The 72089-nt window shown below is 45.5% G+C and overlaps 2 protein-coding genes across 3 annotated transcripts in view; both read right to left on the bottom strand.

Annotated features, from left to right (window-relative positions):
• LOC147009504 (integral membrane protein 2B-like) overlaps positions 1 to 7508 on the bottom strand; it is a 24442-nt gene extending 16934 nt beyond the window's left edge. The window contains exon 1 of one of the 2 annotated variants that reach the window (XM_085862996.1): positions 7241 to 7508. In XM_085862996.1, the coding sequence (XP_085719122.1) occupies positions 7241 to 7354 (114 nt within the window). In that variant the 5' untranslated portion in view covers positions 7355 to 7508. The remainder of the gene's footprint in view (positions 1 to 7240) is intronic. The other variant, XM_085862995.1, reaches the window with a different exon arrangement.
• A 7671-nt stretch (positions 7509 to 15179) lies between these two features.
• Positions 15180 to 64346, bottom strand: CAB39 (calcium binding protein 39). The gene is made up of 9 exons (XM_085863077.1): positions 64203 to 64346; positions 63246 to 63420; positions 62604 to 62768; positions 47793 to 47911; positions 43358 to 43526; positions 41856 to 41915; positions 41592 to 41657; positions 41250 to 41393; positions 15180 to 18033 (listed from the first exon to the last, which is right to left on the bottom strand). The coding sequence occupies exons 2-9, from the start codon at positions 63339 to 63341 to the stop codon at positions 17854 to 17856; spliced, it is 999 nt and encodes a 332-aa protein (XP_085719203.1). The 5' UTR covers positions 63342 to 63420; positions 64203 to 64346; the 3' UTR covers positions 15180 to 17853.
• Positions 64347 to 72089: the final 7743 nt, after the last annotated feature.

Genomic DNA, 72089 nt, shown 5'->3' with positions numbered 1-72089 from the left:
CACACTATTCATGTCATCATGCTATGGTCTACTGGAATGTCAGTCAATGACAAACGTGCGACAGAAACTGTGGGCCTCTAAAGTAGGCAGAAGTACCGCTTGTGCCCCAAAACTTCCGTCTCTTCCTCCAACAGATGAAGCGTTCATGGAGAATGTTGCTCGTGCCCATCGCCAAGTTGCAGTATGGAAGAAGGCAATAGATGCAATGCAACCAGTCTTAGATGCCACTGTATATGGTTGGTATCATGAGCAAGGTTCATCATCTCTGTCACCTACTCCACTACCTGAGAATGCCCTCTTGCTCCAGAAGAGCTTCTCAAATCGATTAGGTGTACCTGCAGCAGTGAAAATGTGTGCAAGACACGATGCTGCAGTTGCAACAGCTCAACTCTTGCTCGTACCATTTTCTGCTCCTGCCAAGGCAGCCGTGCCTGTTTTAATGAGTACACAAAGCAAGTCGTGGAAGTAGAAGACAAAGAAGACATCTTTATTTAGAATCTCCAGACAAACTTCAGCCCCACAAGATACCATGTTTGATTTGATGTAGTCACCATTATTTATGGCACGTGTACCAACTACCGTAAAAAAAAAGCCTTAGTGGCTTTTATTGCATTTGTATGCACTATGAATTCGAAATAAATATTTCATCCAAAAATATTTTTGATATCCCAGTCACTTGTTTTTCTGATTTTCTCAATAATCCATCAGAAACATATTAATCTTTCATTCTTTGTGGCCATTGTGACCTAAATAAGTAATTTCGTTTTAATCATACAATATATGTAAAACTAAGTTTTCAGAGGAATCCAGCTGTCATTAAAATGATATAAAACATGGTTCATTGCGTTTTTAATTGATATTGTCATCGACATGTAAAAATTAGTATTTTTCCTCATTTCCTGGACGTCATTTTGAATTCATCAAGTTGCTCAGGGCTAAGAAGGTCACACCCACTGAATATCATAATATACATCACGAAGATGCATATGAAGTAGAGAAAATAACAACATTAAGAAATTTTGGGTCCAGCTAAAATTTCCTTTTCTGGTGCAGGACTATAGTAAAAATAAAACATGATTAAAAACATTCGGTACCAATTTACAGCAGCATCTTTGTGGTAACCATGACAACATCTTACAGTTTATTACCAAATCAGCCCCCATCTGGTTTATGACGTGGAAAACAAATAAGATAAAATGTACAAGTATATACATTATATGCTGTGCATCTTTAACACCTAACTAATCAGGGTGATCATTTTAGATAGTTACCATGGCAACAGAAAAATGCAAGTCATCATCCTATTTTACTCAATGCAGTGATCAAGAGAATTTGCCAAAAAGATAAAAATAAAAATAAAAACTTGTAATGAACATGTTCTTGAAATATATGACACTTTTCTATATTTTACTGACACAACGGTAGTCATATTAATAGTTACCATAGCAATGGTACAGCTGATATTTCCCAAACTATTTTACACATTGTTGAAACTCAAAACATATATTTGAACAATAAAATCATTGATTTCTGGCCACTACATTGAAAGAATAAGAATTTTAGCCCTTTGTGGCAGCCATCTTGGACACCATCTTGAATATTTAAAGTTGCTCAAGGGTGACAGGTTCACACCCACCTGGATATCACTAGATACACCCCAAGGGTGAATAATCAGAGAAAAAAAAACTTTATCAGAGATGTTAGGGTAAGGTGAAAATTTGGCCTTTGGCTGCTGGACTATGAGGATGTTGATTTTGTCATTGTCAATTCCTGAATTAAACAACTGGTTTCTCTGCCAAAAGGAATGTCTGATCGGCTCATGTCTGCCATTACCAAATGGAGAATAGCTTTTGACACGCCGAATACGGCTCATGCTCCCACAATGACTGCATCTGAGACCACCAAACGAGAATTCCATGATATTCTCAGGAAAACTCTTAACGAGGTTCCCCAAGAGGATAAATTAATTGTCTTTGGAGATTTCACTGCCGGAGTAATCTGCGAGTTCGTCACAAGAGACTAGGTACTCGGAAAGAATCAACTCAAATTGTGAATCAAGTACTTCTTGCGAGTTGTATCAAATTCAACTTCGCCATGAGCAATACCTACTTTCAAATACCATGCAAATGGTTTTTCTCTTGGAAGCATCCACGCTCAAAAAGAATGCATTTCCTGGGTGATGTACTGACACGCTCAAATGATTTGTCAGAACTACTGGAGACCTTAGAGGAGCGGGGGGTAGTCGTAATCACCATCTCATACCAAGGAAGTTTGATGTCAACAAGCTTGCAGATGTGAACACTCAAAAAGGAACTGGAGAGAAACATTGCAATCTACCGAGCAGTGTTAGAAAATGAAGAATCAGTACAAGCACAGCAGGAGAAATGGTTCAAACTATAACTGTGGGTTATCCAAGAAGGGAAAACACAGACTGGTTTGATGAAAACGATGAAGAGATACACAAAGTGAACCAAATGCTTTGGCTTGCAGCAATGAGAGCGCACATTTAACAACACAAGGGGATGGATGGGAGCGGAAACAAGGTTTCTTATAAACACCATTCTGGTGGGGGGGGGTTTACAATACATGTACTCTAAACATGCAAATCTATCTACAATTCCATGTGTGTGCATGTGCGTGTCCGATCTAATTGAAACTTGCCAGGTATATTGCTGGGGACCTGAGTATGTGCCTTTTCAAGGTTTGATATTAATCGGAAAAGTGGTTCCCAAGTTATGGCCATTTATTTACCAAACCAATGACAGGACACGGTGCTATGACGTCCTGTACTATTACACCTTCCAACCCCCAGAAGCGTCTCTGACTACAACTTCCCCTCCGCTCCTGTCTCTTCTTCATCTGTGTGTTGTACATTGCTGCGTAGGCGTGGCCGTTGGGGAAGAGAACCTCAGCCGCGTTCCCCATTACCGGTTACAACGTACGGACTTCCGGATAGTGATGACTGACTGTATTCTAATAATTTCTCGATTTCTTATGTGCATTTATAGAAAAACACAATGCCCCAATCCAGTGGTCAATTACGAGAGCGAAGGAACGGCTGTGTCGTTTTTGAAAGTTGTAGTTTTTTTTTGCATGTACGAGTTATAACTAATTCAGCCATCGAGTCCATTTTCCTTAACATGTATGGAATCGCCACTTGACCTTTGTAGTCAGAGAAGGCTACACAAATCAGCTAAGAACGCTAACCCAAGGTAAGCTCTTTGCAATTCGTCCAATTATGGGTGAAAGATTTTATGAGCGCATATATGAAAACAAGACCCAATCACGTTTCACTCATAACTGAAGGGAACCAGAAGGGCACTTGGTGGAGCACATACCTCCGCCACAGAATGCCGAATCCACAAGAACATATCAGGCCCAATACATTTTATGAATATCATGCTATACGGTCTTGACCTATATCAATTTTGACCCTATCTCTGAAAGGTGAAGAATCACTTTAAAGATTAAATAATTCTCATATCCAGATTCGGATCTTCGCCAAAATCGAATCGATTCGTCCTTGCAACACACACCCAACATGTCCACAAAGTTTCGTCCGAAAATGTCCACAACTTTTTGTGATATGCTATATATCGTTTTTGGGCCTTTCTCTCCATGATGAAGGATCACTTTAAAAATTCAAGGAGTCGGATCTTCACCAAAATCTAATCAGTTCATCCTTGTCACACACCCAACCTGTCCACAAAATTTCATCCGGATCCATCCACAACTTTGTGAGATATCCTATACACAGACAAACAGCCAGAAAGGGGGTGAAAAGAACCTCCTTCACCTTTGGTAGTGGAGGTAATTAAACCAATTAGCTCTCACCTAATCAATTACCCCCAGGTGACTAGAATTATAAATAAATAAACTCCTCCCATGCTCTTCTAACTGAAAAAAGCTACATCAAGCAACCATGAAAAGCTACACAAGGTAAGCCCTTTGCTGTTTCAAACTCCACCTGAGTTACTCGACAACTGCAAAACAATCACAAGTGGTACATACATGAGAATGCATAATGGATTAGGTGAGAGCTGATTGGTTATTCCCTGCAGATATGGGTGACATATGATTGGGTCTTGTTATTCATTTATACACAACATGGCCAAAAGTATGTGGACACCTGCTCATCCAACGTCTCATTCCAAAATCATGGGCATTAATAGGGAGTTGGTCCCCCCCCCCTCTTTGCTGCTACAACAGCCTCCACTCTTCTGGGAAGGCTTCCCACGAGATGTTGGAACATTGCTGTGGGGATTTACTTCCATTCAGCCATAAGAGCATTCGTGAGGTCAGGCACTGATGTTGGGCGATTAGGTCTGGCTCACAGTCGGCGTTCCAATTCATCCCAAAGGTGTTCGATCGGGTTGAGGTCAGGGCTCTGTGCAGGCCAGTTAAGTTCTTCCACACCGATCTCGACAAACCATTTCTGTTTGGACCTCACTTTGTGCATGGGGGAATTGGTATGCTGAAACAGGAAAGGGCCTTCCCCAAACTATTTCCACAAAGTTGGAAGCACAGAATCGTCTAGAATGTCGTTGTAGGCTGTAGCTGTAAGATTTCCCTTTGCTGCAACTCAGGGGTTGAGCCCAAACCATGAAAAACAGCCCCAGACCAGTATTCATCCTGCACCAAACTTTACAGGTGGCACTATACATACGGGCAGGTAAAGTTCTCCTGGCATTCGCCAAACCCAGATTCGTCTGTCAGACTGCCAGATGGTGAAGCGCGATTCATCACTCCAGAGAACGCGTTTCCACTGCTCCAGAGTCCAATGGTGGTGAGCTTCACACATGGTGATATTAGGCTTGTGTGCGGCTGCTCGGCCATGGAAACCAATTTCATGAAGCTCTTGACGAACAGTGCTTGTGCTGACGTTGCTTCCAGAGTCAGTTTGGAACTCGGTAGTGTGTGTTGCAACCGATTATTCTGTGCCACTCGCTTCAGCACTCAGCGGTCCCGTTCTGTGAGCTTGTGTGGCCTACCACTTCGCGGCTGAGTTGTTGTTGCTCCTAGACGGTTCCAATTCACAACAACAGCACTTACAGTTGACCGGAGCAGCTCCAGCAGGGCAGAAATTTGACGAACCGACTTGTTGGAAAGGTGGCATCCTATGACGGTACCACGTTGAAAGTCACTGAGGTCTTCAGTACGGCCCATTCTACTGCCAATGTCTGTCTACGGAGATGGTATGGCTGTGTGCTTGATTTTATTCACCTGTCAGCAATGGGTGTGTCTGAAATAGCCGAATCCACTAATTTGAAGGGGTGTCCGCACATTTTTGGCCATGTAGTGCGTGTTGACTGCGATTGACATTTCACATGGTACATGCTTGGGATCCTCAGGAGGTGTGCATCATTGACTGCGCCTGCACATCGGAAGGTCGTCAATGTTCTGTCGGGAATCGCACCAAGAAGGCATTTAAAAAAAATTTTCTCCACACACAGAACAGAAAGCAATTAAATATGAAAAGGTGCTCAGTCTCCTCGAGAGTACACCGGGTGTAACGAGAGGTCGCACGATTTCTAACGACCTGAAACAAGGAAACGAAGTCATTTTGGTCCATCATTGCCGTGTTGCACTCCGCAGTAATTTCGCTTCATCCATTTCTGGGATCGATTGGTTTCTTTCTTTCATTTCTGAAAGACGCAAAAAAGGTCGAAGACGCAACAAATCCATCTCTGGGATTGATTTTTTTTTTATTTTTCTTTCTTTCATTTCTGAAAGACGCAACAAAGGTGGAATTCACAACAAAAGTCTCCTCGAGAGTACACCGGGTGTAACGAGAGGTCCTGCATGACCTGAAACAAGGAAACGAAGTCATTTTGGTCCATCATTGCCGTGTTGCACTCCGCAGTAATTTCGCTTCATCCATTTCTGGGATTGATTTGTTTCTTTCTTTCATTTCTGAAAGACGCAAAAAAGGTCGAAGACGCAACAAATCCATCTCTGGGATTGATTTTTTTAAATTTTTCTTTCTTTCATTTCTGAAAGACGCAACAAAGGTGGAATTCACAACAAAAGTCTCCTCGAGAGTACACCGGGTGTAACGAGAGGTCCTGCATGACCTGAAACAAGGAAACGAAGTCATTTTGGTCCATCATTGCCGTGTTGCACTCTGCAGTAATTTTGATTCATCCATTTCTGGGATTGATTTGTTTCTTTCTTTTTCTTTCATTTCTACCTCCCCCCACCCCCCCCCCCGGTGTCCTCCATTCGTTCATTCTCGCTGCAAGAAAGTGTCCTTCTGTTATTTCCATGTTTCTTGCAGTTTCTCTCCTTTCCACCATGTTCATGTATTTATGGCTTCGCTAACGACGACATTCTTGATGCTTTACTCAAGTCGCAATAACTCGGTCTTGATCATGTAACCAAACTCGTTTTGTAAAAATTGAAATTAATAATAATAAAAGGCCAAGTATGTACATATAGCCACAAGGCACGCGGGTCACAGAACTTACAACACACGGAAATCACAACATTGAGCAAAGGAAACCAAACTCTGCTCGAACAGGATAAGTAAAGTGTAAACAAATGAGAGCGGTTTCCAATAAGGAAGTGGTGGACGACCTTGGGCGAAGAAGAAGAAGAAGAGTAATCACAAGAAAAGGAAAACAACAACAACACATCAGATAGCTGCGAGTACAATACTTTTGGCAGGAAAAACGAAACAAGCAAATATATTTTATTGGTTAATAAAACTATTACTACGATAACCGCAACCACCACAAAATATATATATATATATATATATATATATATATATATATATATATATATATATATATATTATATATATATATTAAAACTTCAAAAGGAATGAAAGAAAGAGGTGATTCGACTTCCATTCGCAACAAAGGTCGAAATACAGTTCAAGTCCCTGAATGAGCAGCGATGAAGATCAGGAGGAAGAAGAAGAAGAAGAGGAAGAACAAGAACAAGAACAAGAACAAGAACAAGAACAAGAACAAGAACAATAACACGAAGAAGAAGAACACGAAGAAGAAGAATAACACGAAGAAGAAGAATAACACGAAGAAGAAGAATAACACGAAGAAGAAGAAGACGTGAAACCATTTCGCCCTCACGAAACGTCCTCAATAAATAAATAACGTCCGGATGGCGACACGCAGCCGGCGGGTTAAAGGAAAGACGATAAATAAACAACCGTGAGAGGAAACGCTTCGCGTACAACATTAAAATGGGCTCTTTGGCCGCCGAATGGATTGCCAACCTGCGTGATGAGCCCGGTGCGCTTCTCGTCCACATCGGCTCCGAGGACAGGCTGCTCCGCCTCGACCTTCAGCGCTTTTTGTCCCAGAGGGACCCCCAAAGCGAGCTTCACCATGACGGACAATCGAGCGAGCTCAAGAAGCTGAGAGGAACGGAGGGAAAATACAACTGTGGAAAAAAAAAAGACGAGATCGGAGAATGGCGTCAACGCGGAAACCAGAAACACCACAAACTGGGCGGGGCGTGTGACGTATGCATCGAGCGCTGAATCTTCTTCACTTATCTGGCACGGCAACCAGTAATAGCCCCAAACTGGGCGGGGCGTGTGACGTATGCATCGAGCGGTGAATCTTCTTCACTTATCTGGCACGGCAACCAGTAATAGCCCCAAACTGGGTGGGGCGTGTGACGTATGCGTTTCACGGTGAATCTTCTTCACTTCACGCTCCTTAAATTCGAGAGAGATTCACAATGTTCCGCAGGTCTATCATCATCATATCTTTCATTCAGACTTCAATTCAAAACACAACAGAACCAGATATTAAAACGACAAGAAATAAAGGTTCTAGCCGAGCTGAAAGGTATTTCAAGGCGCAGGCTTACTGAGTATCTCGTTATTGTTTACCAGACGAGTAAAGTCCGATATTAGGATGGAACCATTTATAGTACGGGGAACCGTGTTTACTCAAAAGGGGTTGGAGGAACGGACGGAGTGGGCAGTTATTTGTGAATTGTGTTTTTAAACCAGAAAACCGACCTGTATTCATGGACAGTAATAATAATAATAATGTAAAATTCCACTTAACGTCCTCAACTACCTCCTACCCACCCACATCCCTCCGTCTCCCACTCCCAGCCTCCCACATCTCACTCACCCCCCCCTCACTCCCAGCCTCCCACACCCCACACTCCCAGCCTCCCACCTCTCACCCCCCCTCACTCCTACCTCTCACCTCCCCGCCCCACTCCCACCCTCCCACCTCTCACCCCCTCACTCCTACCTCTCACTCACCCCCTCACTCCCAGCCTCCCACCTCTCACCCCCTCACTCCCACCTCTCTTCTCCCCCCACTCCCAGCCTCCCACCTCTCACCCACCCCCCACTCCCACCTCTCACCCACCCCCCACTCCCACCTCTCACCCCCCCACTCCCAGCCTCCCACCTCTCACACCCCACACTCCCAGCCTCCCACCCCTCACCCCTCACTCCCAGCCTCCCACCTCTCACACCCCACACTCCCAGCCTCCCACCTCTCACCCACCCCCCACTCCCACCTCTCACCCCCCACTCCCAGCCTCCTACCTCTCACCCCCACTCCCAACCTCCCACCTCTCACCCCCACTCCCAACCTCCCACCTCTCACCCCCCACTCCCACCTTTCACCCCCTCCACACTCCCAGCCTCCCACCTCTCACCCCTCCCCCTCACTCCCAGCCTCCCACCTCTCACCCCCTCACTCCCAGCCTCCCACCTCTCATCCCCCACTCCCAGCCTCCCACCTCTCACCTCCCACTCCCACCTTTCACCCCCCTCCACACTCCCATCCTCCCACCACTCACCCCTCCCATCTCTCACCCATCCCACACCACTCCCCAAACTCTAAATCCTCAACCACCACCCCCCACCTGCTCACAACTCCAATTATTCCTCCACCCCCTCCCAACCCCAAAGCTTCAATCTTCCTGCCCATGCCTCCCCCTAAGCCCAAGGTCTCACCTCTCCTCAATCCCAACGACAGCACTTCAATATTCTCCCCAAGTCCTCAAACCCCCTCCCAACCCCAAATCCTCAACCCCCCCCCCCACCACACACACCCAGCACCTCTCTGTCCTCCCTCTCCCTTTCTTCAAAGCATGAGGGAATTCTTCATTACCTCATTCAAATAATGGAATATTTAACTCCCTTACCACTTCCCTATCCACCTTATTGTTATGGCCTTACCACTTCTCTTACTCCTTCCTCTTCATAACCTGCTTTCAGAGTGGGAAAAATTATCCAAACTATAAACAATTATCCAAACCCCAACCCCAAGTCATCAACTCCCCCCCCCCTCACCAACCACAAGTCCTGAAACCGCTCCCACAAGCGTGATCCCCCTTTCTGTCTCTTCTCTGCCCCCCTCACCAACCACAAGTCCTGAAACCCCTCCCCCAAGCATGATCCCCCCTTTCTGTCTCTTCTCTGCCCCCCTCACCAACCACAAGTCCTGAAACCCCTCCCCCAAGCATGATCCCCCCCTTTCTGTCTCTTCTCTGCCCCCCCCCACCCTCACTCCAACTCTCAGTCCTCCACTCCCCCTTTTTTTTTGAATACAATGTCAAGGCTCATATAAGAGCGAACACAGAACGTATAACAAGGGGAGCATTTTTTCTTTTGAAAGGGGGTGTAGACTTTCTATAGGCAGTGTAGATGCTGAGCCTCAGGCAAGGGACCAGAAAGGGAACAGAAGACCTCTGTGATTGAGAGCAGATGTTCTATTACACCACCGAGTCTGGTGAGACGGAAGCAATTCCCGTGTTCATGTTTAACCTCCCGATGATGGAAGCAAGACCGATGTTTCTTCTTCCAACTGAGCAATAACAATGATGTTCAGTGTTCTATTTAATGCCCACTGTGAGAAAAGTTGCAAGGTGGGATGCAGGAGCCCCACCCTACAGTGTAAAGCCATAATCCATCGGTCTGTCTCTGCACAAATGTATTGTCGCCTCAGTGACATCGTGAACACGATTGCTCTGAGCCAGAGGACTTATAAAATACTCTGTGGATCCCGAAACGGTGTTTACGCCACTGTATTCAAGGATTCTTCAAGGTTCACCCAAACATAACCAAAACTGGGGTTGTTCCCCACGAGAAGACAAGAAAACGTGAAAACGTTTTCTTTGCAATTACAATGGCTAACTAGAACTGCCACTTTATAACTGCTGGCAGTGATGACCGGGTACCCAGAAGTCCGCCTTTCATACAACGTGAGACTTATATGATAGTCGCAAAGTTTTCCTTTGATGGGATAAGTGGTTGCAGAGAAAACATTATTTAATAGTGATACAAATGCAGCCTTGCTTCGGGACAGCGCGGGACAGACGAGTTATGAACCGGGTCGCACAAAGTGTTCAATCTAGTTATTATATATGCAGTTAGTCCTTTTTCCTGGGGACATTGGCGGTATCAATTGAATTGCTATTCCTGTTCCCTCAAACGCATGCAGGTGCAGCCAAGTGAGCCTTCTGAACAAAAAAAACAGAAATCTAAAAGTTCTCAGATTCAAACAATTAAATAAATCTCGCTGCCAAACCATGCGGCTGATTGGGTTTAAATTTTAAACCCTCGTTTCGCATGTCGGCTAGATTATAATTATGAAGTTTGGCATATATAGATGAAGCAGCTCCAGAGTAAACATTAATTAATGTTTTTCTCGACTCCAACATGGCTGTCAAACTGTGTGACCAATCAATGAGAAATTAACAAACATATTCACTGCTCATGTGCAATATGCTTGTGAAGTTTCCCCTTGATGTGACCCATCAATTAGAAATTAACAAACTTGTGAAAGGATTTCTTGGCGAAAGTGTGTGTGAATTTTTGCCTCAATCTGTCCAGCCGTTCTGGAGAAGATTTTAAAAATTTATTAATTTTCAATCCAAGATGGCTGACAAACCATGTGATCTGTGACATCATAAATTTATATTCTGCTTCCAATCGTGTAGTGGAACACGTTTGTGAAGTTTTGTGTTTATCGGACAAAGTGCGTTTTTCTCTCCAAGACGGCCGCCAAACCATGTGACATGTGACGTCATAATTTTTAATGTATATGCAGGCATGGGGGTATATTAGAGTAGCCAACTTTCGCTTCGATAGGTTATACGGTTCCAGAGAAAACATTATTTAATATAATTCTTGAATCCAACATGGCTGCCAAACCATGTGACCTATTAATTAGAAATTAACAAAATTATATTCACTGCTCGTGTGCAATACGATTGTAAAGTTTCCCCTTGATCTGACCAGCCGTTCTGGAGAAGATTTTTGAACGTTTTAGGGTAAATTCGATATGGCCACCAAACCATGTGACCTATCAATTAGAAATTAACAAATTGTGAAAGGATGTCTTGGGGAAAGTGTGTGTGAAATTTTGCCTCAATTTGGCCAGCCGTTCTGGAGAAGAAGATTTTTAAAGCGAAAGAACCCGCAAATTGCCGGCGGAAGAAAAATAAGAAATAAACAGAAGAAAAACAATAGGTCACCCAGTCCTGACTGGGTACCCTAATTAAAGACATATGGGAGGGCAGAAACGAGACGCTAACAAATAAATAATCAGATCAGACCAGACCAGACGCTCAAAGGAGTAGTACACACAGCAGATTGTGGAGGCACACACACACACACACACACACACACACACACACACACACACACACACACACACACACACACACACACACACACACACACACACACACACACACACACACACACACACACACACAAAATAGCTACTAGCTATATCATGTGCAACCTGTGGCAGCTGCTGGTCTCTTCATTTTGCTGTGCCACTGATGCAATGCTCTCTATTACCAGTAGCCTGGTACTCATTTCACCAACCTCAAAAGGATTATAGGCTGAGTCAACCCCACCTGGTGTTAATTTAACAGCCAGCAGGGTCACGAACTCAGGACCCTAAAATCCTAAGCTGTTCACCTTAACCACCAAGCCAACACCAGGCTTGATGTAAAATGAAAGTAAATAAACCACAAAAGCCTAACCCAACTGTGGGGTCACCAATAAGTTACCGAGTCACAAGCAACAATGGGGTACGGACTTGAGGCTGGCATGAAGCTGGTGGATGTGCAGGCTCAGGGTGAGCAGGATGGCAAGATGGGGCGGCTAGACGGCGTCCACGTCTTGAGGTCCGGCCACCCCATCCCAACGACGAAGCAGAGATCACGTGTCGATAGATGCTATCCCTTCAAAGTCCAAGTTCAGCTCGAACTCCAACTGCCGACTCCAACACAAATTTCCACTCCAATTCGAGACCAAGAACGAGAGCTCCAGAACCAGAACCGCCACGGTTACGGGCCTTGTAAACTTTGGCACTTCTTTTGTGGGTCTCGTGTCTCACTCAATGGCGTCCCACTTCTGTGGACGTGCCATCTTCTGGCCGCCCCACGGGGCAGTCAACAACAAAAAGTTCTGCCCACTCACCCCTTTCCGAGACTCTGCAGCCAATCTTGCTGCCATGGCCTACGGTGCACTGGCAAAAGTTCCTGCCGATTCCCCACCCCCACCCCCATCCTCCACATCACATGTTTTCCTCGTGCCTCAGCTCTTTCCCCTCCTCCCTTGGAGGGCTATGCTAAGCAATACATTACACCTTGAACAAACGTGTATTTTGAATATGTAGCCAGTCAATGTTAAACACATGTCAAGGTCAAGAAACTGCTACAAAGTTTGACTGATGAAAGTTCAGCATCAAGCAGACTTTCAAGACCAGAGAGTGTGGGAGTTATCTGGGTATAATCATGTTCCAGATCATTGACTTAAACGTCGGTGGTCAAAGAAAATAATGGTGGTCAGGTGTATTAATCATCGACTACACTTCTGATTGGGGGTTTCCTCTGTTCTTTGCAGCAGGATTTTGCTGTTGGACCATTTTCGGTGCAAACAGGGGGAGACTGCTCCATTGAACTTTTGGCATTTGACATAAATGCATTCATTGATGTCCCCGTGTCACTTCCTGGACTCCTGAACAGTGAGAGTCAACCACTCTGGGTCTTTTGTGGGCATCGAGGTAGCCAAAGCACAGGGCTTGCTCCTCTCTCATCACACACCAAGTGAGCATCATCCTCTTCTGTACCCCCTCCTCCTATTCCTCCTATTCCTCCCATTCATAAAGGACAATGTATTCTGTATTGTATCCATGCTACGCAATATCAATAGCGTAGTAGCCTATCCAAAGGGTGAACAATTTCTCAATATGTAGTCATCTCAAAACTCCATCGAGATCGAGTGGTTGTTCAAAAGGATTTCTCAAGAACAGCAAGGATCAGGTCAAGTCTTGTTGACTAAACATTTCGTGAGATGTTTGCGTTTCATCGTTTTCACCCATCATCAGAGGTAAAAACGTGGTATTGGCATATCCAGGGGCTGGCAAGATAACCTAGAAGTATACGCACTCACCTATGAGCAGTCCAGCTTGGGTTTGAATCTCAGTCCAGAGATAACCGTCACCCTGGTGTCTCGCAGGCAAGGCAAGGCATCAATGTGCCTGCCATCCCTCGGCCGGACAATAAGCAGGTGTCCTGTCTGCCCACATTAGTTGGTGGACGGAAAAGACCCCACTGTGTTCTTCTCGAAGAGTAGGTGAGCTTTCTATCGCCAAAGGAGGAAAATCTTTAGTAAAAATCAACGCAGAGTCCATAGGAAACTGCTCCATCGCTAGTCGTTGGGAGTCTTTGCCATCAGAAGATGGTGAGCGATGACCAAAGTACTGTTCAAGTATCAAGTTTTCAGTTTTGTGTAATGCAAACAATATAATTATTTTGTGGATTTTTATGCATCGTACGTACTCCTTAGAGCGCGGGTGCTGCCGAAGCAGTTTCTTGGCATAGACTACACGGGGTGGTTCGCCATTTCCTTCCCAGAGTTTTGTCCATGCTCTGTCCTTTTGAATACCGAGCGTCAAGCAAGGAAGTATCACATACCATTTTGAAAGTCTTTGGTATGACTCAGACTGGGTTTGAAGCACTGACCTCCCAGATTCAGAGCGGACTCTCTACCCATCACATCATCTTGTCTGGTTTTATGTTTCAGTTACACGCGTTCAAAACATCACAAATATTTTTTGGGGATTTTGAATGTCCCCAGTTGTCCTGGGATATTAAGGTCCTGACATTAGCACCAGCCTTTTCAGGAGCTTTTATTTCCATTTATCCAAAGCTACAGAAGGCTGTTTAAATTTTTCTCACTAAATTGCAATAAGTCAACCAAACCTGGTTTTGAGACAAAAAAAAGGCACAGGAACAATTCCACAATTACATCAAGGTGTACAAGAAGTCTCATTGTCAATAGGAGCACTACGGTTGTCCCTCCGAGAGCACGATAAATGGAGATGTCCTTTGTACGTATCACCCATTTTTAGCACCACATCCTGAGGTACAAGTACTGTTTTGCATTATGGTGCATGGTACCATCCCACCAAGTCAACCCGAGAGCTGGGCTTCAAATATAGGGTGTCTCAATAAAATGTATGCACACCTAAACATCTCAAAAAATTGAATTAAACAGCAGAAAGAAGAGTGCTGCTGAGTGCTCTTGCTACCGAACAGATGGTGTTAGCGTGCGATGGATTACATGCCATCAGTTACCCATAAGCCAGTGCAAAACGACATGACATCATAGTTTTTGATATATAAAGTCTGTGTACATTTTATTGAAACATCCTGCATCTTCTACTTTGACTTCTTGCTCCAAAACACTCAACTCTCAGCGAATGGCTTCGACGGTTCTCACCGTCTGTGCGACACGATCATGGTTTATTCTGTCGAGTTCGCTTTACGGAGATGGGATGTCAAACAAATTGCTGACCCTAACAGCTTCGGCACGCTCACGAGGCTGTACCCCCAATATCAAAGGCCCCAGAAGATGAAGAAAACAGGGTAACATTTGTACATGCAGTGTTTTAAAATAACACTTTTTCTTGCGACAAAACATCATGATCTTCCAGTCTGAAAATTTCAAATAAAATAATTCCAACCCATCACTTTTGACAGGCTTTTATACAAGTATGTATGTATACATTAGAGATAGATAATATCGCCACGACAGTTCCTCCGCTCATCATTCCCGGAAATCTGATTTTCATGCGAGATGAGAAATAGAGAAAGGCCGAAGCATCGGGTAGTGAGGGAGGAATCGGAAGCAAAGTCAACGTTGCAGACAGAGCAGCATTTGGAACCAGCAGTTTTCCCATTTTATTTCCTATCATTTATACAACGATAGGGATGTGCAGATGACATGCATGGTCGATAGAATTACAGGCCGTACTAGCCAAAAACGGTTAAGGGGGGGGGGGGGAGAGGAGGTCAAGTGTTCACCGGCTCGAGCCTGTTCGTGACAGCAAACCGAGCACAATTCAATGTAGAAAACGGCCACCACTCCACTTACCATCTCATAATGAAACCTACAGGCACGCAATCACCTTTAAACAGTTCCCCCTTGCCCAGGTGTTCTGAACAAGTCCTTTTTGAAAATGTAACACAATGTAGCATTAACATCCCAATTTATTTGTTGAGGATAAGCAGACTGTTTTTCTTCATCGTGGGGAGGAGGTGGGAGAGGGCACTGGTGAAGCCCCTCACGAGGTTACTATCTGGGTGTTCAAAAGTACGTTAGTAATACAACAATCATCGGGGGCGAGGGGTCGGGGAATGTTCTCGGAAAACAGGACGAGACCGATACTCAGAAGATTACTTAAACAAGTAAATTAGAAACTTCATGATTAAATGTTTAATATAGGCAAGTTTCAGTTTAAACGAGCGACAAACACGTCAAACTTGCAGGAGAAGAAGCACAGGCTTCATGCAAGCCAAGTTTTCTCCCGACTTGGTGACTTCCCGCAATCGTAATCAAATCCATTTATATGAACGAGAGGTTATCGACGAGGTCTCGATTCCGATCCATTCGTCCACATACAATCGCAACACTCCTCCGATTGAAAAAAATAAAAACAAAAACAACAACAATTGGGCAAACCTGCTGCAAGAAGGGGTGGTGTGGGTGCCGGGGGGGGGGGTAAATCAGATAAAAATCGAATCCTTTTGATTGCCTGATGAACATTAGAGAAAAGAAAAAGTTTGCCTTGAATCCATTATTGAACCCAAACAGGGACAAGCACAAACAAAAATATTTAACAAACTCATCAAAAAAACAACCCCCCCCCCACCCACAAACCAAAAACAACCCATCAAGGATGTATCTGGATTCTAAACGTTAGAGTAACAAAGCAAATAATAATTCTATTTGGCTATTAGTCAATCCAATGAAGTTTGTTGCTCAAAGATGCTACCTGAAAAGGGAAGCAATTGTGGCATTTCACTAAAACATCATGAGCACTGTAGGGTTACCAACAATCCAGCTATCCGGTCTCGTTTTACAACCCAACCCGGAAATCGACTAAACGACCAACCTGGATTTTTAAAAAACCAAAAAAAAAAAAAAAAACTCCGACCCCCTCCCTCTATCTAAATTGCTTTTGCACATCTGGGTATTCACGCTACCTCTCGATTCCAACCCTTCATTCCCCTCCCCAACATGAAAACATTCCGATCCAAGAGCATGTCCTTAAAGCATATCCCATTTTGCAATAAATACTGTATATCTTGATGCAGGATGACCTGTGAGTAAACCCTCTCCTCCTTTGTCTCTGCTCCCCCCCCCCTCCCGAACCACAAGTTCTACACCTTTCCATTCTTTCACAACACCTGCTCCGATTTCATTTATAACATGTTTATCCTGCACCGTCATGTAGAGAGAAGCAATGTGGCTGGAAATTCGGCAGAACGTTCAGAAAACTGCCCAACAGCTAACAACAATCTAACAGCCATGAGAGAAAGTCAACCCTCTGAATATCCTGCACTATATGGGCTCTCACTCAATCTCCTTAATTCTCATCTCTGATAAATCCGTGTGTGTGTGTGTGTGTGCGGGAGTACGCGCGCGCGCGCACACACACACACACACACACACACACACACACACACACACACACACACACACACACACACACACACACACACACACACACACACACACACACACACACACACACACACACACACACACACACACACACACGAAAGCACTCCGGTAATGCCAGGAAAAAAATGAAAAGAAGGAAATGCGAGTACAGGTCTCGAAGGAGAACATGGACAATAGCACACATGGCATCTCTTGTTGTAAGGTCAATTCGGATCCTTCCTTTCCCATATCCTCACTTCCCAACTTTCGCCTACGCATGGAACTCCCATGCTCTCTGTCGGTGTTCAAATCGGATCATTTTGGTTTAATTATGCATTCCCCCCCCTCCCACCCCCTGCTACCCTTTCCGGAAATCTCCTGTTTAACTCTAACCGACAACTCGGCACCAGACGTCATTGCTTCTCACATCGTCCATCCCATGCCATTTGATAGGAATCATGATGCGTCTGGTGCGTGCCATCCAAGGTGCACGATGTCCCATATTATAATCCAATGAGAGTGGGAATTACCCAACCAAAAAAAATAATAATAATAATGAAAGGGGGTATTTCTGGCCAGCACGATTTCCCATAAACAAAAGGCGCTGCTTATCTTGCTGCAGTACAATCGGCTGATGAAAGTGGTTCGAGTGGAAGCTTTAAAGACTTGAGTTGAAATACATCAGCCGCACACCCTGGGAGGTGCTTGGGGAGTCCTGTCAAAGCTTTAAAGGTTCTACCTTCCCACTTAAACGAACGGTAGGATAACGGATAGCGGATGGTGACGACAGGTGCGGTACAATTCTGGTGCAGAAGAGGAGGCAGGGTGGTAATAAGGCAGTGGGAGGTGAAGACGATGCAAGGAGATGAGAAAGCTTGAGCTCAGGCACCAGGTCGCTTGAGCTCCCGGATTTGCTTGATGAGGTAAGTTTTCTCTTCGGAAAACTGCTCATCGTCTGTGCGGTCGGCTTGGAAGCGCGACAAGAAGTCCACCAACTTGGTCTGATTCTTCAGCAAGATATCCAGAATAGGCTGTGGTTTGCTTGGATTCGCGACAAACACCTGCAGAGAACACACACGGTCGGTCAAAAACTCAATGAAAAAGGATCACAATGAACAAGGAATGAGGAAATTAGACGCAGGAAAAGGCCATTCGGGCCATCATGCCTGTACAACACGAACACCGAATTAAATAAATCCGTCAAGCTCATGACTTATTATCACTAGTGGGCCCATTGGACCAAATTTTCATTGGTCTTCACAGCCTTGTTGCAGACCCACCTGCTGTACCGCTTGAGCATTAGTTTGCCTTTCACCAAGCCCAGATGTGCTTGGGCCAGCGTGGAGATTATATGTTCGTTATTATTGTCATGTGATGCCACTATTCTTATTATTGTTGTAAATATTATTCGGATTAATTAATATGTGCTTTGTCACAATGCTATCATTTCAGAATGCATATCATCAGAGCTGCGTCAGGTTTCAGAAGAATTGGTTGTTATACAAGGAACGAATAGGGAGCCAAAGTGTCGGAGGGGTCCCTCTGATCCAGAATTTGAAAAATCGAAGCCCGAGCGATTGTGCGGGCTACTGTCTTGTATTCATGTGTCGTGTTTCAGAACAATCAGCCAGGTGATAAGGGAGGAGTATCAAGAATAGCAAAAAAGTTAGCGGACAACTTTACAGATGGACATCTGGACACATTTTATAAGTTCATCTCTTCAAGAATTGAGATGACCTAAAAATGGACAAATATACAAATTATTGTGTATTTATTTTGTTGTTGGAGGCTTTTATTATTAATTTTTTATTCGGGGGGGGGGGGTGGATAGCAATACCTTCTCACAGATATCACACTCAGCACAGATGTACACGATCAATAAACAAATGTGAATTTAAAATAAATCGTTTCTCTGCAAGAGCCGTTCAAAACATCGAATGGTGCTCACGTAGGATGGCAAAAATGTTGTGCTAGTCACAACTGAACAATGCTGTTTGACAACAAATTCTCACAATGCCAAAGCTTATGACAAGTTGACATTCTCAGTACTGTACTTCAGAAGTAGTCAGTCACAAGCAAAGCGTCGCGTCAAAAGACAAGCAAGAAAGATGCCGTGCACAGCACGATACTTGCAAAATCCAAATAAACATTAGTTGCCATTTGGTAATTATCAAGTGTTTTACATGACGAAATGCTGTGCAAAACGAATTTGATAGATACATTTTCGAATTGTGGCCTAACAGGTGTTTCACATGTTTTGGATGGCATTGACCTTTGACTCATTTTGACCAGATTGTATACACATATACCACGCATACATACAAATAATTGTGTAAGTTTCAATCTGATATGTTGAAAAATTATTGAGGTATGGTAATAATAAATTCACAAAAGGTCTCATTCGATTATAATGGGGTGAAATTGATGTCACGGAAACCATTGACCTGTCAAAACGGCTAAATCAAACGTTCTGATTTTGGTGAACCAACCTTGTGACCCAATGTGCAAATCCTTGACTTTTGACCCTCTCCCTCCCTTTATTCCAAAGGACCCTCCCCCCCCACCCCACACTCATTCTGAAAGTCCTCTCTCCTCCCCACCCTCCTTATTCCGAAGGGCCTTCCCCCCCGAAGGTCCTCTCTCCTCCCCCCCCGAAGGTCCTCTCTCCTCCCCCCCTCATTATTCCAAAGGGCCTCCTACCCCTCCCCCACACATCCCCTCCTCCCTCTTTATTCCGAAGTAATCTGTTCTCCATGTAAAACTTATTGTTCCACAATCACCGATCTATTTTTTGAATTTGTCCATCAATCCTCCACTTTCGGCTTCTTGACCGTTTTCTTGGCTTCTTGGGCAGTTTCGCTCGTGCAAGTGTTACCGGTTGCAACTGTTCCATTTTAGATTGTGTTCATTCCTGTGCTCAAGAGGCCTATTTAGCTTTGTTTCCAGTACTTACTTTTGTTGCATATTCAGGTTAATCAGCATGTCTCGCATGCTCAACGAGTTTTGGCCTCAGATCTCAATCCTCATTTTTGGTTGGTTTCCTCTTTCACCCTTCACCCCTCCCCTCAAACTGTACATTCAAACAATGTAAACACCCTTTGTGCTCATCGATGCACTCAAACTTGATTTCCTTGAATGTTTGCATATCCAATTTCCTTTCTTTCAATCTCAGATTCCTGCTGACTCTCCTTGCTTTAAAACTCCTTCCACTATTCCAGAAAAGATAATGACATGAACAAGCTAGAACAGCACTTGGTAGAGTGCATACTTCCACCAGGCTGAACAGTTTATGTTTTGTATCCCACCAATAGGCCGGATCTGCATCCGGACCTGAACCAAAATCGAACCGGCACGTTCTCGTTCCCTAAAAAAAAAACTCATCCACTTAGTTTTGTCAAAACTTGTCCACAACCTTTTCAAATATCGTGCTATATTGTTGCGAATTTGGAAGCTTACTGCACACAACAGCCAGGTCCTATAGATCAGCTATATCGGTAAGTATGTGTTTCTAATTAGGGTACGGTCCTGTGTTTAATGAGTGATTAATTGACATGTGGTGAGTTATTTTATAGTTAGGATTTTTACATTTTAAACTTCAACAACAACGCCCATCTTCACTTCTTCACCATCGGCCTTTCCCACACGCATGCGTGTCAAGCACAGCCGTGGGCGGAGTCCAATGTGCCAGGCGGAGTTTCTTTGGACGTTGGCGTCTTGGATTTTGCTCCAAATACGGGCATGGGACCCCTCTCAGCCAATCAAAGGGGTGCGAGCACGTCTGCCGCCTCTCGGCCAATGGGGAGCCAACGCAACATATTGCTGCTCGACTTCCTGGTCGAGGGGTGGAGATATGAGCACCCCCCCCCCGACCAATCTCAGACGGCCGGGAGATCGCCCGACACGCCTGTCCAATGAGGGGAATGACATGAGACGGATCCCTCCCACCTGTCAAGAAAAAGGGATAATTGTGTGGGGGCGACCCGATGAGAGTCTTCCCGCCGTGAATCACCTGCCTGCGAGCCGGAGGAGAATAGCTTGCCTTCCTGCCAAGCTGACTTGTTTTGCCTGCCTCGTCACCTTTTTTGCCAGTGGAGCGTGCCAGCGCCTGACGCTACCCTCCGTACCTGGTGCTTGTAGCGGCATCATGTTACGGGTTCGAGTCCCGCCGGGCCAGATCGTCGAGAACCGCACGAAGCAGAAAGGTCCAAGCCAGCTTCTTACCTCCAGCTCACCTTCCCTCTGAGCTGGGGGTATTAATAAAGGCCGCGGCCACCATTTCTTTTTGGGGGGTGTGTGTCTGTGTGGGGGCCCGTCTTTTAAGTTGAAACGTTTAAGTGCCGTGTGTGTAAATTGCATTCCTTTTATTCGGTTAACTCTGCCTTCTTGCGTGCTCCCCTGCCCCATTATAAATAAATATCCTTTTGTTAAATGTTCCAGCTCGTTTCTGTGTTTCTTTAATTGGCTTGGCACGGTGTGTATTTAGAAATAGCGAGGCCGTTTGCGCTGTAAAATTGTTCATTTGGACCGACAGGCCTTGGTAACCTCCGCTCGGGTTACACACGGTTCGGGCACGGTAACGACTCGTTCCGCTCGAGGTCCGTCGAGGGTGTGAATACCCCGGTAGCTTTGCACGTGTGGGCAATTAGGTATATTAAAGTTTGGCAATTAACCCTACCCCACGTGGTCGAATTATTGGCGATTCATGGTCCAGTAAGGGACCCGTGCCTTTCGGACTTATCCGAGAGTCACAATCTCAATTCGGTTGTGTTCGGTGGAGCCGACTCTACTGCTCCCTCTAGCGGTCGTGTTCGCCACCGATACCCAGCCCCATAACAATATATCGTTTTTGGCCCCATCTCTCAATGGTGAAGAATCACTTTGAAAAAATTTTAAATTCTCGTGTCAGGATCTCCAACCGAATCCATCCATAACTTTTTGAGACATCGTGCAATACTGCATTATCGGTTTTAGCCCCATCACTCAATGCTGAAGAATCACTTAAAAAATTATTGGATCCAGATCTTCACCAAAATTATATAAATTCTTCCTTGTCACACACACAACCTGTCCACCAAGTTTTGAGAAATCATGCTGTACTGTCGATCGTTTTTGGCACTGTCTGTCAATGGCGAAGAATCACTTAACATTTGAGTATCCGGAACCAGTTCCGGATCTTCAACAAAATCTAATAATTTTGTCCTTCTCACACACCGAACCTGTCCACCAAATCCATCAACGACTATTTGACATATATGTTCACAGACAGGGGTGAAAACGTAACCTCTGCCTACCTTCGGTGGCAGAGGTAACTAGAACGGCACTTAGTAGAGCACATACTACCGCTACGCTGAACAGTTTACGTTTTCTATCCCACTGATGGGCCGTATCGAGATCTGGACCTGAAACAAAATCGAATAGGCTTGTTTTTGTCACCTACCCAACTCATCCACCAAGTTTTATCAGAAACCATCCCTAACTTTTTGAACTATTGTGCTATATATAGTTTTTGGTCCCATCTCTCAATTGTGAAAAACTCACTTTAACCCTTTGAACCCGAGCAGCCATTTTACCAGCATGGTATCTCGTCTATATTCTATATCAGTGTTTCTCAACCAGGGTTCCCGGAACCTAGGGTTCCGCAAGAGGTCGCTAGGGGTTCCGCGAGAAACAGTAATAAATAGGCTAATGTATTTTTGAGTAGTTTTTGTTTGATTTAATATTCGTAATTTTACTACACACGTACGGCATACTGTTGGAAACTCCTTGGTTATTAATATGGAATAGGCAAAGCCTAGAAGTGAACGTAGAAGTCTTCTTACATTCACTTCTTAAATATATTAAACAAAACAGTCTTTTTGCGATGAAAAAATAAATATTACCTCAACATTACCTTCACAACAACAACTACACCGCCGAGAACAGGATCTAATCTGCAAAAATAAATATTACCTCAACATTATCTTCACAATGACAACTACACCGCCAAGAACAGGATCTCATCTGAAAAAATAAATACTAGAAGAGAACATAGTATTCTTCTTACATTACCTATAACTTGTTCACAACTGTATATGCAATTTCCGGTTACTTCAGCCTGGATTCGGGATCAGCGATCAAATAATGTAAATCACGATTAAAAATTATTTATTGATGATGGGGGAGATATCTTTATTAAAATCAGTGGAGGAAATATACACCATGTCTGATATTATTTGGATCTTTCATGTCTCCGACGATGCCTTTATCTCCCGGCATGCATCATTCCCCATGACAAAAACAAAAAATGGAAGCAAAAGGGTCATAGGCAACGACACGGATTCACAATTGCCAGGGTATTGCGTTGCTGTTGTTGTTTCCTATTCTCTCATGTGCACGCGTTAAGTATGAAGCTCACTGCGTTCGCTATTAAAATCAGTGGAGGAAATATACACCATGTCTGATATTTGGGTCTTTCATGTCTCCAACGATGCCTTTATCTCCCGGCATGCATTATTCTCCATGACAAAAACAGGAAACAAAAAAAAAGCAGAAGCAAAAGGGTCATAGCCAACGACACGGATTCCAAATTGCCAGGGTATTGTGTTGTTGTTGTTTCCTATTCTCTCATGTGCACGTGTTAAGTAATATTTACAAGATAGAAATAAAACCCAATCGTGTTTATACACCGGACAGCGTTTAAAAAAAAAAAACCGGAAGCAAAAGGGTCATAGCCAATGACACGGATTCCAAATTGCCAGGGTATTGTGTTGGTGTTTCCTATTCTCCCATGTGCATGTGTTAAGTAATATTTACAAGATAGAAATAAAACCCAATAGTGTTTATACACCGCACAGCGTTAAAAATAAAAAAAATTAAAAATCGGAAGCAAAAGGGTCATAGCCAACGACACGGATTCCAAATTGCCAGGTTATTGTGTTGTTGTTGTTTCCTATTCTCTCATGTGCACGCGTTAAGTATGAAGCTCACTGCGTTCGCTATAATAGAGGCTTCAACCTCTTATATTAGTTACAATTATAACAACCATAGGGAATGTATTTAACGATGTCTATATGGCACCAATGTGAAACCGCCCTCACTGGTTAGTGGACGTCCTGTACGCGGCGGATTCGTGTATCATCAAGTGACTGACAAGTACGGGACGCATGCACGGTGTCCATCCATCTTCTCTGTGCTTCCGAGCGCGAAGTCAGTCTGTCTCTGTCTCTGTCTCTCTCGGTTAGTTCTTCTGTTTACCTTTATTGCTTCAGCTTTTTTTGTTTAAGTTTTGTTTATCAAGTTACATGAGGTGTTATTTTTTTTTATTTAAAAAAGATTTTTTTTGTGTGTGAATTAAAACCTCGGTGTGAGGTCTCATCAACGAGCAGCATGTTTTTTTTTCATTGCCAATAAATTTGACAAAAAGGGGGTCATTTTTTCCTTAAACCAGGTATCCGAAAAAAAATATATTATATTGTTGTGGTTACCAAATTCGCAAACCACCATTCAGGTCCCTTAGGTGAGATATCTCCGTAAGTATATGTGTAGTTAGGCCCAAACCCGTTGTCTAGTGGGAATACATGTCATTCATGCGTGCTGCGACTCTTCAGGATAGCCGTTTTTCTTTTACTATCTTTATTTTGGACCAACCGCCATGATCACCACCGCCAACCGCGTCTCAACAGTCATCACAACATCAACCACCCACCGCGGCGCCGCTTCACCACAACAGCCACGACCTTTCCCGTCACACCTCGCAACCGTCGCATCGCCACCGTTCTTGCGCCGCTTGTGGGTGCCGGTGTTGGACTCGTGCAGGGCGCGCGCCGAACAGCGTGTACAAAACCACGGATTTTCCGCTCCAAAAACGGATCAAAAACGACACACGCCCACTTTTGTTCCGTCCAATCGGTGAGCGAGGGGCGATTTGGCCCCGCCTCCAGGGCGTTGGAGGGCGGTCGCTATATGCAAATTCATGGATCAAAATGCATTCACGCCCACTTTTTCTCGGGCCAATGGGGAGCGAGGTGAAAGGTCGAAGGCAGGGGGTCAAAGGCGAAGCCACGGGGCTTATATAAGCGGCTGCGTTCGTCAGAAAAGGGTTGGTCGTCGTCGTCGTCGTCGTCGTGTGCGTTGGAGTCGGAGCGAAGAGGACGGAGCTGTGGAGAGGCGGCGAAGGCAGACGAGGGGGTGCTCGCGTCGTGCCGGGAGCTGCACACCAGGGAGGCCGACGGCGCGACCTGGTCGAGGTGGAGACGCTCGTCGCGGGACCCGAGACAGAGTAAAAATCCTCCTTTCCCCGAGCATCAGCAACCCCCTCCTGTTTCCCCCGCGCTGAGATAGTGCGACCAAGGGGGCCCCCTTCCCACCCCCTACCAGACACTGTCCGCGAGGCCCGCGGAGTTGGGGCACCATCGCCGCTTCGCGCCTCATCATCAGACGGGTAGGCCCGACCCGGTCTCGGCCTCAGGCCCGCCTCATCCTGGAGGGTGGTTCTCTTTTCTTTTGCTTTGGGAATGTGTGTTGTCGGCGCCGTCTGTGAAGTAAAATTGTATAAGTGTTGCCGTGTGCTCGCGTAATCGGTATTAGATCTGCATTGTCGCATTTGCTTTTTGTCTTCTTTTCTATGTGCTTTTGGTGGAATTGTATATGTGTGCTTTCCGTTCATCGCGAATAAATGTGCTTTATGTTGAACTGTTTCCCGCTTCGCTTCGTCATTTCTCTCATTGAATCCTCATCTTGCTTCACGTAAAGGGTTGGTAGTGGGCTGAATACGCCCGATAATTAATCGAACCGTCGAGGCCGACGATAACACCGCTCGGTTATCCCGATAGTACGGAACGGGTCGCTTAAGTGGCCCGTGTCCGAAGTCGACCTGCGGCGAGGTGCGATCGCCCGGTCTACCCTCCGTGTGGGTACTTAGGTAGGTCGAATTTGGCGAGCAACCCTATCCCACGCGGGGGCCGATTGGCTCGATCGCGGTGAGACCGAAAGGTCCACCCGTGACTGGTTCCCGGCGTTAGTCCGAGAGGGTCACGACTGGATTGTCCGTCCGGTGGGCGACGTGCCGCGATTCGAGTTACGTGGCCGTCCGCACGCCGGCGGGCGCGAATCCGCAACACTGGTGTCAGGAGTGGGATACAAACTCATCACCCTCCTCGCAGCACTGGTAACGGAGAACGGGAAAACGGGCTCTCCTGTCTCCAATTAAATTCACGGGAATCGGTCCAGGGGTGAGAGAAGCGACCCCCGATTCCCTCCAAATTACGAGCGATTCAAATTAACCCTTTAAGAGAAGCAAGATGGCGTCTCAAGGCGAGCGGGAGCCGGGGGTATTAGAAATGGATGTAGAATGTGTAGAATCCATGGTCCAGGATGGAATCCCCGTGCAGGAAATGTTGATTGTGCAGGAACACGGACTCGCCCAACTGAACCCAGAGCCCGAAATGGGTGCGGCAGCGGTCGCGGTGTATGACACCTCCCCTCCCCCTCTCCACCAAAACCCGCCGACCCTTGCCGAAACAGCTCACACAAGCGCACCCGACATGGCCCAGCTATGCGCCATGCTGGCGGCAATGACAGCAAAGATGGATACAAATACAAATGAAATGAAAAACGAAATGAAAGGCATGAACGAAAAGATGGATACAAATACAAATGAAATGAAAAACGAAATGAAAGGCATGAACGAAAAGATGGATACAAATACAAATGAAGTGAAAACGACGATGGATGCGAATACACAGCAAATGAAAAAAGAAATGAAAGAGCTACGGGGTGAGACGCAGAACATGGGCCGATGCCTGCAGGCGGGCATGAAGGCCGTGACCAGGGAGCTGAGAATGGCGACTCCACGTGTGGGAGCAAACGAGCTGGAAGGGAGTGCAACGGCTGATAGGCCCGCGGTGGAGGCGGGTAAAAAAATAATTCGGGGGGCGTGTTGGGCGAGGGTCGTGACAGAAGAATCGACGGTGACCAAAAGGGAAAAATTAAATGGGGAGACCAAAACGTGTGAGACGAGACACGAGGTGACGACAACAGAAACTTATAAATGTATAGAGACACGGGAGACAGAAAAAATAGAGGAGAGACTGCACGATGAAGACGGGGTAAGTGACGCGCACACACACACGGAGGTAGTGGAGGATAATGGGGGTGAGCTGGTGGACTGGGTGGAGACCCGGTGCGAGCAGCTGGATAGCCTCCTCCAGGAACGAGGGGAGGGAGTATCCCCCCTTGAGGCGAGTCACGACCAGGTGAGTTCGGTCGTGCTTTGCGAGGTTGAGAGGAGGAGTGCTGTGGACAGATGCACGGAGAGCTTGGGGGGTATAGAGGCCCTGGAGACCCTTGTGGGGACACGAATCCCCAGTGTGGTTGTCCCTGTGTGTGTGGTGCAAGGTGTGAGTGCATCCCCGTGTGTGGAAGCGACCCCGTGTGTGAGTGGTGTGGTGGCGAGTGTGCCGGAGTGTGTGCTTCCCAGCACGCCGTGTGTGGATGAGGCACCGCGGGTGAGTGCCCCCGCGTGTGTGAGTGAGGCACGGTGTGTGGTTGAGGCACCATGTGTGGAAGAGGCCGTGTGTGTGGATGAAACGGCCAGTATGAGTGAAGCACCGCGGGTGAGTGCCCCCGCGTGTGTGAGTGAGGCACGGAGTGTGGATGAGGCACCGCGGGTGAGTGCCCCCGCGTGTGTGGGTGAGGCACCGTGTGTGAGTGAGGCCGTGTGTGTGGATGAAACGGCCAGTGTGAGTGAAGCACCGCGGGTGAGTTCCCCCGCGTGTGTGAGTGAGGCACCACGAGTGAGTGAAAGGCCGCGAGTGCGTGGAGCCACGTGTGCGAGAGAGGTAGCATGCGTGAGTGAACGGCCGTGTGCAAGGTCGCTGTGTGCAAGGGAGACCGTGTGTGTGAGAGAGCGGTATGTGAGGGAGATGTCGGTTGGCATGCGGGAGCACGCAGCCGCGTCTCCCGGTGTGAATGTAATGGAATGGAGTGTGAGCGTCGTAACACGCAGGTGTGCGTGTGTTGAATGGCGACGACAACGGCGACAGAAGAAAGAAAGTCGAGTAGCGGCTGTAGTTGTTTCGAGGACCGTGCCGGGTTCACCCAGCAGTGAGCACGAGGTCCGTGCTGTACAACGCACGAGACCACCACGTGCTCGCTTGCGAGAGTGAAGTCCCGGTCCCGAAACGCACGCGGTGGATTTGCCGATCCCGCGGACGGACAAAGTTTCGGCAGGATTTCGGATTTGGACCGGACGGGTTCTCCACGCGATCGTGTGTGTTAAGCTCCAACGGGCAAAGCACATGTGTTCGCGTGGGGAACCCCTCGAGACGTGGGGCTTGTGTTTTTTTTATGCGCACGGTGACGCCATGGCTGCACGTGGGGTTGGAATCCGGCAGGAGGGGTATCCCTGCCGGATGGCACCGTCCAAGGAGGGACGAGGAACACGTGCAGCTGCATGACGTCACGGGCAGGTGCAAAGTGCGCGAGTTGCCGCGCATGAAAAAAAAAACAAAACAGCAAGCCTCACTTTCGGGTGCACAGGATTCCTGGGAAAGGGGTGGAAGACCCCCTTACCTGGGCACAGGATGGAAACTAGTTAGGGGGAAGGGTTAGCTTAGTTAGACCGACTTCATGGGGCAGGGGTAAGTCCTCATGGAGTCCGTGGAATGGATTAGTTAGAGGGATTTAGTGAGCTTTAGGTTGGGAAATAAAATGGGATTATTTTGAGAACAGTGACAGACTTGTGGATGTGTAGAGTTGACGTAGTTTAGCGACGTAGTGTTAAAAGGAACGTGCTATAGTTTAAGGGACGACGTGGGAGCACGAGTTAGTTAGGGGAGGTAGTTAGAAGGATGGCAGAGTTCAGCGGTGTGTGTGTTGAAGAGTTGTGGGTTGTGAGGTGAGTACGTGTACATGTTGAGTGAGTGAGGCCAGCGGGTCTGTGTGTATGGAGCGAATGGGGAATGCATGGTGCGATGAGTGATTGGGGGGAGGAGTGACTCCCGCCCAAGGGACCCCGGGGTCAGTGTAGACTAAGTTAGGGGGTTAGTCAAATTGAAAAATGGAGGTTGTTTTGTTGTTGGTGGGAGTGTAGGCTCGAAACCCGTTTGGAGGGGTGCAGGAGCCCTGTTGACGGTCTGGGAGCGTGGCTGCGAAAAGTGAGTATCGCTGAGTGGGTACCCCGGGCACCAGGCTAGTCGGCCGTGGTAGGCCAAGGGCCCATGGGGGGCCGGGATAGCGTAGTGGGCACGGGTGCGCCTGTTTGGTGCGGGGGCCCGGGGCGCCATTAGCCGCGTGGGCAGTGTTGTGGGCACGGGTGACCCTCGGAAAGGGGCCTGGGAGGCCAGCCTGCCACATGTGCGTTTCAGGGGAGGTGCCATGGGGGGCACTCCCCGGTGTTAGGGAGCTGGTAGGCTCGGAGGCAGTGTAGTGCCCGGGGGTGCCATAGCGGGAGATTCGGCAGAGGGTCGTGCCTGCCAAAGGGAGCCACGTGTCCCAGCCATGAGACCGTGTGAGGGCACGGAGAGAAAATTGGGGGGCGAGGCCCGAAATTGTAAGGACACCAACACAGGCGACGGGAATCTGGGTTTATAGAACCAATAGTTTAAGCGAGAGGCGCTTGTTGAAAGCCCCGGGGTAGTTTAACAGTTAAATGGTTAGGGTAGATTAGGAGATGTACCCCTCCGCACCATCCATCCCCTCGCTGTCGTTGTGGGCCGCTGGACCCACTTTGGTTATAGATCGCCGAACTCTGGGGAGGCCATTCTGAGGCTTGAGTTGGGCCTCGACACAGGACGCTAGCTCTCCCTTGTTCCCCTCCGGGAAGGGAACGTAGGGGTTGGGAGTAGGCTAGGTGACAGGATAGGTTAGCCGAACAAGGACGATAAAGGGGGTTAGGGGACGATTTATAGGGGGAAGTAAAAAAAAAAAAAAAAAAAAAAAAAAGTTGGGGCTAAATTGGGGTTTGACAAATTAAGGGAGTGGGTATATACAGTGACAGGCAAAGGCGATAGGTGGGAGGGAGACAGGTAGGTAGGTCCGAGCCCGCCTTCCAAGTGGCCAGCACCACCGCACTCCCTCCACCAACCTCCACTGAACGGCAAAGGCTGGCCAACTTCATCGGCTGGCCGTGTTTTGCTTCAAGGCAGAGGCCGGCCAACTTCATCGGCAGCTGTTGTTTTGCTGCAAGGCCTGTGCCATCGGCTGGCCGTGTTTTGCTTCAAGGCCTGTGCCGGCCCACTTCATCTGCCGGCTGGCCGTTTTCTTCAAGGCCTGTGCCGGCCAGTTCGTCTGCCGACTGTGTTTGCCTGCAGCGGCCTTCTTCTGCGGGCTGTGTTGCCTGCACCTTTGCCATGCCATGCCCACTGCCCACGTTCACCAGCCCCGTTCAAATTTTGCTTTGCCCCCCCCCTGTTCATTGCCATGTGCGCCAGGATCAAGGCAACAGTTTGCAAGCTGCAAGAACTGCCCTGTTGGCAGCTACAACACGGGCCTGCAGTGGCGGCCCGTGCACCATGTTGTGTTCATCCATCCATTCGTTGTGTTTATTGCGTGTGCCACTTGAGCTGGCACGGAGACTGCGTTTGTGCAGCCCATGCACCGTTGTGGTTCACTGCGTTCAGTTCAAAAAGGAAGGCCTTGGACTGCGTGTGAGCAGCCAGCCACGTTCCCTGTCACCTGCATTGTTTTGAGCCAGAGACTGCATGCGAGCAGCCTGGCTCCCTGCTAACTGTTTTCTTTTTGCAGAGTTCAGTGATCCTGGGCCATGGTTTAGTGTAAAATTTGTAAGTTAAGGTTAAGATGTACTGTAAATATGAGTGCGCCCCCGGCATGTTTGTCTTAGCGCCGGCAATTTTATTTAAGTCGTCCGTGTGAGTGAGTTTGTTTAGGTAGTTACGCAGCCCTCAGGTTATTTATTTTGGGGACACGAATACCATGAATGTCGCACTCAGGGATCCGTAGGTAAAATGTACTAGGGGAAAACTACACATGATGGCACACGAAAATTTGACGACTCGGGACGAGTCTGTAAAAAGGGGAGGGGGTCGTGTTGTGGTTACCAAATTCGCAAACCACCATTCAGGTCCCTTAGGTGAGGTATCTCGGTAAGTATATGTGTAGTTAGGCCCAAACCCGTTGTCTAGTGGGAATACATGTCATTCATGCGTGCTGCGACTCTTCAGGATAGCCGTTTTTCTTTTACTATCTTTATTTTGGACCAACCGCCATTATTACCACCACCAACCACGTCTCAACAGTCGTCACAAACATCAACCACCCACCACAACGCCGCTTCACCACAACAGCCACGACCTTTACCGTCACACCTCGCAACCGTCGCATCGCCACCGTTCTTGCGCCGCTTGTGGGTACTGGTATTGGACTCGTGCAGGGCGCGCGCTGAACAGCGTGTACAAAACCACGGACTTTCCGCTCCAAAAACGGATCAAAAACGACTCACGCCCACTTTTGTTCCGTCCAATCGGTGAGCAAGGGGCGATTTGGCCCCGCCTCCAGGGCGTTGGAGGGCGGTCGCTATATGCAAATTCATGGATCAAAATGCATTCACGCTCACTTTTTCTCGGGCCAATGGGGAGCGAGGTGAAAGGTCGAAGGCAGGGGGTCAAAGGCGAAGCCACGGGGCTGATATAAGCGGCTGCGGTCGTCGTGTGCGTTGTCGTAGTCGTGTGCGGTGGTTGTGTGTGCGTTGGATGTGTGTGCGTTGGAAGGAGTTCGCAGGAGGAAGAGTTCGGAGTTGGAGTCGGAGCGAAGAGGACGGAGCTGTGGAGAGGTGGCGGCGGCGAGGGCAGACGAGGGGGTGCTCGCATCGGTGCCGGGAGCTGCACACCAGGGAGGCCGACGGCGCGACCTGGTCGAGGTGGAGATGCTCGTCGCGGGACCCGAGACAGAGTAAAAATCCTCCTTTCCCCGAGCATCAGCAACCCCCTCCTGTTTCCCCCCGCGCTGAGATAGTGCGACCAAGGGGGCCCCCTTCCCACCCCCTACCAGACACTGTCCGCGAGGCCCGCGGAGTTGAGGCACCATCGCCGCTCCGCGTCTCATCACCAGACGGGTAGGCCCGACCCGGTCTCGGCCTCAGGCCCGCCTCATCCTTGAGGGTGTTCTTTTTCTTTTGCTTTGGGAATATGTGTTGTCGGCGCCGTCTGTGAAGTAGAATTGTATAAGTGTTGCCGTGTGCTCGGTAGTCGGATAGCTCTGCATTGTGTCTTCGCTTTCACATTTGCTTTTTGTGTAAAATTGCATTGTGTTTCTTCTTCTTTTTCTATGTGCTTTTGGTGGAATTGTATATGTGTGCTTTCCGTTCATCGCGAATAAATGTGCTTTATGTTGAACTGTTTCCCGCTTCGCTTCGTCATTTCTTTCATTGAATCCTCAGCTTGCTTCACGTAAAGGGTTGGTAGTGGGCTGAATACGCCCGATAATTAATCGAACCGTCAAGGCCGACGATAACACCGCTCGGTTATCCCGATAGTACGGAACGGGTCGCTTAAGTGGCCCGTGTCCGAAGTCGACTTGCGGCGAGGTGCGATCGCCCGGTCTACCCTCCGTGTGGGTACTTAGGTAGGTCGAATTTGGCGAGCAACCCTATCCCACGCGGGGGCCGATTGGCTCGATCGCGGTGAGACCGAAAGGTCCACCCGTGACTGGTTCCCGGCGTTAGTCCGAGAGGGTCACGACTGGATTGTCCGTCCGGTGGGCGACGTGCCGCGATTCGAGTTACGTGGCCGTCCGCACGCCGGCGGGCGCGAATCCGCACCAATATTTACCACGTGAACTACGATAAAAATATAAAAGAGCTGGATATTAATAATGGTATATAATAATTTTTATGCAGGGGTTCCCTGAGACATGAAAACTATTTCAAGGGTTCCACAAGGGTAAAAAGGTTGAGAAACGCTGCTCTATATCTTTGGAGATCTCGTCTCCGGATCTTCAAAGTGGAATCCATTTGTCCTTTCGACACACCAACCTGTTCAAGTTTCATCCGAATCCGTCCATAACTTTTTGAGACATCCTGCTCTTAGACAGACAAACAGACAGATGGGGGTTAAAATAGCCTAACCCTCCTCCTCGCCCCCCCCTCCTATCTTATTTGCACATAACTTCATTGCCATATCTTTGATCCTCATTTGTGTTCAACCAAAATCCTTCCTGACCGTACATCTCCATACTAATTAGTGGGTCAAATTCCAAATTATGCACTTTCGGCCCTTCCTACCCCATTCACTTTGTCACTGTCCCCTTTTAGTTTACATCTCCACCTGTTGTTTTTCACAGTCAGATCACCATGACAAAAGGTATAAATAACTACACCCCCTTGGAAACTTTGCATGCTTGTTGGATCCGAACTGATATCTATGCTTGAAGATGGTTCATGAGGAACTTCGTTATTAATTGCAGGACGAAACAAGCACTTTCTATGACCAAAGCAAGATCTTTTATGACAAAGGCAACAAACAGCATTCAAAGATTTTGACCAGTTTTGATGCAGAGGCATCTGGATGCACCCAATAGAAGGGTTAAATATTGCAAGTTGGCATTTAATTTACAAAGTTCCATCTTGTTCTGAAAACAGTTCGTTTAGCTTTCATATTGCAGCATTTTTTGCAATCCAGTACAATTTAGGGGTCCCTTGGGACCAGTTTAACCACTTTAATCCATCTTGCAAGTTTGTGGGATTAGTTTTGTTCATACCCAAATGACCTTCCTCTACCTCCATCGTTTTACAGCCATGTTCCTCTCCAGAGCACTCTTACTCATTCTTGTGCTATGCCTCCTTTCCTCCGAGTGTATGTCCACCTCACCCCAGCCCCCGCATAATGAAGAATCCAACGTTATATAAAGCCTGACCCAACACGTGAACTTTCCGACCTGGATTTATGCCAATGGCAAATCCTCCATTCTTGACTTGCTCATGATCACTTTTCCTGCACATATCCTACTCCTCCACTGGTTCATCTGATCACCTGCTTGTGAGAACAAACATCTCTCATGTCCTCAAAACCTGCTCTGCTGCTCTTGCACATCCTCTTTCTGCTCCACTCACCCTATCAATTGCCCCAAGTCATCTTCCATTCTCCTTGAACATGAGCTATCATCAATGCATTATTATATACACTACTGGTTAAAAGTTTTAGAAAACCCCCATTTTTCCAGTTTTTACTGAAATTTAAGCAGTTTGATGTTGCAATGTACTCTGACATTAAAGCATAGAACAAATAAACAATTGCAGATAAAAAAAGAAATAATGGAATCGTTTTGTTGAACAAAATTTAATCTAAATTATTGACTCATCAAAGTATCCACCTTTTGCAGATATTACAGCCGAACATACTCGTGGCATTCTTTCTACAATGGAAATCAAATATTGTTCCGAAAGTTCTTCCCAACACTGTTGCAGTAGTTCCCACAAATGTGTTGCACTTGTAGGTTGCTTTGCTTTCACCCTTCTGTCCAGTTCATCCCAAACCAGCTCGATGGGGTTTAAGTCTGGAGACTGTGCTGGCCATTCCATGATTTTAAGCCTACCATCTTGTTCTTTTCTTCTAAGGTAGTTATGACATAGCCTGGAGGTATGTTTTGGGTCGTTATCTTGCTGTAGGATGAACCCCTGACCAACGAGGCGTAGACCAGAGGGTATTGCATGGCGCTGAAAAATGCTGTGGTAGTCCTTTTGGTTCAGGGTGCCAGTCACTCTGTGCAAGTCGGCGACTCTGGATCCAGCAAAAGAGCCCCAGATCATCACGCTTCCTCCTCCATGTTTGATAGTTGGTGTCACACACTGACGAACCATCCCTTTTGCCTAATCGATGGCGTACAAAAACTCTGCGTGATGAAACGAAGATTTCAAATTTTGATTCATCGGTCCGTAAGACCTTCCAGTTTTCAGTCGTCCACTGGCGGTGCTTCATGGCCCAAGAAAGCCTCTTTTTCTTATTTTGCCATCTCAGTAATGGCTTTCTTATTGCCACTCGACCTGTCAAACCTGCAGCTCAAAGTATTCTCTTCACAGTTGAAACTGAGACTTCCTTACTTCGACCGGTGTTAAGCTGTGCTTGAAGCTGCTGTCCTGTGAGCCGCCTATCACGCAAGCTGTTGACTCTCAGAGACTTGTCTTCTGATTGTGTTGTGGCTTTGGGTCTGCCAGACCTCTTCCTGTCAGAGTTTCCTCCAGTTTCCAAGTGCCTTTTGATGGTGTAGGAAACTGTACTCACTGACATCTTGGCTTCTTTGCAATTTCTCTGAAGGAAAGACCGACACTTTTAAGGGTTATAATAGTCTGTCTGTCTTCCTTTGTTAAATTGTCTTTTTCTCGCCATTATGATAGCAATATACTACTTCCTGCAGTGCAATAGTGTCCAAATAATGTTTCAGAGGGTATAGCAACACAGTCTGTTCCAACACTGCTTTTATATAGACAGAGGAGTTGTAACTAATCATCAAAAGTTGGGACACCTGTCAGAATTGTTTGCATCAACTTTCAAGGCTTAAATTTACTTCCATTGCTGCAGAACAGCTGCAGTTGCGAACCCATTACTTGTTCCCTGAAAAGGGCTTTTTTAACAACTCTGAAATTTACATTATTTTTCAGTTTTTGGTAACCTAAACTATGTTTTTTAACCTCTGGCAGTTTACCGCTTAGCTTTGTACCATTTCAGGTTATTCACTGGACTTGAACTGCTTAAATTTCAGTAAAAACTGGAAAAATGGGGGTGTTCTAAAACTTTTGACCAGTAGTGTATAACAATGCAAAAACCGATCCATTTAACAACAGACCTATTAGCTTACTTCTAATCATTAGAAAGGTTATGGAATCTATAATCGCAGTTGATATTAAATCCTTCCTTTTCTCCAACAACCTTGTCTCAGATCACCAATTTGGATTCAGACAAGATCACTCCACCTTGAACATGCTGCTTCGACTCTCCCAATAATGAATATCAGATATGAGATTAGGGCCATTTCTCTGAACACATCTCTGTATCCAATACTGTCTGGCTTCCTGCCTTGCTCTCCAAACTCTCTGCCTCTGGCATCCATGGGAGTAGACCAGCCAAGAACCAAAATTGTGACTTTTACCTGCATGGAATGTTAACAGCCGGCACCCATGCTAAATCAATCAGTCATAGGTCAGACAGAAATACTAGGGTGGATGCCACTAAAAATTTTGACCTTAAAGGTCATTTTGTGCCCCCAAAAAGGTCAAATTTCAAAGTCTTCCAAATATAGTCATGTAATATATCAAAAGAAAGGTATGGAAGAGAAAAACTGTTCGGTACTATTTTTAGGTCAGAATATTGATCTCAGAAGTAGGTCATGTCGGTCAAAGTCCACCCTAGTGTAATAATATATAGTCCACCCAAGTATAATACCGAAAAGTAGTCAGGAAAAAAATACTACTACTTTTATATAATATTTATTTAAATTGCCAAGAATTAATATATACAGATGCATCTTTTGAAGTATTATTAAAAACAAATGGCATTAGAATATCAAATTAGAACAAATGAATATATTTTTAACAAAAATTTGATGTGTATGCAATATGTATTCGACAGAAATAGTGTTCAATCTGATGGATTACAACTGTCAATAGAATTGCAGCCACAGGCATTTGTACATTTCATATTGTTTTTGAAGCAGGTGCATCTAGCAGTGTTGCACTTTGTTTTGCAAGAGCAGGTCACAAGTTCGAGGCAGGACAATGATACAGGAGGTAGCCTGGTCCATTGAGGTTTCAGACAACCTTACTCCTTCTTCCAAACATCTGGGGGAAATGTCACAACAATAGTTTCCATCTCTGCCTGAAGCCAAATCTTGGCCTGGTCGTTGGCACGTTGCACATGAAGCTCCAAAGCATCACGTGTTGGAGGAAGCAGTTCCAGGCCTGTCTGACTGACTCTCTCTGACTGTCTAGTGTCTGACAGAGTCTGACTCTCTAGTGTCAGTGACTTGATGGCATCTGACGGCCTGTATCATCTGGCCTGTTTTGTGACATTCGAACGACGCACTAAAGGAACACCTCAAGAAGTTGAACCAGATCTGGATGAGTACATGACGAAGTTCTGCTCTGATTTGGACATTGGGCTTTCAAGAGGTAATACTTATGACATGGCGGATGTGTGGTGCAGATACCAGGACATGTGTGCTGAGAGAAACATCCCTGTTCATAACAGTTATCAGTCCAGAATAACAACCTTCTACGAAAAGGTTAAGAAAATGATCGGTTCAAAGGCAGGATATGTCAAACCCCTTTCAAATAGAGCACCAATAATGTACCCTGGTGAAAAGTCTAACTTAATTCTGTCAAAGGCATTGACAAAAAAATTCATCAACACGGTGGTTTATCCTCAGATTCGGAATCCACAGAAGATGAAGATGTTGGTGCTGTTGGATTTAATCAAGGAAATATCTATCAAGAAATGGTACCTGTGGCACTGAGAATCAAAAAAGATCTCACAGACAGTCCAGGTTATTCCAGCAGTTGGCAAGGACTTGATCAAGAACATGTTGCACAAGTTATCCCAATCAGCTTGTATCTATTTCTGCGCTTACTGTTCAGTGATGCGGATGATCTTCATGAGGGAATTGAAGAAGACAACAGTATCAAGCAGAGTGTGTGCAGCATTGCTCAAGACGTTGTGTCAGCAGTGTCTAAGAAACAAAAGTTGACATGGAAACATATTGGTTTCGGACTTGCACTCCACCAAGCTACACGTTCCGAGGCACTTTTGGATCTCTCCATGCAGCGAACAATACCATTGATATTGATACGGTTCGAAGAATCGATGCGTCGATAGCTCAAAACATTCTTCAAAGATTTGTGGAAAATGGAAATGTCGATGGAAGTCCAGGGCTGCAAACAATTGATCGTGCAAGATTGAACATGTTCAGCACAGCCAAGACAGGCCTGGAACTGCTTCCTCCAACACGTGATGCTTTGGAGCTTCATGTGCAACGCGCCAACTACCAGGCCAAGATTTGGCTTCAGGCAGAGATGGAAACTATTGTTGTGACATTTCCCCCAGATGCTTGGAAGAAGGAGTCAGGTTGTCTGAAACCTCAATGGACCAGGCTACCTCCTGTACCATTGTGCTGCCTCGAACTTGTGACCTGCTCTTGCAAAACGAAGTGCAACACTGCTAGATGCACCTGCTTCAAAAACAATATGAAATGTACAAATGCCTGTGGCTGCGATTCTATTGACTTGTAATCCATCAGATTGAACACTATTTCTGTCAAATACATATTGCATACACATCAAACTTTTGTTAAAAAAACATATTCATTTGTTCTAATTTGATATTCTAATGCCATTTGTTTTTTAATAATACTTCAATAGATGCATCTGTATATATTTATTCTTGGCAATTTAAATAAATATTATATAATAGTAGTAGTATTTTTTTTCCTGACTACTTTTCGGTATTATACTTGGGTGGACTATATATTATTATACGAGGGTGGAGTTTGACCGACATGACCTACTTCTGAGATAAATATTTTGAACTAAAAATAGTACCAAACGGGTTGTCTCTTCCATACCTTTCTTTTGATATATTACATGAGTATATTTGGATGACTTTGAAATTTGACCTTTTTGGGGGCACAAAATGACCTTGAAATGACCTTTAAGGTCAAAATTTTTAGTGGCATCCACCCTAGTATTTCTGTCTGACCTATGACTGATTGATTTAGCATGGGTGCCAGCTATTAACATTCCATGCAGGTAAAAGTTTTTTTTTTTTTAACATTTTTGCTTCTTGGCTGGTCTACTATGGCCACCTCCTCTCCTGGCTTATAACTTCCTCCACTCTCATAACCAACGTGTGGCTCTCAACAGGATCCTCTCGTCTCTTCCTGTTGATGCTGGAGTGCCCCAAGGCAGTGGTCTGGGCCCCATTTTATTCCTAATCTTCATGAATGATCTCTCAGACTCTGGAAAATCCCCTTTATCTATTTGCTGATGCCTCCAACCTGTGCCTTGACATCCCTCATCCTTCAGACAGACAGGTAGCATTTCGCAGTCCCTTCTCTCTATTCAGACATTGCGAGAATCACAAGCTGGTCAAACACTTGGAATATGTCTTTCAATCTTGACAAATCTCTCTATCTCTATCTCTCTCTCTCCCAAAAGACTCTCACAATGCTATATAAACTAAGGACCTAAAAAAAAAAAAATCACTGGAAAATCCCACAATAAAGCTTTGTCTGATGGGCCTAGCACTTTCACATCACGAACAGGTCGGTGGCCTCTCTGTCTTCTACCAACTCATTTCTGGTCTTGCACCCTCTGCTCTTTTGCTTCGTCCACCCCCCCCCAACCCCAGATTTCTGTAGGGCACATTTGATCTGCCAGAAACCCACTTCGAGTGAAACTACCAAAATTCAGGTTCACTGCTCACCTCCACTCATTTGTTCCTCGTTTCTCTCGATTGTGGACAGAACTTCCTCAGTCCAATTCCATTTTTCCCTTCAGGGATTCAAGACGGGTGTTCATTACCACCTCAGCTCGTTCTCCAATCATACTCATGATATTTTCTACCCTCACGAACCCTCCCCTCGCCTGGTGTTGGCTTAGCGGTTAGGGTGGTGGCTTGGGATCCTCGGGTCCTGAGTTTGAGCCCAGTTGGCCACTGAATTACCAGGGGGTTGACTCAGCCTGTCATCCTTCCGAGATTGGTGAAATGAGCATCAGTATACTGGTAATAGGGGCACTGCATCAGCGGCATAGCCGTGCTCCTAACCAATGATGCAACCACCAGCCAAAAAGGAAACACATGATGGGAACTAACCCTCCCCAAGCCCATACTTTTCTTTCCAGGTGAAGTGATAGGCCCATTAGATTAAGTTTTCTCCCCCCCCTTCCACTTCTTTTTTTTTTTGTTCCTTTTCTTGTTCATCTTCAGCCCCCCTCCTTGTTGTGTTCAACCTATGTGTCCTCTTCACCCTCCCCTTTATCTTATTCTTCCCCAAGACCATTCTTCCTCAAAAATCCCCCTACCCTGCTGTTGACCCCCCCCAACCCCCTCCCCATTTCCACTGGGTTCTTCTTGTTCTGTTGTATTCTGGTCAGGTCTGTGTTCCAAATCTTCCACAAGTCGAGGCATTTATTTTTCATTGTAAAAGCTCCAAATGGAGTAGCCAGGTAATAAAAAATACTACTGAAGAGCACCAAACAAAGACCAGAAAAACCTGATCGTCCAAGTTGAAATACTGCATTGCATTGAGACATCGTGAATAAAATTGAGACTTAATCACACCAGTGGGTTGTGTCAACAAGGGGGTAAGGGAGGAGGAGGAGGAGGAGGAGGAGGAGGAGATTGGGACCATACTCTGTGCAGAGCGTTGGTGCTGCCTAAGCAGTCTCCTTGGCTCTTGGGCACAATCCTGGACGGGTCGCCACTCCGACACAGTATACCAGCATGCTGGCACTCGTTTTGCCAACCTCGGAAGAATGACAGGTCGAGTTAACCCCACCTGGTATTAATTCAACAGTTGAGCAGGGTTTGAACTCAGGATCCTTGTATCCAAAGCCCACCACCCTAACCATTACACCAACACCAGGCATAGGGAGGGTGACCCCATAAGTATATAAATCAAATTCAACATTAACCAGCAGCTGAAATGGTGTGCAAATAAGGTTTGACATCTGAGCTCAGCAGTTCCTCCTTCCCTCTGACACCCATTTGGAATCTTCAGGCATTTTACCTGCCTCAAGCCAGGTAACCATTACAATGTTTGTTCATTAAACAAAATCCTTATGCTCCATGTCACAAAATAATTTTGAGGAAGCACAAGAAGTGCCAAAATCAATCAATGAAATGAACATTCAATATTCCTCAGTCACTTCATTACAAGCTCCTCTTTTTGCTCAGTTGAAGGGTAGGGCCTGAAACGTCAATGCTTTGTGTTTGTTTCCAGTGCAAAACTGCAACCATTTTGGTTCTCTATTATATATTCTCACATTTAAGTGTTTTCTTTTTCTGTGCCACCAACGCAGACTGTCAGTTCTTTGCTGGAATTAGTAACTATTCAGTAGTAATTAGTAACTATCCATAACCAGACTCAGTAGTGTAATGGTTAGAGCGTCCGCATGTGTAAAAATTAAAAAAATTTAAAAAGTGCAAGAAACAACAAGGTTCATCAAGTGTTCTGGAGTCATTTGCTAATTGTGTAGGACATTAATACACTGGAAGCCAAGCTACTTGAGAGGAGTATCAAAAATAAATAAAAAATTTAAAAAGGGAGGTGAACATCTATTTACACTTCGGCCCACCTTGAACACGTGGAAAGCCTCAAACTGGATGTTGCGGCTTTTGTCCCTCAGAAGATTCATCATTAGCTTGAGGTTTTCAGGACGGCTGATGTAGCGGGTCATCACGGTGAAATTATGCCGGTCAAGGAGTAGTTCACCGAGAAGCTGGTGGGAGGAAAGTGGGGGGAAAGTATTTGATTGTTGCTTTGCAAAAACAATTCAGTTGCAGTTCCTTGGTCAGGAAAGGCCAGCGTTCTTGCACTCAAAAGCAATACTGCGTCGACTCATTGACCGACCGTCCACCTCCACCAAGCAAGCCGGGCATTCTCTCAAACTCACCAGGCTTGCCAATTATTCACTCACCTTGAGAGACTGCCGTTTGGTGACATAATTCTCTGAATTCAGAAGCTTTTCATACTCCCCAAAAATCTGAAGAGGTAAAAGGATGCAAGAAACCACAAACGGTCAGGAATAACACCTCTTCCACAAGGACCACAATTTATCCTCACACTATCGCATCAAACATTTCGGTATATCGAAGACTTGTTCAACACACAATAGAAATTACTCGAATATCAGAATACAGGAAAGGCAAGAGACAGAAAAAGATTATAGACAAATGCCAACCCGCTCGTAATGCTCTTCCAGGAACTCCGCACACATTATCTTGTGCCGGGTAAGGAGGTCCTGCCAAACACAGCATTCCAGGTTATCATGTGCAAGATGAGACAAATCCATAATGGACTGCCCTCCTCAAATGCTACACTTTCACATCCACCATTTACCCACTTCCATACCTACACTCTTTCATGCACCACGTGCTAACATACCCTGTCTTGCCCGAAATGTACCATGAAAAAGCAAACATATCAATTCTTACCCAAAAATGTCCTGTGTCTACGATACGGCCTGCAACCGCCTCATGCTAAAAAGCAAGGATAAAGCTCCAAGTCCCCATGAGCAAGAATAGCAGGAGCTTGAGGCAAGTGACGTTATAACACAGCTTCTATGGACAATGTTATCACAACACTCACACATGGGCAAGAAACAGAACCTCCATATTGTCTTTCGTTAAACAGCTATGGAAATCTTTTGCAAATGCGGCCACATCTGAATAGACACCACTGTATATTGCAGTTTTCCCATCATTTATCTTTGCAGCAACACCACTGACAAGTGTGCCAGCAGCTACAATTAGAAGTGGAGCAAAGTCGATGGCACACCATTGCAAATCGCCATTAGGAAAAGTTGAAAGATGGCAAAAAGTTCCACCAAGAGTGAACCGATATCAAATTTTGAGTGGGGGGGGGGGAAACTTGTCTTGACCTCTATGGCCTTTAGACACGAATCGGGGGTCAGATGCAATTTTTTTTTTTTTTTTACATATTTCATGTGTCCACCCCAATGTGGTTTGCATATAGAAATTTTAATTTTGAAAGTTTAAAAAGGTGTCCGTAATTGCATTTCTTAGTATATGACCTTTTGACCCTGCTCTGGGGCCCGAGGCCAAAATGATACTGCTCTCGCATCTTCTTGCCATCACAACCACCAAGTTTGGTGAATTTCTGCATAACTGTTAAGGAGGCGATAGCATGATGGACAGACACACAGACAGAGACAGAGCCAGAGCCGATTACAATATCCCCCACCACTCTCCCTTCCCACCCCCCCCCCGTTTTTTCCCATGAAGCGTAGGGATAATAAGGCTCTAAAGTCAGAACAGCTGCTAGAACTACGTGCATCGATAAGCAGCTGCACACAATATGCTCAACATGGAGAATGGCATCAAAGCCATTCAAGCATGAACTATTCAGGGCTTAACTTGAGCAGGAAGGGCATGGGCTGGGGGAGGGGGTCGTTCATGGCTCCACTGATGTTGGAGCACAAAAGGGTGAGTGGAGATGCTAGTTGTATAGTATGGGCACGGCACAAACTTGTGAGTGAAGACGACGCAGAGATGCATCACTGGTCGTACGTAATTTTCAATACTCTAATGATCTACCTCCTTTCAAAATTAATTTGAGGACGGAACTACAGTGCAGGTCACAGATGAGCCAAAGTAGAAAGGGACTTGAAACATGCCTTTGCCCGCTGGAGATGCATTTTTAGAAGTACACATGTCCCTTTACCTTAAAAGTTGCAAAGGCGTCAGAGGCGATGTCGAACGTAGACATTTCGACGTAGCGGAAAAAGTGATAGAACTGCTCCGAGTACAGCAGGATCCGAGCGAGCGCTTCGTGCCGGATGCACTCGCGCAGCATGATGCCACAGTTCAATGCAATGTCTGGGCTTTCATACCTGCAGGCCAAAGCATGCAGCACATCAATAATGACGACGCTTTTTGTCCTTAAAAACACCGAATTAATTAAATTTATTTAACTTCTCAATTCAAGCCAATTGCTGCTCGGATAATATTAGCAAGTGAATTGCACGTTTCAACGTAAGAGAAAAGTACATAAAGCTATTCGCACAAAACATCGCCAACCCCACCCCCCCCTGCACAATCAAAGTTTATTTTCTTTCAAAGTTTCAAAAGATAGTGAAAGTTTTAACGAGAAATGTTAGGATCATAGATCGATGAATGATGACAAGACCTCAACAAGTGCAAAAGCAAAGGTTATGGGGCATCGTTCAACCACAAACCGACTCGTCACATTTTGGTCTTTGAAGACCCCCCCACAGGTCATCTAAACAATGGACCACCTTCCAAAGGGGAGGAGGGGGAAGGGGTGTGTGCAATGATCGCATGGATTTTGACATGTTAACATCAACAGCTCCAGATAACACTGTTTCTGCCATAATGGCTTCAACACCAGCACAATACGGTAACTAAAATGTGTAGATATATATATATATATATATATATATATATATATATATATATATATATATATATATATATATATATATATATATATACATACACAAGTATACTTATGTGTATAAATGTATGTGGATATGTATATATTGTCACAGAGCCGTGGGAATTTAGAAAAAAAAACAACAAATTAGCGGCAACTACTCAGAGTAATTTGGACTCACGGAAATAACTGAGCAGTCAAGAGGTGATCGTTATCCTAATAGCCTAATCCGTTGCATCACCACGATTGCTAATTTGAATATAAATGAACCCACTGGCGTAATTTCATTAAATTTATTTTCCAAGCTTTTCCGTGCCGCGGAAGGTGAATACCACAGCTTGTTCCACACAGACATGACTGTCAAAGGACATTAGCTGATGCGATTCCTCGATAAAGGGATTACCAATTGACATGATTGTACAGAGCTTGTTCACGTGAGCCTTGAAGGTTTGCTGTGTCGAAAGGCCATCCTCATGGCTTTTGAAATCATTAGGATCGTCTCCCTTGAAATAGTGGGTATAGGCACTGGTTTTTTGGGGGTTTAAAAAAAATATACAATGTTGAGGCTCATATAACAGCCAACACACAGAACGTATAACAAGGGGAGCAGGAGACAAGAGGGGCAGGAGAGGGAAACAAAACAGTGGGGAACAGATACATTAGGAGATCTGTGGAAGGGGGATGGGGCGGGGTACACGGGGTAAACATAAGGAGAGAATACAAATAAACATGATCGTGCACATAGACGGGAAGACGGGTAGGCCTCAGGGAACCCCGATATGACAAGACTGACGAATACTCACCAAATTAGCACAAGCTTTGAAACAAAACCAAACTAGGAAAACACAGTAAACATGGAGGCAACAAAATAAACAGTCAAAACGCTACAAACAACGACCGGAAGCTTCTCTTTCAGAAAAAAAGTCAGTAGAGACCCCTGGAGAGAACCAACCGTAGCTCAAAAATCAGAACTGGAAGTTTTGAGATTTGCACTTCCCCAAGTCCTTTCGTTTCAAAGTTACGGTGAAAAAGGTAAATTTTGATAATGGAGGCAGCGGCCATCTTGCAAAACCCCAATCCGGGAGTCGTAATTTGGGCACCACCTGAAGAATATTTTATGTGGTCCAACTAACAACTGTACCAAGTTTGGACCAGCATGTAACGATCTCTGCAAAATTAGGAGCTAAGCCACAGAACTACAGGGTGAGGGGGGGGGGGTCATGGACTTGGGTTTGGGGGGGGGGGTCGTGGACTTGGGTTTGGGGGGTAGTGGACTTGGGTTTGGGGGGTCGTGGACTTGGGTTTGGGGGGGTCGTGGACTTGGGTTTGGGGGGGTCGTGGACTTGGGTTTGGGGGGGTCGTGGACTTGGGTTTGGGGGGGTCGTGGACTTGGGTTTGGGGGGTCGTGGACTTGGGTTTGGGGGGTCGTGGACTTGGGTTTGGGGGGTCGTGGACTTGGGTTTGGGGGGTCGTGGACTTGGGTTTGGGGGGTCGTGGACTTGGGTTTGGGGGGCCGTGGACTTGGGTTTGGGGGCCGTGGACTTGGGTTTGGGGGCCGTGGACTTGGGTTTGGGGGGGGTCGTGGACTTGGGTTTGGGAGGGGGTCGTGGACTTGGCGTTTGGGAGGGGGTCGTGGACTTGGCGCTGAGGGGGTGGGTCGTGGACTTGGGGCTGAGGGGGTGGGTCGTGGACTTGGGGCTGAGGGGGTGGTCGTGGACTTGGGGCTGAGGGGGGTGGTCGTGGACTTGGGGCTGAGGGGGTGGTCGTGGACTTGGGGCTGAGGGGGGTGGTCGTGGACTTGGGGCTGAGGGGGTGGTCGTGGACTTGGGGCTGAGGGGGTGGTCGTGGACTTGGGGCTGAGGGGGTGGTCGTGGACTTGGGGCTGAGGGGGTGGTCGTGGACTTGGGGCTGAGGGGGTGGTCGTGGACTTGGGGCTGAGGGGGTGGTCGTGGACTTGGGGCTGAGGGGGTGGTCGTGGACTTGGGGCTGAGGGGGTGGTCGTGGACTTGGGGCTGAGGGGGTGGTCGTGGACTTGGGGCTGAGGGGGTGGTCGTGGACTTGGGGCTGAGGGGGTGGTCGTGGACTTGGGGCTGAGGGGGTGGTCGTGGACTTGGGGCTGAGGGGGTGGTCGTGGACTTGGGGCTGAGGGGGTGGTCGTGGACTTGGGGCTGAGGGGGTGGTCGTGGACTTGGGGCTGAGGGGGTGGTCGTGGACTTGGGGCTGAGGGGGTGGTCGTGGACTTGGGGCTGAGGGGGTGGTCGTGGACTTGGGGCTGAGGGGGTGGTCGTGGACTTGGGGCTGAGGGGGTGGTCGTGGACTTGGGGCTGAGGGGGTGGTCGTGGACTTGGGGCTGAGGGGGTGGTCGTGGACTTGGGGCTGAGGGGGGTCGTGGACTTGGGGCTGAGGGGGGGGTCGGGACTTGGGGCTGAGGGGGGTCGTGGACTTGGGGCTGAGGGGGGGGGTCGGGACTTGGGGCTGGGGTGGGGAGGAAAGGATACTAATGCAATAAAAGCCTTATTTTGTTTCTTCATTTCTCTGATGATTTTCTCTTTAACTACTTGACTGGGGACCATAAACCCATATCAATAGAAAGGTCTTTGGTGGATGTTGAAGATCCCGATGAGTTCTGGTTGTATATTATTTTTTCCATTACAAATGACCTTATACTTTGCTTTTATGATTTAGCTCACTTAAACTGCTATTGTTACGGAAGATGGGGTGGGGAGGGGTTTGAAGACTTGGGGCTTGGTTGAGGACTTGAAGAAGAAAGGGGGGGGGGGAGAGGACAGCGATTTTGAGTGAGGGGGGTAGGGAGGGACAATGAGTTTGGAGAGGGGGTTGAAGATGGAGTGGGGAGGGGATTGAAGCCTTGGGGTTGGATGGGGGAGGGGGAGCAGTTAAGGACTTGAAGTCACAAGACCCCTTAAATATGCATAGTAAAAACAAGATAAATGATGTTCCATTACAGCCATTGCTGCACGATTTATGACCAATAAGCATCATCTGTCACATTAATGCATTATCTACTGCCTTAGTACAGCACCGTTAGGACAGAGTTTTGCGGTTGGGAATGAAGATGTTTATAATCTGTTCTCCAACAAACAGCAACAGCGTGATGTCACCATCAAGTTGCGTTATACTGCGACCCCTAGGGGCCATCTCACAGCATTAATCAATCCTTGTGTGCGACGGTTCAAAAGGCCACATGCATTTTTCTCTGCTTGTAGCATTTGACAAATGGTGACAGATCCTCACTCAGTAACAAATTGCCTGACAAAATTAATAAATTCCGGTTACTCTCACACCTTGCAAAGTACAGGGTGGGTCAAGGTTGTGGGCATGGAGGAAAAAAAAAATCTGTGTTGAAACTTATCAAAAACCCAATTGAATTCCAGTATCGGCGAAGGCTCGTGCCGGTCTGTGTCGGTAAACAAAATAAACAATGGATTTTATAAAACCGGAGGTTAGCCAGAGTGAACTTGCTGGCGTGGGAAGTGAGGTGCGGCCGAGGTTTCGAGCCCTCACCTTTATGCTCTTAAGACTAATGCTTGAAATGAGTCGCACTTCACTTCCCACAGTGTGTCACCACTAATGAACTTTCAGTTGATGAAAAAAATATATATATTCAGTTTTTTGGTTTGTTTGTTTTTCTATTTTCTTCAGCACCCTCCAGCTCATCAATTTCCAGCAATCACACACACACCCTCTGAGCAGGAGGAAGAGCAGGCTCTCGTTGGCACAGATGTACTCAACAGTTGGAGAACGTGTGCCGATCTGTCGCCGGACGATGTTGCTGAAGATCTGAGCCACGTCCTTCTTACCCTATGGAGAACAAAGGAAACGTTGCACGGTTAGGGGCGGTGAGCTCGCGTAGAGAGAGAATGCATACAAGGAGGGTACAAAATAGACACATGTATTGTACGAATGAAACATATTTATGCTGCCATAATGTACGACTGATTATGAAAGCGATCGTCATTCCACCAGGGAGCGATAAAACCACTCTACAAACCAGACAAGCAATGCTCTCATTAGAAATAAAAATAAATCAATATGTCCTCCAATTTATATTATTTAGGAGGGCAGGATGTTGTTGTTCTTCTTTCGGCTGCTCCCGTGAGGGGTCGCCATAGCGGATCATCCGTTATGATCCGCATACTGATTTGGCACAGGTTTTACGCCGGATGCCCTTCCTGACGCAACCCTGGTCGCCTCTTACGACACAGGGATATGGATTGGGTTTCGCCATGATTCTGGGCTGCCCTACACCCTCTCATAGCGCGGCCCCGCACAGAGCACCCGTCCTCAAGCGATCCTCCAACCCAAGCCTCCGAGTAGCCGGATTACAGGCGCACGCCACTACGCCCGGTTAGAAGGGCAGGATCTCGACAACAAATGTCATGCATAGCACGATACTTGTGAAATCCGAATAAATAAAAAAATAGTTGCCATGAAAACAGTAATTTGGCAATTTCGGAAGATGAGACCCATCAAGTGCTTTACACGATTGATTGTTGTACAAAATAAGTTTGGATGATAAGTTTTCTAATTGTGGCCTAATAGGTGTTCTACATGTTTTAGATGGCCTTGTCCCCGACCTTGACTAATTTTGACCAGATTGCACACACAATTAACACACATATGTACGAATAAGCTGTGCAAGTTTCAATTTGATATCTGCAAAATGGTTTGAGGTTATAGTAATAATAAAATCACAGACAGTCCCATTTGATGACAATGGGGTGAGAAAGTGTCGTCACGGAAACTGCTGACATGTCAAAACGGTTAAATCGATCATTCTGATTTTTGATGAACCAATTCAGTGACCGAATATGCAAATTCTGTTCAAATTTTAAGTCAATCGGATGAAAATTGAATATTTTAGAAACTAGACCTTGAGGTCTAAAATTTTTGACCTTGACCGCTTGGAAATGGCCGACTGGAAGCGATTGACCAACCACAGATTATAAATTTGGTCCAAGTTCCAAATTTAAATATGGAATTTAAATTTTCAACTGAATTTGGTCCATTTTCTAATTTATAATGAAAATGAAAATAAGAACAATAATAACTAGAAGGGCACTCGGTAGAGAGCATACTGCCGCCACGTAATGCCCGATCCATGAGAACATATTGGGCCCAATACATTTTTCAAATATCATGCTATATATATCGTTTTTGGCCCTATCTCTCAATGGTGAAGAATTACTTTGAGAATTAAATAATTCTTGTATCCAGATCCAGATTTGCATCTTCACCAAAATTGAAGCAATTCGTCCTTGTGACACACCCAACCTGTCCACAAAATTTCATCCAGATCCGTCCACCTTTTGAGATATCCTGTACACAGACAAACAGACAGACAGAGACAGAAAGGGGTGAAAACACAACCTACTTCACCTTTGGTGGCAGAGGTAATAATAATAATAATAATAATAATAATAATGGGTTCCCTTACAAGGAACTTCAACCTAGGATGCCATTGGGTCCATCAAGCCTGTGCAATGGTTGTAACCTATGGTTGTTTGTCTGCGCTCGACTTTCTATAAATGCCGAGCATCAAGCAAAGAAGCAGCACGTACCATTTTTGAAGTCTTTGGAAGGATTCGGCTGGGGTCGGGTTTGAATCGCCGACCTCCCAGACTCTGACTGGACTGGACTAACCATTACGTCACCAAGTCTGGTTAAATTCTTCAACAACCAGAATTATTAAATGCACAACATAATGTCATTGCATTTGAAATAAATTTGAGAAATGTCTGGATTGAAGGCAATGTACACCCATATTTTGAGTAGTTGACTTGGATGTTAAAGGACGAATAGTCTCGGTGTACGATGTCCGTTCAAAAGGTTATCGGCACGAGACAATAATACAAAACGCTCCAACTCGTTATATTTGTCGATATTGTCCCTCAAATTCAATGCACTCACTACATTTGACCGTTAAACTGTTTATGCCGGTAAAATAGAAGTTTTCAGATTGATTATTTAGCAAGTTGCTTTCATCGGTTCTTCATCGTCGGCAGACATTGGAATCTATCCAGAGTGATGGCCAAGCAGATGGGACTTCAAATGTCAAAGCAGATAGTAGTTACAAAGAGAGAGTTCAGGGCTACATGGAGGGTGAACCAGTTGCTTGAAGTCACAAATGACAGTCTGCACATGGGCCTTGCATACATTGTTGAGGAAGAGGAGGGGGAGGAGGATGAAGAGGAGGGGAATCACACCTTTTGGCAATATCTCCACATTTTGTCTCGACTGATGCCAAGATTTTTTAGTGACGCTGGCATAATAACCCCACGATTGTAGTTTTGAGAGGCATATCAAATCAGCAAGATTCCCATGATGTCCGAGAAATAACAAGGCCATGATCTTTCCGGCTGAGAGAGAGTGTGAGGTTTCTGTGGGTGGTGACCCCCCCCCCCTCCCTCCCTGTACTTCCACTGCATGGTTTCCAATTTTGTTTCAGGATCCCAGTGGTGAAGCCACGTTTGTTCACCAGCTACAATATTATCGATAGAGGCATGGAACCGTGCTGAACCACGCGAGAAGCTCACGACACGATACCAGCCATTGCTGTTGATGTTGGATGCTAAGGTTTTGGGAAACTCATCTTGCCAAGACCTTGATCATGGCCTAGGTGATCGTCGATGAATGTGAAAACGCTGTCTTGAGCAATAAGTTTCGGGGACATTTTGGCAATGTCAACATGGGTGATCTCCATATTTAATATCTGGAATCGGACAAAGAATCCAGGATTCCAACAGCACGACCCATCACAAATTGCAAAAATTATTTCACTAATATAATGCGCTGACAGCATCCTCAAACAAAAATGGCACTCGTAAGAGTGCATACCTCCGGCAAGCTGAACAGTTTACTTATTGTATCCACCGATAGGGCGGATCTGCATCCGGGCCTCAACCATAATCCAATCGGCTTGTTTGTGTCACCTACCAAACTCATCCACCAAATTTTGTCATCACTCATCCACAACATTGAGATACTATGCTATATATCGTTTTTAGAACCATCTCTCAATGGTGAAGAATCGCTTTTATTTAGTTCTCGTATCCACATCTGGATTGGAATCTTGACCAAAATCAAATCAATTCTTCCTTGTACACACCCAACCTGTCCACCAAGTTTTGTCTAAATCCGTCCATAACTTTTTGAGATATCGTGCTATATGTAGTTTTTGGCCCTATCAGTCAATGGTGAAGAATCACTTTTATAATTCCAGTATCTCGATCCAGATCTGGATCGTAATCAAAATCTAATAAATTTGTCTTTGTCACACACCCAACCTGCCCACCAAATTTCGTCTGAATCTGTCCATAACTTTTTGAGATATCCTGCTCAAAAGACACACACACACGTGAAAACATAACATCCGTCCACCTTCGGTGGCGGAGGTAACAACGTTTCAAAACTTTCTACCAAAATATAATTTGGGGAAAAGATTATTTTGGGAAAATAGGTAACATCATAACTATCATTGTGTCATGTAATTTTCATAAATGTATGTGGAAAAAACTATGGGCCCAGACTGAGAATCAAACCCAGGTCCTCTAGCAAGCCGTACCAGCACTCTGCCATCTGAGCTATCTGGGCGACCCACTGGCTGAGCGACGCAATTCTTCCACATATACAAGTGCCACTCTCGAGAGGGTCTTCCCCCTGTAGGGGGACATCTGGGTCTCCCAGATAGCTCAGATGGCAGAGCACTGGTATGGTTTACCAGAGGACCTGGGTTCGATTCCCTGTGTGGGCCCGTAATTTTTTCCCACATACGTTTATGATGGTTCTATCCTGTTCATTTCTCATTGTGTAATTTTCCTATAAACAGGACAAGGTGAAGAACCAAAGTTCATTGCACTGTAGCAATATGTACATCAAATTTGTTTAAAGCACATGACAAGGTACCATGTAGATTACAGAAGGTTGTTGGCTGAAGTAACAACTTGTGGAGTGGTTGATAGAGTAACTAACTCGAATGAAAACTAGCTTGGTGATAGGAAGCAATGGGTGGCTGTGAGTGGGAGGATGTCTGCCTAGGAGGTTTACGTTATGGGGTACCAAAGGGATGACGACGACGACATTTATGATTGACTAGCAAATACAACCCGTCGCAATATAACTTACATCTATGATATGGGCAGTAAGATAGAGTCACCTTGCCAAAATTAGACTGTTGTGAAATGTCTGATGTTGGGTGAGGTCACCATACGTTGTACAACACAAGTTTGAGTTTAAAGGTACATAGAATCAGAATGTATATGATTATTCTTATTATTATTATTATTATTATTATTATTATGCCTCCTCTGATGAAGTCACTGGGTACGTGCGTGCCCTAATTTTCTGTTTTCTCTGCAACTGCTTATCTGATTCATATGATATTTTCACCAGAGGTGCGACTACTCATGTAGAATGTTTGAATGATAATTATGATGTCATAGGTCACGTAGTGTGGCAGCCATTGTTGGAAAAAAAGGAAAAAACTTTGGATCTCTATCTCCAAAACAGCTCCATGGAAAAAAAAAAAAAGAAACTTCGGACGTGTCAAGTACTCCCTATTGCAAACAAGGGTGATTTTTTTGATGTCATTAGTGGCCTCTTTATGACGTCATAATTGCATACATCAAACTTTATCAAATCAGTATGAAAAAAAAATTGTTTTAAATTTCAACCGGATCGGACGCATGGCCTGGCAGCCAGAATTATTTAATATTTTGAATCTGGATTCAGGGATTTTAATCAAACCTGATACAAGTATTATAATGATGTAATAATGTGGGCGGAGGCATATCTGGCGACGTCGCGATGTCGAAGAGTGCCATTCTAGTTTGTTTTGTTTTTTTTGATGCGATGACTGATTTGTAGGTAATGAACAAAAAAAGTCGTTTTTAATTCTAATAATTTTTTGAAGTGTCAAAGTTATTATTTTTAAACCCAACCTGGTGGGTACCACCACTTAAAATTCCAGAAACAAATCATGGTCGTTGCATCATCTGTGTGACATCATCGACAGAACGATTGTCTCAGCAAGCAAGCAAGCAAAAGGTCATAGCCGCGCAACTCGCTTCACTCGCCAGAAAGTGAATATGATGAATAATTTTCTGATCAAGAATCCTTAGATCACCACGATAGTCAAAATCATGACGTCGAAGATGCTGAAATACCGTAGATGTATGAATCTGAGGTCATGAAATACCTGGAGGTCACAACAATCGGGATGATGTCGAAGAAAGACTCGGCAATAACAACTGGCAACGTAGTAAATCATAGAGCTAGAACACGGTAAATGTAGAGTTTAGTGGTATTTTGATGCAACACTTCTCTGTAATTATTGTAGGAACTACAATGGCCTCGGCAGAGCACATACCTCCGCTTGGCTGAACAGTTTATATTTTATATCCACTGAGAGGCCACCAGCAACCCCATCTGAATGAAACTGCCCAAATCCAGAACCATTGCTCACCTCCACTCATTTGTTCTTCTTTCTCGCCCCCCCCCCCCCCCACCTGCAAAATTTTGCTTGCGTATTCATCTTGTCCACAACTTGCTTTGTCCCCTAGCCCTCATCGTTACCCACATCCCTTGTTTGTCCGTCTCAGACTACTTTCCCCCTAAACTCTGCTGTTGGCATTTCTCCTTTCTCCTGTTGTTCCTTGTTATATTGTGTCCTGATCTGTTCTGTGTCCTTTCTCATCCACAAGCATAGACCATGTATTAATTTTTTTTAATAAAAAAAATTTGTTCAACTGTTGGGACAACAGTACCGTACGTACATGCACAAATATACATTGATGCCGATATCATTAATGTAATGTATATGTGTTTCATTGAGAAAAAAAAAAATTGCATCTTTAAATCAAGGGTGCATGGAGCAAAGTTGTCACTGATTGATGAATTAGTTACTTCATGGCATTGGAAACACACCCTACCCCTTGGACATGCATCCCCACGCTCCCCCCATGTGTTACGGCATTTTGAATGGGCCCTTTTCCACAGCTGTTCTGTCCATTTTCTCCATTTCCATTTGATTATAATCATCTCATATCTTCATGGGGATCGTGTCGGCTTTTAATCATCTCAATCGACTCGTCCCAAACTGGGAATACAGACATTCTCAAGACTTTGCGTTCAGAGCATATGTATGCCGCATGTAAACATAAGTCCTGCAGTAAAAGTATCCTCAGGATGACGAGGTGGGTCACGTGATATACGACGTTATGACATCCAGATATTTATTCAAGAAAAAAAACAAAACACAATGATCAAGTGTGAAATAGAATAAACTCCCTCACTCTATTCTTTCCCATTCTTCCCTCCAGGCCTTCAAAACACCTGTTCACCACCACCTCTTATCATCCCCCATCCAAATCCTCGATCTTTTCTACCCCCGATAATCCACCCAAGCCCACTTCCTTCAAATTTTCTGCTTTCCTTCCTGAAAGTCCCTGTAATGTCCATCTTCTATTCCCCATGTTCCCCATCCCGTCCCTCTCCCTTCCACAGATCTCCTAATGTGTCTGTTCCCCACCATTTCGTCCCTCCCACTCCCGCCCCTCTTGTCTCATGCCCCCTTGATGTGCGTTGTGTGTTAGCTCTCACACGAGCCTCGACAAGGTATACAAAAATAAAAAAAGTGAAGCCATATTTATTCATTAAACTAAACATGAATTTCTGATTACGTGGACCTTTAATGAGGCTAACAATCGGTTTTTATCCCCACGATTTTTTGAAAACAAAAAAAAAGACGGGACTATTGTAATCGTGTGCGTGTGTGTGTGTGTGTGTGTGTGTGTGTGTGTGTGTGTGTGTGTGTGTGTGTGTGTGTGTGTGTGTGTGTGTGTGTGTGTGTGTGTGTGTGTGTGTGTCCATCCGTCCATCTCCTAAACAGTAGTGCAGAAATTCAAACTTGGTAGTTCGGAGCACCAATGGCAAGAAGGCGCAAGGGCAGTCATTTTTGGCCCTGCCCCCTAAGGTGGGGTTAAAAGGTCAAAGACCAAAGAAATTAATTAATTAATTAATTAACGCAACTATGGGCGCAACATTTTTAACATTTAAAAATGCAAATGTATGCAATGAACATTGGGGAAAGCAGGAAATAACGTAACGGTTTTTGCATTTCAGCCCCGGGTCCATGTCTCGTGGGAGAGGCGGGAGGGGGGGGAGGGGGAGGGGACTTGGTCACAGAGGCCAAAAAAGGGGAAAAAAATGTTTTACTCAAAATTTGATATTGGGTCATTCCTGGTGAAACTTTTTGCCATCTTTGAACTTTGTTTTAGGTGGGAAGCGTGAGGACTTGCGATGGTACGCCATCGACATCAGTCTAGTTTAAGGTTATTGCTGTTTTTGAGCACTTGTTGGTATTTCCTGCAGCCCTACTGGACTTGAGAAGCAAAACTATTAGTGTTATGAGATACAGATTAGGGACCCAAGGGGGGGGAGGGGGACGTTAGTGTAATCGGAAGCGTCATGGTGCTTTCATAGATAGATCACGTAAAGGACGGTAACAGATACGGGGTAAGATTTTTAACTGGCTACAATTTAAAGGTCATATTAACTGGTAATGGGCACTGAAGCAGGGTGGATGTGTGTCGGGCACCCCCTGTTGGTCACGACCATGACAGCAATTGCTAGCGTATTGCACGGGTTCATGGTCACCATTTGTGTTAAAGGGTGCTCGTGACACTGTAACACACAGATATTTAATATCCAGAAAATGAAAGTAAATTAACCCTCAGGAGTGAGAGAGATCTTTTTCATTCATTGAAACCAGGTTCCCTCCTTCTGCATCTTACTATAATTCACTGTCTGTCTGTTCCCAGATACCGCAAAAAGGGCTGAACTGATCGCAACTATTTTTTGGGTACGTGTAATCCTGGGACCCATTGGAGTAAAATAGGCATAAATATAACATCACCCCCTTGACGCCTCCCGTCGGGAGTGGGTGCTTCTAGTCTGTTTAACTTTCCGAGTGAAAGGATGTCATTTTCCACATTTTCTAAAGCAGACTGGGTCTTCTCCACTCAATGGTATTTGGTGATGGTGAAAACATGGGTTTTGATGCTCATTTTGTGGTATGTTGCGTCATCCCATTGTAGTTTTCAGAAGTATTGTCAAAATCGACCTTCCCTTCTCACCCCCCCCCCCAACTCCCTCAACGGTGAAATGGGGCTCATGCAATGCCCTCCTTCATTTTTTTTCTGATACAATGTTGTGCATCTGTGGACAAAGTTACGTACTTTAGTGTATTTTGAAGGAAATAGTGAAGGAAATCTCGTCCATTTCCTACTGTGCGCAAACTTTGATTTGACTGGCCCTTCTCGGGCACTTCATCTCCTCTTCAGAATCAAAACTCAAACCATCCGATGATGATACGCTCTCACTTTCGCCACTCTGATAATTTACCAATGCAGCCCGCTTGGTCACAACATGGCCGTCCGGTTTTAGCTTGATATGCAAGGTAACGGCAGAGTCCAGGCTTTCCATGTCCAAGGCTCTTTAAAGCCAAGCACCCATTTGGTTACTGTGGAGTACAAATGAGGGGTGAGGAGGGGCACCTTTTATCAAACACGGTGACCGCACCAACAGTGCGTTCACATTTTGATGAGACCCTCTCGCAGACCTCACGATCACTACACATGTATCAAACCAATGTCCGTGTCCCACTCTATCCCCAATGCTTGAAAATATATTCCACAGGCTCAATCCTGTAGAATAAAGCGAGTCCAAATAGGTAGCACTGGTACCATGTCCATAGGCTGCAGGTCATCAAACTCTCCATGTCACAGATGTAAATGACCAACGTCACTGCAGTTCTTGGGAAAACTTTCTGGGAGCAATTTCATGACTAACCTTGCTGATAAAGCATGTGGGAGATTTGAATGAAGGAAAGCTTAAGCAGTACTTCATTAGAGCTGTGCTACTACATCAAAAGAAACGTGCGTTCGCAAATGGAAAGCCCTCAGGGCAAAATCAAGACAGCACAACGAAGGGACAAGGCTCCAAGAACACCAGAGCCTTAAAGTGGATAGCACCCACCGTTAACCCTCAACATGACCATGGTCTCGGAATATGTTTAAAAAGAGTCCACTGGATGGGTGAAGGAGTTCACCACCGACACCCTGGTCTGGCCCAATTACAAATGTCAGCAAGACGGAAAGTTGAACAATACAGAACCAAGCCGGGGCATTTACATAGGCAAGCTCTGTCACACACCGGAGACATCGTATTAAAGTAGATCTGAGTGCAGACTGGAGGATGAATGGACTCAGACAAGGACAGAAAGACTGGGAAACACACACACACAAATGGACGGACAGACCGAGAAACACACAAAGACAGATGGAGGGACGGACCGAGAAAAGCACGCACACGCACACGCACACGCACACGCACACGCACACGCACACACACACACACACGCACACACACACACACACATATGGACCGAGAAAAACACACACACACACGGACCAGGAAACACACACACACACACGGACCAGGAAACACACACACAGATGGACCAGCAAAAACACACACAGACGGACCAGGAAACACACACAGACGGACCAGGAAACACACACAGACGGACCAGGAAACACACACAGACGGACCAGGAAACACACACAGACGGACCAGGAAACACACACAGACGGACCAGGAAACACACACAAACGGACCAGGAAACACACACAAACGGACCAGGAAACACACACAAACGGACCAGGAAACACACACAAACAGACCAGGAAACACACACAAACAGACCAGGAAACACACACAAACAGACCAGGAAACACACACAAACAGACCAGGAAACACACACAAACAGACCAGGAAACACACACAAACAGACCAGGAAACACACACAAACAGACCAGGAAACACACACAAACAGACCAGGAAACACACACAAACAGACCAGGAAACACACACAAACAGACCAGGAAACACACACAAACAGACCAGGAAACACACACAAACGGACCAGGAAACACACACAAACGGACCAGGAAACACACACAAACGGACCAGGAAACACACACAAACGGACCAGGAAACACACACAAACGGACCAGGAAACACACACAAACGGACCAGGAAACACACACAAACGGACCAGGAAACACACACAAACGGACCAGGAAACACACACAAACGGACCAGGAAACACACACAAACGGACCAGGAAACACACACAAACGGACCAGGAAACACACACAAACGGACCAGGAAACACACACAAACGGACCAGGAAACACACACAAACGGACCAGGAAACACACACAAACGGACCAGGAAACACACACAAACGGACCAGGAAACACACACAAACGGACCAGGAAACACACACAAACGGACCAGGAAACACACACAAACGGACCAGGAAACACACACAAACGGACCAGGAAACACACACAAACGGACCAGGAAACACACACAAACGGACCAGGAAACACACACAAACGGACCAGGAAACACACACAAACGGACCAGGAAACACACACAGACGGACCAGGAACACACACACACACAGCCGGACCAGGAAACACACACACAGACGGACCAGGAAACACACACAGACGGACCAGGAAACACACACAGACGGACCAGGAACACACACACACAGACAGACCAGAAAACACACAGACAGACCAGGAAACACACACGGATAGACCGAGAAACACACAGACACACACACACACACAGACAGACCAGGAAACACACACACACACGGATGGACCAAGAAACACACAGACAGACAGACCAAGAAACACACGCACACAGCCTGACGGACAGACCGGGAAGCACAGGTGGACAGAGGAACACAGGCGGGCTTGTGGACCGGGAAGCAGGTTGACAGATGGACCCACAGACACACCAATTGCTTCTCCCGTCCCTTCGGGAACAGACGAGGACAATGACGGTGAATAAAAGCAAAGCGGATTGCTTTGTGTGGAAGAGGTGTCAGGATGAGGAAGTTTGAAGGGACGAGGGTCATCCACACTACACCCCAACTTAAATAGTTTTGCATTTTCCAATCAATCACAATAATTAGCTTATATGCAACCTTGGGCTGTGGTCAAGAAAATATAAAAAATGTGGTGAAAAATTGTAGTTTTGCTGCGATTGTTTTATTCCCATAGTCGCTTTTAATGGCAAGAGATGGGAAAAGGGGGCGGGGGGGGTGAGAGGGGGAGGAAGCATAGCACGAAAGAATGTGGTTGTTAACAGCAGCTTACTTCATTCTTTGGTATCATTCACTGTAGACTTTTGTTTCCTTATCTTTCACTTGTCAGGCATTTTCTTATGTCAGAGAAGCGCAGATGCAGTGTGTGATTATAGTGAGGGTCTGGAAACTTTCCTCCTCTATCCATTTGCATCGTTCCTTTGGCTGTGGCTCATCAAAATTAAACAACTTAACTATTAAAGAAAAACAGGAGATGTCTCAAAAAACTCCCAATTTATCAATCTCAGCGTCGACTCCCGGTTCAATTCCCGACCGGAATCTAACAATCTAAACTGTCGAGTTGGTGCCTCGCAGGCAGGGTGTTGCATCACCAAGTATATATATATATATATATATATATATATATATATATATATATATATATATATATATATATATATATATATATATATATATATATATATATATATATATTCCCTTGTCTCGATATTAATCCATGGGTTGCACCTGCTGGCATTACCTGGTGGCCGCTAAAGATCAAACGGTGCGTTTTGACAAAGAGCTCGTGAAGTATCGCAGAAAATCTTTAACCAATTATAGGTTCCTGAACTTAGCACGCCTGCTGGAGGAAGATTGGGGACCGTCAGCAAAAAGGATTTCTCCATAAAACCTCACGAGGATGCAGTGTTGGCAGAGCAGGCAACGCATGTTCGGATAGATGATAGACGATAGATATCCCACGAAGCTGAAGCACAAAATCAAGCTAATACCTTCAACGAGTCTGGCTCACCAGTGACATCGTTTGAGAGAGGATGCAAATGCTGCTCAACAGACGACGCCGTATAAGGATGTAAAGCGAAATAAGTTATAATGAGCGATTCAGATGGTTTTGAAATTTTAAGAGCTTTTCACAATAAGGAATACGAGAAATTAAAAAAAAACATTTAAAAAAATCTTAAAGGATATCGGGACGGTATGCGAGAGAGTACGTAAACAAATTAGAGGCATCACAATGAATCATCATGTGAAACCAGAAGAAATTTCCAAAAATGTTATCTTTTACAACTCTCGAATTTTTTTTTTTTTAAAGAATATCCTGGAATAAAGAATTCGGAGAAAATAATTTCATCATCCACCGTGTCTCAAACCAGTCTTATTCCTTAAAAATTCAACATTGGGTAAGTGGGGGTTGGGGTTGGGGAGGGGGGCTAGGTCGAGAGTGACGTAACTTTAAGGACCTTGCACAGTAACTTCCATGTAGTCCAGAAAGAGTTTGGTGAAAACGTAGATAGAGCGTTATCAGTTACTGACAACGGCTCAAGAGAGGACTCATGCCTGCCATCGGGCAGTTCTAAAATGCTTTACTGTTTGGCACACAAAAAATAAATTAATAAACTGCTTGCCATGTAGCCGTTATGCAATAACAACCACCACCTTGCTCGAACTTGGAATTTCAATGGCGAGTTTCTGTGGGTCCCACCATCCTCTACAGACAAACATCAAGGCTCCTGGAAGAGGTTCGAGTCAGCTGAAACACATAGCCGCTTCCAAAAGAAAGCCGTGCAATATGAAGGCACATGTACTGCAACATTACTGCGCAAAGCGGCAACGATGCCTTTGCATATCCAACGAGTTGTGCCTTGCTGTGGATATGACGTTAGGCAATTAACATGACATTCAGAAGCAGACACACTGTGCATACTCGATAAGGAAGATAACTGAAACCGAACTTAGCCCCGCAACAGGCCCCAAAGCCATCTAATGACTGGCCTTCATGAGAGGAGACCGGTGGGAAGACCAGAAAAAGAAAGTGGAGGGACGATGTGAGGATAGAACCAAGTACAGTGGGAACCAGAGTCAAGTTTCAGGATATGGCACACGATAATAAAAAATAAAATAAAATAAATTTGAAGTCAATGGACTGGGATAGATTAATTAATTATAACAATTCAAATTTGGAGAAACTTCAAAAACAATAACTAGAAGGGCACTCGGTAGAGCACATACCTCCGCCACGTAATGCCTGATCCACGAGAACATATCGGGCCCAATACATTTTTGAAATATATTAAAAATATATATATCGTTTTTGGCCCTATCTCTCAATGATGAAGAATTACTTAAAAAAGTATCGTAGTCGGATCCCAACTCGGATATTCATCGAAATCTAATCAGTTCGTCCTTGGCGCACACCCAACCTGCCCACAAAACTTGATCCGAATCCGTCCACAACTTTTTGAGATATCCTGACCATAGACAAACAGACAGAAAGGGGTGAAAACATAACATCCTTCACCTTCGGTGGTGGAGGTGATAATGGTGCTGACAGGATAGCCGAGATGTACGCACACTCGTCTCCAAGCTGTCTCGCCTAGGTTTGAATCCCAACCCAGCCATAAACTGTCAACCCGGTGTTCCCCAAGCAGGGCAATTCATCAATGTGTGTGCCGTCCCTCGAATGGACGTTAAATGGCCATCCCATCTACCTGGATTCATCGGTGGATGTTAAAAGATCCCATGGTGTCCTTTGCGAAGAGCAGGCGAGTTATTGCCAGCACTCTCAACAAATTCCAAATCCCTGCCCTAACCCGAGTCGAACTTCAGGCCTGGCCAGACGGTTCGTAAAATACTTCGGCCATACTTCCCCTGGTCAACCCCACACGGACATGGTAACAATAATAACAAGAGTTTCCTCACAAGGAACTTCAACGCAAGAGGAAGCCATGAGGCCCATCAATGTTGCGCAATGGTTGCCCACGCACCATTCTTAAAGTCTTTGGTACGACTTGGACGGGGTTCAAACCTCCGACCTCCCAGACTAAGAACGAAGTCTCGAAACTTAACACCGCCGCTCCAACCAGATCGCCGGGACAGCTGACACTCTTGACTGACCGACAAAAGCCATCACAGAATCGGATCAAACTCGTGAGTCATCGATCAACGTGCAGGTAGAAACATGGACGATGTGCCACGTCTCGTGCCGTATCTATCCGCAACGGTGATGTGCCAAAAGTACAAGTGGGTAATACGCAACACATGGGTGCTTACGCCATTTCCCCACCAATCACAATAAGGCTTTTTGTGTTTTTTGAGAAAAATTAATTTGAGACCACAACATGGCCGATCATTCAAAAAAAAATACAAACAAACAAAAAAAACCCACAAGAGCACGCAAGTGCCTTGGCATTTTCATTATCAAGATCAACAGCAGCCAAAAAATACAGTTCAAGTGAAATGACAGCTTTGCACACCGGCGAGCACATTTCAACGCTCACAACCCGACGAGCTAAACGCAACAACTGGAACCTCAAAGTCGATGCGCTGGAGCTGAGAGAGGAGCTGGAGCAGTAGGCCGGTGGTGTAGAGCTCCTGAGCGAGCTGGGCCATCGCTTCGGGCTGAGGCTCCTTCTCGCTCGTCCCACAGAGGACCTCTTTCATGGCCGCAAGGCCTTTCGTGACCTCGTCGCTCGCCTGGAGGATTCATCAAGGTCACACCGGGTTAGGATTCGCCGCACTCGAATGTTTACAATTACTCTGGAACAAAACGTGTGCATTTTTAATCCTACGCCAGTGAAAGGCCCCCTCGGCCACTGAAAGCCAAAAATCAATAGTGGATGGATTGCTTTGTCCCACGATGAAGGCATCATGCGGTGGAGCTACTTCGGAGGCAAGGCTCGGGTCCCACGTTTCAACCGAGTGGTCGCCATCTAAGAGCAGAAAGACTGCTCGACGGTCTTAACCGTAGTCTCCCCCGATGGGCAGCCATACCGGTCGGTGGTGGCTTCATTTCATTTATTTATTTGGGGGGGGGGGTGAAAGGAGAATGTGGATCTTCTCAAGTACAACAGGCTATGTTGCCATGCCATCTCGACGTCGGTATCCCAGGCAACCCATCCCAACGGTCTCCATGGTGATGTGCACCCGCGTCAGCAAAAAAATGCCGGTCACCTTTTTCTTGTCCTGTTTTTCCAGTTGCGACAAGCTGTCCTTCAGATGTCGCACGATCTCGGCGGGGGTCTTGTGCGACTTCCCGAAGAGAGGCATGATGGCAGGGTGCAGGCAGCTCGAGGAAGAAATAAAAACTCCAGGAATGAAGACCCGAGAGGGTCAGCTATTCCTACGGCTGCGGAGTGGGGAGTGGAGAGTGGGGAGGAGGGGAGGAGAGGAGGAGAGGAGGAGAGGAGGAGGGGAAGAGGGGAAGAGGGGAAGAGGGGAGGAGGGGAAGAGGGGAAGAGGGGAAGAGGGGAAGGGGGGAGGAGGGGAAGAGGGGAAGAGCGGTGTTGTCAGCTCAAATTTATTTATTTATAAAAAAGACAAGTATAATTTGTCCACATGAACACGTAATCGACAAATAGGCAACACTTGTACATGACGGCGTGTCGATCCTCAGGCCAAGACCTCGATGATCATCATCATGGTATAGACGCTACACGTCATCGTCGATGCCTGCAAGGCATCCCAGGTCAAACTGCGTACAGGTGTACGTAATATGTCAACAGTAACGAGTCCCAACGGGTGAGTTTGTGCTTCACGGTTGATGATCAGACAAAGCAAGATAACGAAACTCTTCCTGCAAGACCGAGGACACACCCAAGACAAAGGTGACGATCACAGCAGGCCTTGGCCTTGGGTCATCGGCCGGACTAGCACTCGTTCACCGGATGAGGTGTTAAACCGTGAAAGGGAGGAAGACGGGCGTCGAGAGGAAGAAAACGAGGAAAAGAGCAAATGGGGGATAAAATAAATAAAAGGGACGACGCGAGTCGCACGGCGATGAAGGCACAAAGGAGGGACGGATGAAGGAGTTCGATTGAACACCGCGGGTCGACCTTCGAGCCCCGATATTCACAGCGACCTCCATTTAGCGCACAAAGGCCGCACGCTTCACGCCTCCCGCTCGGTTACCTTTCCCGTTCCTCCTGCTCGATGCGCGACGTCGTGACGTCTCAGCTGGGTCGGCACGGCGCATGCCCGGAAGCCACCACGACGTCCGTCACGTGACCTCTCAGCTGGGCCGCACGGCGCATGCCCGGAAGCCACCACGACGTCCGTCACGTGACCTCTCAGCTGAGCCGCACGGCGCAGGCCTGGGAGCCTCGTCACGTGACGTGTCCGCGTGTTTGTTTTTGTTTGTTTGTTTGTATTTTTAAATCTGATACCACGTGCTGCTATTGTTCGATTTACTCGCCTTTCTGATCGATGTGTTTGTGTGTGTTTATTTTTTTTATTTTAACCAATAAACCAGGAGTGGTGTTGATTGGTCATTTTAGCTCCGATCGTCGAACCTTCGGTGAAATATCTGACGGTTGGGAAAGCTTGGACGCTCGTTGTGCGAAACCGATGTCAGTTTAATGATGATTACAATCAATTTCCTTCTGTTGTTACGATTTCCGAGCACTTCTTGTTGTTGTTCCCTGCAGGCAGCTCGAGTCGAAACGGAAAACGGTTTAGAATATAATCAGATAAAAATGAGGAGGGGAGAGAATCGATACTCTCATCGATCAGGAAAAAAGATTGGCACATGTAGTTCATCAATCAATGTAAGGCGCTGGGGATGAGTAAGAATATGGATGAGTAAGAAGTGTGTTTCAGGATCCATGCAATATTTTTTACCTCCTCCACCGAGGGTGAAGGAGGTTATGTTTTCACCCCCTTTCTGTCTGTTTGTTTGTTGGGTGATCGCTGGAGTACCCTTATTGTCGGGTTTTCCGTGTGTGTGTGTGAGTGTGTGTGTGTGTGTGTGTGTGTGTGTGTGTGTGTGTGTGTGTGTGTGTGTGTGTGTGTGTGTGTGTGTGTGTGTGTCTGCAACGCGAGGTTCCACAGCACAAACCAGCAAACCGATTTCGATGAAACTTGGCGATCAGGTGCCACATGTGCTGGGAGTGTGCACGTTTGAGTTTCGTTGTCAAGCAACCACCTATTGCTATGCAGCGGCCGAAAAGCCGCGTTTTAAGAACCCAAACGGTATTTTCAATACTTGTCCTACAGTTTTGAATATGGAGAAACGAGACTTCGGAATTAAACACTTCGACATATTTAGAAAATTTTACTCGAGCCGATTTTTGATTTACATTTTATTTTTCAAATGGTAGTCCTTCTAAAATAGGGTGTCTATTTACCGTCATTGTTTGTTTGTTTGTTTGTATGCAATGAACAGCTCTGGAGGCCAGAGGAGTCAACCGGTTTTGATGAAACTTGACAGGTAGGTTCATACCAGAATCGAATTCTATGCTTTTGAGCACCGTTGCTATGGACACCACTGTTGCCTAGCAATGGGACTTTGAAATTTTAGAAAAATCCTAAAAAATTAATTTTTTCGAAAATAAAAAATGGGCTTCCGCGCTTTTACGCGCTCTATAATTAATCAACCTCTTTGTCAAAATTTTTCGGCCCGATCCGTCAAAAACTGTATGACTAGTATGCAATTATGTTGCCACCACCCATGTCGCCTACCGGCTTATCTTGCCAAAACGAAGTTTTTGCAAGATATGTTAGTCAGCTTGTATGTTTGTTTTTTTTTTATTTGTTTTTTTTTTGTTTGTAATCACATATAAAAAATTCTGCAGAGCACAGTTATCATTGGAAATTTTTGTAACTTCGCATATCAGAGGCCTATAGAGGTCCCTTTCAGCGCATAAAATTTTGAAGGTCAAGGTCACTTTGTCGCAAATCAGGGGAGTCGACGATTTGCCTTAACCTTCATGGTTAGCGCCTGAGGTCAAACATATTTGACCCCAAGGTCTAATTTTCAAGTTTTAGGAACCATATCGTGTAGTAGCTCAAATTGAACACCTCCATGAGTGCTTTCTAGATATATCAAGCTTGAGACATTATGACGTCATTTGGTGACGTTATGAGGCAAACGCATATTTTTCATGGTTACTCTGTAGAACGATTTCATCGGAATCTCTCGTAGGCAGATATTCCTCAAGGAGTCGCTCCTGGTGGATAGCAGCTCTGTTCACCTCAGTGTGACCTTAAAGAAGTCACACGTGGTCACCTTTTGGCAAGATACGGGTCACCCTGCGGGTGACATTGGTTTATTCCTTTGTTTGTTACTTGCAAAATCGAAGATTTCTCAAATATGTTGGTTAATCGATTTTGTTATTCTGTCTGTTTGTCTGTGTCTGTTTATTGCCTACAGGTAACAATCCGAAACCTATCATCATGAAACTTTTCCAAGTTGTAGAGGTAGTCTCAACTGAGAAGCTGATTGATGTTTCAGGTCAAAGGCCATCTTGAGGTCAAATTTCTAAAATCGTCATTTTTCATTCAATTGACTTGAAATTTGAACATGATTTGCATATTGCATCACTGGATTTGGAAACCAACTATTTGTGAGATAAAAAGTCAAAGGTCAACTCAAGGTCAAACTTCTAAAATCTATTTTCAACTCAAAAATCATCAATTTATATCCCATTAACTTGAAAGTTGAACAGGATTTGCATAGTCCATAACTGAATTGGGAAAGCATCTAGTTTTTGAGGTCAAAAGGTGAAGTCAAGGGAAAACTTCTAAAATCAATTTACATCCTATTAACTTGAAAGATCAACAGGATTTGCATAGTGCATCACTGAATTTGGAAACTATTTTTGAGGTCAAAAAGTCAAAGGTCAACTCAAGGTCAAACTTCTAAAATCATAAATTTACATCCTATTAACTTGAAAGATCAACAGGATTTGCATATAGTCCGGGAGCCAACCTGTGTACGAGGCTGTTTTAGGGTTGGACCTTACAGCCTCTGCTATAAAATTTTACACCCCCGGGATGTTTAGATATATGTTTGCAGTTCATGAAAACCAATGTTGGCAATTCATAAGCTCTTGCGAAAAATTTTGGCGGCCGTTTTTGTTTGAGGAAGATTTGAAAAATTTGATAAAACAGCAATTGTCAATAAAATTTCTAAAAAAATTAAAAAATCACATTCATGAAAAATAAATGTGAACTAAATGTAAGAATTCAATCAGTGCATTGTAAAATGACAAAAAAAAATTGCCTTTGTGAAAGTAAACCTCGTAAAAGTACATAATTTTGTGAAAAATGCCTTAAAAATAACGTTTTTTGAAGATGGCCTTTAGAACTTTTCTCATCATAGGCAGATGCTGCATTAGAATACTAATTTCTCTTAATGTGATATGAACATGGTATCCATGGCTAATTAAAACAGCAAATTTGATTGAGTTCTATCAATTTTTAAAGAGAAAATTAACATTTTTGTCAACCAAAGTTACCCCTACCCCCAAAATCCTCTTACTCTATTGAACACAGTTCGGTTAAGGTTTGCTGGATCCAGGTTGGGTACTTCACAGTTCACTCTTCCAAAGGAAAATTCAATGGTGTTTGGAGTGACATGGCCCTGGAGCAGACGTACAACAATGAAGGGAAGACATCTCTGTTCAAACGCATATCTCAGGCACCAGCTGCTCGAGATAAATATGTGAAAACAGCACCATTTCTCACAGCTGTATCAGAGAACATAAAGTCTATGGCTAATCTAGGCCAACAGGAATCTACTCATCATGGAGAAACACAGAAGCAGGCAACAGAAGAACATATGCATGTTGAGGAGATCAAGAAAGTGATATGCCAGCAGATGATAAACCCATTCCAGTGTAACAACCAAGTGGTTCTGCTCAATAGAGCAACTGGTGAGAAGGCTGCTTCAAAAGACTTGGTCCATGCTCAAGCTAAGGGCATGGAAGCCATTATGAAAGCAGAAGAGGTGGTCTCTATTAAGATTGAACCACTGAAGCTGGTAACTTTCTCCTCACAGAAGAAATCAAAACCATCAAAGAAACAGAGTTTAATCAGGATCTATCAAGATGAGACTGCAACTACACGTGTGCTGTGTTTCTATCGAGATGCCGACCCAGTCACAAGACAGATTGCATTTTCCCATGAGTGGACAGACTATCCATCATCCCTGTTTGAGGTTGATCCACGCTTAGCACAGGGGGTTGTAATGCGCAAAGGCAACGAGTCTGATTTCGTGGCAGTGCTAATTGCTGAAGCTGAGCAGGATGTTGTTTTACAGCTGCCATCATTACCACAGAGTGACCTATACACAGTTTATCTGGTAGACACAATGGCATTTGTAAATAAATACCAAAAAATGGGTGCGAAAACATTTGGTGAACTTCCCCAGCTGTATCTTCGCAAGCAGGTGTATCCTGCAGTTGAAACCTGAAATGTGCAACTGTGTCAACATCATTGGTGATCAGTATGATTTTGATGATAGCCATACTTTGAAGGGTGATGAGCAGCAGAGGAGAAACCAGACAGACCAGACAAGACAATTCTCACCATCCAAGAGTCTAGAAATTCCGGACTGGAATTTATTCATGAAGAATCCAAGAAATAAAGGAAATCTTCAGAACTTCATTGGCACTTCCCTTTGTGAGAGTCCTGAAGCTATTCCGGATGGAGTGACCATCATTCTTGGTAGTATGATAGAAAACAAAGGTCACACTCTTTCCATCACATCAGCATCAAGTTCAGTTCTGGACTTACCTTGTGAAGAACATGAAGAGGCAGACACAAGGATTATTGCTCATCTTGCGTATTGTGTGGAATATCTTGATCACCATCGAGCTGTTGTGCATGCAACAGATACAGACATAATTATGCTGTGTATATATCACTTCTGCTGCTTGAACACATTGCAAGAACTCTGGATACAACGGCAGAATCAATACCTACCTATTCATGAGCTGGTAGAAGTGTTGAGCAAGAAGTACCAGAAAATCCTCTTGATGTCGCAGCTACACTTCTGTGCACATATGTGTTGTGTGGATGTGACACAGTGAGCTACCCATTCAGAAGGGGAAAAGAAGAGGTCAGGTCAGGTATGGGAGCATGTGCCAGAACAGCGCGTCGCTGCGTCCACTTTCCGCCGGTACTCCAGGGGCCTCCGTCTGGCCATCCCCCAGGCAGATGCCAGGCCCATCCCCATCTCCTTGAGATGATGGTCAACCTGCTGCAACCATGAGGCACGTGGTCGGCCCACTGGCCTCCCACTCATGAGACTCCCTCGCTGAGAGAATCTGGTGAGCAGGATCAGCGTCAGGAAAACGAGCCACATGTCCATACAGCCGCAGCTGACGCTCACGGACTATGCAGGTAACAAATCTCATCTGAGTCTCTCTCAGCAACCGCTCGTTGGACACAAAATCCGACCAGCGATAGCCAAGGATTCTCCGAAGAGACCTGGTACCAAAGGAATTAAGTCTCCGTCTCAGATCCTTGGTCAAAGTCCAAGTCTCGCACCCATAGAGCAAGACTGGAAGTACCAAGGACCTGAAGACTCAGACTTTCGTCCTCCCGCACAGGTACCGGCAGCGCCACACCCCATGATCCAGTGAATCCATGACTCCCCAGGCCCGACCCAGACGTCTATTGACCTCCGGCTCACAACCTGCGGAGACATGAATATCACTGCCAAGGTAAGTGAATCTCTCCACGACCTCAACATCCTCACCACAAACAGACACAGACAGGACAGCAGCATCCAAGATGTCACCGAAAGCCTGGATCTTAGTTTTGACCCAAGAAATCTGTAATCCCAACGGCTCCGACTCCTCATTCAGCACCTCGAGGGCCCCCAAGAGGATGTCTAAAGTCTCCGCAAAGATGACTGCATCATCTGCAAAATCAAGGTCTGAGATCTTGACATTGCCAAACGATGCACCGCAACTTGATCTCTCCGACATCCTCCCTAGAATCCAGTCCATACAAGTGCTGAAAAGTGTGGGGGCAAGTACACATCCCTGACGAACTCCAGTAACAACTGGAAATAAGTCAGAGATGGTACCACCACACTTCACAGCACTCTCAGTACCAGAGTAGAGTTCAGACATCAGATCGATCAGTTTCGGTGGCACCCCACGAAGACCAAGAATCCTCCAGAGGACATCCCGATTCACTGAATCGAACGCTTTACAGAGATCAACATAGGCTGCAAGCAGCCCCTGCCGAAACTCTCGTCTGTGTTCGGTGAGGACACGAAGTGCAAGGATACGGTCAATCGTTGACCTCTTTGGTGTAAAGCCTGACTGCTCTGGACGCTGGTGCTCAAGCAGATGGTGGCGAACCCTATCAAGAATTATCCGAGCAAAGACCTTGCCCGGCACTGAGAGCAGCGTCACCCCTCGGTAGTTTTTGCAGTCTTGGCGATCACCCTTCCCTTTCCAGAGAGGGACAACAAGGCCCCTCTTCCAGTCAGTTGGGATGATGCCTGTGTTCCTGTGAAAAGAAGAGCGGCACAGGTTTCTCTGGGACTGATAGGAAACCTTCCCCACCTTGTTGATTTTGGAAGAGATAGTGAAATGGCAGCAACAGAATGTGTCATTGATGAGGCCAGAGTATACTGGACTGCTCTGCATGGCCAAAAAGGGTTCAGCTGTTTGGATACCCTCAGGCAGCATATGTTTGTCTCTTCAAAATTAGACCTTAGGTCACTGCTAGCAACAGAAGATGCGTTTTACTTCCTTGTTTTAAGAGCATTGTATCAATTGCTTCTGTATAGACGTGCACATCTCAGTGACCGAGCACTTCCCCCAGCCACAACATTTGGCAGAACCCTTATCAATGGAAAACTGGTCCCAATTCTCATGTCTAAGCCAGCCAAGCCAAACATAGACAAAACGGTGTCTTGCATGTGCAAATTATCCAAATGTCTGAAACGATGTTCATGCAAAAAGGCTGCTGTGCCTTGCTGAGTGACATGCATATGCCTTGGTCAGAGAGGTTCATGTGGTGGAGTTGTTTCAGAGAGTGACTCTTCCTCTGAAGAGGATGTTTCATGTCACAATATTGTGTTAATCCATTTCTAATTTTATCTTCCTTAAAACCATGGCATGTAAAAGTATGTTCTTGTTCCTGACCCCATTGATAGTCAAGCATTTCTGAGTTACATAAATCTTTTGTTGTTTGACATATAACCTTGTCAATTGAAGGTAGGTTAAATCTACACCAATTGTGATATAGGAAATGAACTCCTCTTTAATATGAGGGGTCATTTGTGTATATAGGTTTAGTGGTTATGATTTTAGGACAATATGAATTACCCCTACCCCCATCCTACATCTTCGCTTTTGCCAACATTTTGTCATCAGAGGGGGCTCGCAAAAGTGTTGACTGTGTTGTTGCGCAAGAGTTTCACCATTGCCAACATTGGTTTTCATATACTCAAAGGGTGTCTCTTTATGAAAATCAACAGAAAAATTTTATAGCAGACCGGGCAATTTTTTTTTAATTTTGATCGGTTGGCTCCCGGACTAATAGGGCATCACTGAATTTGGAAACTATTTTTGAGGTCAAAAAGTCAAAGGTCAACTCAAGGTTAAACTTCTAAAATCATCAATTTCAATCTGAAAAATACTCAATTTTCATTCCATTGACCTGAGATTTGATAAAGATTGTCAATTTTAATCTTAATTAAATGGACAATTTGATGAATCCATGGCAACCTTTGGAGATGGGGGAAGATTTTACAAATATCGTGCTCAGCATGTCTTTCTCTTGTTTGTCAGTTTGTTTGTCTGTATGTTTATCGCCCACAGGTCACAATTCTAAACCGATCGTCATGAAACTTTACCAAGTTGTAGAGATAGTCTGAACTGAGAAGCCATCAAAGGAGATAGTCTCAACTGAGAAGATTTTGAGGTCAAAGATCATCTTGAGGTCAAATTTCTAAAATCGTCATTTTTCATCCGATTGACTTGAAATTTGAACAAGATTTGCATATTGCATCACTGGATTGAGAAACCAACTATTTTTGAAGTCAAAAGGTCA

This window comes from Eptatretus burgeri, chromosome 17 (genome assembly GCF_056783735.1).
Source record: "Eptatretus burgeri isolate ZD-2024b chromosome 17, Ebu_testis_v1, whole genome shotgun sequence".
NCBI lineage: Eukaryota > Metazoa > Chordata > Myxini > Myxiniformes > Myxinidae > Eptatretus > Eptatretus burgeri.
This window is presented reverse-complemented; position numbering and strand designations above follow the sequence as displayed.

Bases quoted from the DNA above. Each gene is read 5' to 3' on its own strand.
- CAB39 (XM_085863077.1), bottom strand. From the start codon at position 63,341: ATGCCTCTCTTCGGGAAGTCGCACAAGACCCCCGCCGAGATCGTGCGA. The intron at 62,769-63,245 runs GTGACCGGCATT...TGAATCCTCCAG, and splicing joins AAAAACAGGACAAGAAAAAG to GCGAGCGACGAGGTCACGAA. The intron at 41,658-41,855 runs GTTGGCATTTGT...TTACCTCTTCAG, and splicing joins TGGAAGAGCATTACGAGCGG to ATTTTTGGGGAGTATGAAAA.